This window comes from Falco cherrug, chromosome 4, assembly GCF_023634085.1.
Source record: "Falco cherrug isolate bFalChe1 chromosome 4, bFalChe1.pri, whole genome shotgun sequence".
In the NCBI taxonomy this organism is placed as follows: Eukaryota; Metazoa; Chordata; class Aves; order Falconiformes; family Falconidae; genus Falco; species Falco cherrug.
The window spans coordinates 112,430,499-112,502,587 of NC_073700.1; the positions used below are offsets into that span (position 1 = coordinate 112,430,499).

Genomic DNA, 72,089 nt, shown 5'->3' on the forward strand with positions numbered 1-72,089 from the left:
TATCTGTCAATGTTTCTAGGTTACTACCAGTAAAATATTTGACAGGAAAGTATATATAGAGCTTACTACATATTGGGTAAGTTTTGGGCGACATCTGTTTTTACTCAAAGCAAAAAACTAGTGCAGGAGTTTGGTTCAAAGCTTAGTTTTCATTTTAATTATTAATATAATCTTAAGAGTGAGTGAAACCTTGAAGTCTTCAAACACAGCATTCCTTAAGTTCATAAAGTTAAAACTTTTTAGAGCTTAAGGGAAACCTGCACAAAACGCCCGGCCTATGTAATAGAGCCGCTCAGTTTCTATTGCCAGGCAGGACTATTTAAGGAGAGAGGCACTCAGAAGGCTTTCAAAAGACCAAAGGTTTCTGCTCAGCGTGTGCCCAATAGAAGCAGAAAGTGAAAGTGGAGCTGCACTTTCTCCCAAACCTATTTTACAGCCTGAGCCTCTGCGGACAACACGTGTCCTTTTGCAACATCCCCCATCTTTACAGCCTGCAAATGGCAGTGGGCCACAGCTCCCTCCAAATTTCACATTTTCCACTGAATCGAATGGCAAAATTTGCGAGCCAGCACCAGCATTCATTCAAACCCGATGACGTCCTTGTCCAGAAACACACACGCCAACCTACCCAGGCCATTCGTAAGCAACCACAGTAACAATCACAGTGAGTAACAGTCACTGAAGTAATTATGGAAAGCAGGTGAGAAGGGGGGGAACTGCATACATATGAATGTGATTGGATCTCAAGAAATCCAGTTTGGACACTTCTGCATTTGAACGTTATGTGACCTCTGTGGTCTATATCTCTCAGGTGGGAAGGGCCAAGAAGAGATGGAGGGAACATGCCTCCTTCTTCCTGTCACTCCAGGAGCAACACGTGATTCATTTCTCTGGTGTTTCATCTTCAGTACTTCTGACCTCCACTGCAACTTAATGCTGGAAGAATTCAGCAAGTTTTATTGAACTTAAAAAAGTTTAATATTTGGATATAGGTTCAGGAAGATTTTGTGTTTATTCAGACAGGATTCCCTCCTCTGAATGGACACAAACACTGACAGTCCACATTCAGCCAGGTAAGATTTGCATTGCAATACTCAAAATAAAACACAGATAAGGAGCCAAGTGAAACTTGCCATGGAGTGTCCTGTGTAAATGAAGCAAACATTTTACATATTCTTTCCCCGTCATTTAAACAAAATAACATTTTGGAGTGAAAACATCCACACACTGTTGCAACACAAACAAACTAGTAGGCTGCAATAAGGCTTTTACCATCAGTCAGATTCTACTGTCTGTGCGCTCTCTCTCTCTCTCTCTCTCTCTCTCCTGCGCTGTAAGAAAAGCACAGGAAGGGAGTCAGCGGCAGTGCTGTGGGAGAGAGGCAACAATATAGAAATGGGGAGAGAGTGGGAGGGTGATGGCGAAGGCCCAAGGGATGGTGGGAGTGGGAATGGAAATGGAAATGAGGGAGAGAAGAAAGCAATAGCCAGGAGGTCCACATAAAGCAGGTTGTGAATTACAGGGCTACGCATGGTAAGCCATCTGTCACTCCTCCTCGGGCAAGGATACTTTTTTGGTAGTGAGGTGGATAATACTTGGCTGTATTGTTGTTTCTATTGTAAGCATTCCCTTACTCCAAGAGTGACCAAATTTTAGCTGGAACAAGCCACACTGCCTTTAAATATGCGTGGGAGGTCTATATGCTTTGATCAGAGCCATCTACACTAACAAAATCACAATGTCAAATCACATCACAAGACATCCAACCGTCACAGTCCAGTCAGCAGGTTCACGCACTGTCCCAGACAGTCACAGACTCACCACGTGATGGGCCACGTCTCTGAAAAAGCAGCATCTTTTGATTTGTCAGTTTACCTCCTTCTCCATCTAAGGGTATGAATTCATTTGAATCTCTGTTCTTATTATCAGATATCCCACAGTTTAGATATTTGCTAAACTTTATCCTTAATTTTTTCATCCGATGGAATCATCTTTCTTTTCTGGTATTTGTACTGCTCTAGCTCATAAGAGCCCTAGCCAAGGATAGGAATCCCACTGATGCTCTCCAAACCCAACCGAAAAGTGAATTCCTGCCCCAAATTGCATACAGAGTAGGTATGAATGTATCCCCTTTTGTTTGGAAGCATTCACCTGGCCATGCAAAGAGATCTACTTTTATTTTTTCTCTTCTTAATTTTTTTTTAAGTGATAGATTAGTTTTTGTTGGAAGGGACGCCAGGAGGCCTTTGGATCCAATCTCTGCTCAAAGCAGGGTTAACTTCAAAGCTAGATCAGATTTAATAACTCTAAGGATGGAGAAGATTGCACAGCCTTTCTGCGCAATCTGTTGCAGTGCTAAAACAACCTCCTTATGAAGAATTCCTATTTTTCAGAGGATTTCCCTTGTTTCAACTTGAGTCCAATGCCTCTTGCTCTTCTGCTGTGCACATACAAGAAGAGTCTGGCTTCATCTTCTCTATAACAGAGATAGCAACAGAAAATGGATCTCTCTTTAGCCATCTCTTCTCCAGGCTGAAGAAAACCAGCTGGCTCCCTTAGCTTTCTCTCATACATCATCTACTCAGTGCAAATGTTTGCATTTTCCTGAACTGTCAAATCTTTATGGAGTATTTTCACTGTTTGCAATTATGGGTCCTGGTGGATGGCTCACAGTGGGTAATCCTGCCAGATAGACAGTAGGCAATGGAACTCTAGCAAGGCTTTAAAGAGCCCACTCTCTGGTGAGGCCAGGGGTTCACTCTTGATAACTATCACACCGGTCGTTTTAAGACAAAGGCCGGTACCTAGGCCTTTTTGTTTTCAGGCACAATTGTTTTCCCAGACATTTCTATCATGAAAATTTATTGTGATTTCCCAGAAAGGGCACTGATATAAAATGTCTGTATTCCAAATCTGGTTGCCACCTGTGCTCCTGTTATCACTGCCATATTTGCAGCGGCATATTCCTCAACACTATGATTTGATCTTCTCGAAATATGCAATACTGTGCCCAGGCAAGTACCTTGGAAAAAATCAATTACTACACATGCATGCACAAACTCAGTAGCTTTCCTTTTGATGATATACCACATTGCAGATTGCATATACAAGGGCAGATTGAGCTTTTAAGATACAAGAACATAAAAGCACTTAAAGGACTTCACTGTTTAACAGACACAGACTAATCTCTTCCTCTCTGACAGTCAGGCTTCAGAATTGGCTGTGTGTGCATACAGATACAAGCTAATGAACAGTTATTTATTCTCTATGGAATTCAAAAGCAGAGTGGAAAATTCTCCCGTTTCTACTATGTGAAATTCCAGATATCTTGCTGCAGTAAGATAAATTGTTACCTTGTATAACACTGCAGCTATTCTAACTAATATTCTTTCCAAAAGTGGGCTGTGCTTCTCTCATTACATGCCATTTACAGTCTTGCTTATGAAACATGTGCCCTTTCCAGTCTCCTCTTTCTTTAAAGATAATGCAATAGTGCAATGAAATGTTAGACCATTCACTGCACATGCATTTGCACAGAGAATGAAAGCTTCTTCTTACAATTTGAAACATTTCTCTTCCACAATGACTAATTTTGGCCTCTTATTCAAACAAGAGAGTGCATTTTATCATTTAATTTATTCTCACTGCTTGAAATGAGCCAGCTGCATAATGGGAAGTTTGTTGACTTCCATCTAAATTCTTATCTTTATTAGATCGCTAGTATTATTATAACAAATAAACAACTTAATAAACACACAAAATGCTTATCTAAATGTAGTTAGTGAGAGTTATTGAACCAGATAATTTACCCTTAATTTTCTGAAAAAGATAAAACTATGTTATCTCACCTAGGTCACCAGGGAAATTAACTCCTCCACTATCAAATCTCTTGCAAAGTCCATTCCCACTGAACAGGTACTCGTACCTCCTTTGATTATCTCCTTTCTATAGATACCTAGAACAGCTATTCAGTGACATTTCTATTAATTCTACTTTAGGAATATAAGAAAGTTAGAGCACTGCTTTCTTCTGCTCACTTTCAGTTGCCCTTTAAACAGAAAAAGAACTTAAATTCATATAAATATTAGGTTTTCTCAGAACTTTGCTTTCACTACTGCCAAGCACAGAAAAGCAAATAGGTCTCCTTTTGTGCCAGTGTGGACAGGGTTAAGGATTCTGTCAGCAGCTCAGCAGCTCTAACTGCTCCAGCTCAGACAGATGAGTACCGTAATATGCCCAAAGAGTCTCAGAGTGATCCTGGTGATGCAAAGCACTCTTGTTCTGCAGGGAGGGCTGGATTTCCCCTTCTGAAAGCTTCCAGCCATATAATGCATCTTCTCATAAACATTTTCAGTGGTGGCCAAAGTCAGTCCCACTTGCCTTGTGATGCTCGGGTCTCTGTTTAAAGGGCATTAGGCTCTTTAAACAGGTTTTTTTTGGTTTTGAAAAGAAAGCAAACCACCATGCCAGCCTGATGCCCACCTTCAGAGTCAGCCCACAAATCAGCAAGAACAAGATGGCCACAGTTCTCTCCAAGAACAGTTGTAATTCATACTACTCAGGAAAGGCTAATAAACTTTAGATGTTGCTGAATAATTGTCTTTAGATATTAGTGCATTTAACTAAATCCTGGAACTTTTACCCTGCAAATTTTTCCCCTCTGTTATATTAAAAACAGAAAGATCCAGCACTGACTGCCTAATCAAAGATATTTCTGAATTTCCATTTCTTGAAAACAGATTTCTATAATTCCTAAATAATTTTTTTTTCCCCAGGAATAAATTTAATGCAAATGCAACTATGTGTAAACAAAAATGGTTTTATACCAGCCAAGAATCATGAGATGAAAAGCAGCTACCACCAGAAGTGAAACAACCATAAAGTAGATAGTGTGCATTTGATTAAAAATTGGAACCTGATCTCTATCAGAATATAACTAAGGCTTATTCACCATTTATTAATTCCTAATAATTCACTTAATACATAAGGCAACATAAATAAAATTGAAGAACTCAGAAAGTATATCTAGTTCATCAGCAACAATATTTCAAATATTATACCTATAAAATCCTCAGAGCTCACCTACAATTCAGATGCTTCCACATTGAGGGAAAACCTCCTTGGAGGTGTTGTTAACTTAAGCATCTCATCTGAAGCACACAGATTTGTCTTCTTTTAAAAACAACATTAATATTACTGGTCTTTTAGATTAAAATTAAACCACAATTGTCTGTTCAGATTCCTAACCATTAACCATATCTCAAACATTCTGATGATCCCTCTTAAAACATTAGCACTCAAATGTCTTTGAAAATGTAAGGAAGGCTTTTCCCATGTGCCTGTCTTTCTGTGGGTCACCGCTTGCCTTTAGGTTCATCCTGTCAGTGAGTAAATGGAGTTTAATGCTAAAATGGCTGCATTTGTGTTGATTCACATATGTGCTGGCAGGGGAGGGAAGAATCGGTCACTGTTCCTGAAACCACCTAAAGAATGTACTTAGTTTGAAACTCAGGTTGTTAACAAAAGCAGAGTTGTAGGACTCTGGCTTTTAACTGTAGTGAGATTAGTCACAAGTCTGAAGTTAAACCCTTCAGTAAAATTGTGGCCTTAACTAGCTTTACTCATGTGTACATAACTAATTTGCTTTAAACTGTCCCATACTGTTTCATCCACCCTATAATTAAAACAACAGTAGCAAGAAGAGGAGCGAGCCTTCATATTTGGCATCTTCCTCCCACCAGATATCACAACACATTCTGTTCAACATCAGAAAGTCCGATGTCTCATTTATTTGAAGCCCAGCTCTCTGAATACAATCCCTCTTTCTGTCTATGGCACATGCATACCAATGCAACAGGTACCCACAGGTTACTTGCACGGATTGTCACAACAGTTTTTTAACCTATAATAAAGAATGAGAAGTTTGCATTGATTGAAAAGTAATGAAACTTTCTGTCAAGAGAAATTTTACACATTGAATCTGCTCCAGCTTTAGCTCAGTGCAGATCAGTGCCACATAAAACAAAAAACTACTACAAGGGAAGATTCACAAAAATTGATTGTGGCCAAAATACACCCCAGCATTGTTAAAAGGTTTACTTCAGTAATGTCTGTGGTCATTGACTAGATCAATGCAGCTCATTCTTTCAACAGCATCCAATTATCAGTTTACTGTGGAGTGAGCTTTCTAATAAATCAGTATACTTTACATAAAAGTAGACAAAACTACAATGAAACTTAATAGCCAAGTGTGAAAACATTTTGGTTCCAGGAAGCGGAGGTTTCTATCACACCCAAGAAAAAGGGCATGAATGATTACTTTCTTTATTCAAGGCTGATCCACAGTTAGTAACATTTTGAGGCAGTTAACTTTCTGTTAGCTAGTTTATAGTTAGCAGGATAATAGAGTTTGATTAAGCACTTAGGACAAGTGATCAATACACTTCTGTCATATTTACACAATAAAAAAATTGGCATGTACAGTAAGTACCAAGCAACATAAATTCAGGCATAGTATCAGAAAGTCAATTAAGAACCACTTTCAACAATGCAAGATCTGGAATGCCTTCTTACCAGTATTACATGTCTCAGGTATATGTTTTTCCACACTCTTGGGTAAACAGGCAGCCAGCAAGCATTTGAGCTTTGCAACAGCACGGTATGCAGTGGCAGGTCCTCCGTGGGTACCCCTCATTTTCCTCCCCAAGAGGTAACTACATCAGGAGCCCCCAAGCCTGTATCTTGCCAGCAATAGCTCAGAGGCACAGATAAACTTGAGCACCTCACAACCTGGAATGTTTTTATGTCACACCACTTCTGTATAGAAAAGGTTTCCTAACTGTTTCAGAGTTGGGAAATCAAGAGAGAGAGAGATGAAGGGCTAGATCCTAGAAAGATCTTATGCAGATCATTTTAGAAGTCCCAGCTGGCTGTCGCATAAGCCTAGGGGCAACTGCACAAGAGACATCTACAAAAACCACGCAGTACTGACAGCCACAGCGTTCATAATCCAGTCTCAGAATTCATACTGAATTAGCTGTTGGAGTGGAGGTCACCTAATATGAAATGTTATTTGAAAAAATGTACCAGCAATTTTACCCAATTCAACACTGAGTGAACATCTCAATGGTGATTAGAGGCACAGAGGAGGCAGGAATGGGACAGCTGCATCCGCATTCAAATCCATCCCCAGAAGCCTGAGGAGAGGTTTATATGCAAAAGGCCATCGATGCCTCCCCTGCTCCTTGCACAATATGTGTGCATACATCCAGTGCTACTTGGTCCATATTTATACACCAATAAAGTATATTCTACAGTTATAATCTTGTTGTTCTCACTGGTGCTGTTGGTTAGCCCTTTAGTATGCCCTGAAGGATCCTACAAAAATGTAGATCATGTGAGATAAACTGCAGTGTAATTGTCAGTATTTCAGACCCCTGCATTCATACCAGGCTTGGTGCTGCAGCTAGGCTAGCTGCATGACAGTGCTAGAACTAGTAGGAGCAAATCATAGGAACAAAACCCAGAGCACCTGAAAGTGAGCCTGACTGCCACTCTGCACGGAGCAGAGCACTCCTAAAGCATGCCCTGGTGCTGCATTCACCATTTCTACCTGCCTGAGTTTCATTTGTAGCACCAGAATATATATGGGGAGCTGTGCCACATACCCTGGGGGCTTCTCTGGCATCACAGCAGCCACGATGCGCTTGGAAAAAAAGAGCTGGAAAATGCCAAACCCCAGACAACAGTTGTTTTTTTGTCAAGAGACTGGAGTGAATACCAATTATATAAAAACGTAACTGATCAATTAAAATTGATTCTGCTTTGCTTCCCATTGATTAGCAGGCTCAATGTGAGAGAGGAAAAAAATGATTCTCTTGTATCCTTGATCCTGAAGTACAGTTGTGGCACTGTAGCACACAGCAGTAGTCTGTTCTTTAAAAAATCTACATAGGTTACAAATTCCTATTGACATTAGCATGAAAAAATGTCTGACAACTCCTTCATCCCAAATTTGATTATACTGAAAAACTCCCCACAAAGTGTACTTCATGGTGTATGTACCAGAGATGGTATATTTGAGCAGAACAAACTCTATGGCTGTAGGAAGTATAAAATTGCTGACGAAAAGTTCTCAACCAATTCAGATACTGAAGTCGGTGCGTTACTTGTACCCAAGGCTGGTATTTGAGGGGATATGATTTTATTTTGTGGATAAACTGAACCCACTTGTTAAGATGAGAACAGTGTGCATTGTTTTCAGATGGCAATAAACTCACCAAGGTTCCCATCTCCTTTCAGCAGCAGACGTTTGTGCCTCTGTGCACCCTTGTGACAAAACTATTGCTTTAAAGAAAAAAAAAAACAACTGTGGGTCAAAACAGTGAGGTACAATTCCCACAAGATAAAGAGGACAAAAGACCACAAAAGTTCACAAAACCCACAGTTATTATCAAAGACAATGTAGTGATGCCTGTTATGATCAATGTGAAGTGCTTACAGTTTTGTTTAAAGATGATACGAGCAGATGACTTTCTGGCCTGGGGAACTTCTCACCTAAGCTGAAAACCTCTGAACTTGATCTTGCAGTTACAGGAACAAGCCAACAAAGGTTCTGAGCCTAGTGTTTCCATTGTGCTGTTAAACACCCAGCAGCCACCGATAAATATGCTACCACTAAGCCTACAAGTTGCTTTTGGTGTGTCTCATTTGCCAGGTTGCTCCTAGGAAAAACTTTGTGGTACTGTGAGATTCTAACTGCTGGTTGCATGTGCCACAGCGGCTTTAAACAAACTGTAAATCACATTGTTGACCCTACTTGCGGATACATACGGGGTGATCCTGGATTTTAAACCTATAAGATACCTAGACTGAGCAAGGCCTAGTTATTCAGTTCCAGAGGTTAAAAATAAAATTAATTCCTTGTGCTCTAGATGCAATACATTGACTGTATGGTTATAAACATTTCTGTAATGTTCCCACCAAATGTTCTCTGTCTTCCCACTGAGTTTTAGTGCCTGTGGGACCCATCCCATAAAGCAGCTAATATAAAAATCTGTCCATACAGACACCTTCCTCAGCGGGAGGTGAGAAGCACATACACACCTATGCTCAGACACGAAGCAAGCTGTGGCCGGACTGTGCCTCGCTGAGCTCCTGGAAAGCTCTGCTCCTTGTCATCAGCTGTGGCAGCGTGTCCTGGGGATGGAGAGATCCACACACCCCCGACACCTAGCCAGTTAGGGCTTTAGAGGTGGAAGCCAGCACCTGGAATCCCATCCAGGAATATATTGAAAATCCGAACAAATGCAGAGCCCTTTGTCTTAGAATTAGGCTAATGATGACACAGCGCTTATAAAAAGCCAGGACATTTATTTTAATGCCTAAATATAAGCTTGCCTGATTATTTTGGAGAATCATCTAAAAAATCCTTAGCCTATATGATACTCAGAGCTGAAAGGACAAAATATAGATTTAGATACTCCCTCTCATGCACCTGCGGTTTTTTGACATTTTAGCCCTAACCTCTTCCTTCACTTTCAGCTTAAAATGCCTACTTACTCATATTTTCATATTGCGGTTTACAGCTTCATGTATTTTTTCCCCACAGCTTCAGTTTCTCCATTTAGAAAGTAATAATTATTTAAAATGTAATATCCTTCTCTCAATTTTGAAGCACAGCTGAGATATCCTCAAAACCACACTGTTCTATTGCCTCTCTATACAAGATCCATTTATATACAGATAATTAGATTCCAACACTAAACCATCTTTTACCTTGCCTGTTAAAAGTAAATTTATAACACACTGATTAAATCTCCCCGACAAGGTGCATACAAGCAAATTCAATTGAAATTGATCTAAGTTAGTTTAAAACCAGCATCGAGATAAAAAAACAAGGAGATGATAGAAATTAATGATTTCTGTTGCGTTCTTGTAGCTTACCATGAGAAATGAATTCATAAAAGTTATGCAGATATATATACAGATCGACACGCAGGCACACATTTAGCTCTCACCTGGGAAATGTGAAGGGTGTCTTGTGTTTTGATCACCTACCAGTATTTCTAGCTCATGCAGAACATTGTTCATGTGAGACTTCTGTTAAGAAGCACGTGAACAGATTTCTTGTTAGATGATGTAAGAAGAAAACAGCCAGCCTTCATAACTTCCTCATTAATGCATAATTTACTTATGCATAACATTTACTAATGCATAACAACTTATGGTTATTGCTCATACCTGCATGCACATAGCTTTATACACTACAGCAGCTTTTATGTAAACATCCTAAGGCATTTACAAAGTTTAATTATAAATCACAGTGATAACTTGGACCAGAGATTTTGTGGGATATGAGTTCTTACGTACAGATCTCAAGATGTGAAAACTCTGATAATAAATAAGAATTTTGGTTGTGAAGTAATTTAGTAAAAAATAATTAGTAATAGACACTTGTAATGACCTAGTCAGGACATAGGTGATACACTAGTTCTAATGTCAATGCCCTGGGTAAGCCACCATTTCTGCAGTTACTGGTGGTGATCAGCGACTCATATTCACTCTGTGAAGTACTGAGTGGGTTATTTGGCAAACCTAGACCTGGTCTCACTTGTTGAAAGTCTTCCTGTAGTCGGAAGTAAAGCCTGAAGAATAATCTGAAGAAGCAAAAAGCAATGACCATGAAGGAAGATATCCTCCATGCTGTCAGAATAAGGACAGCAATCATAATTAGGATATCTGAATTACTGGCATTAGAATGCAAAGCTAATTCCTGATCTGTGTAGGAACAGAGCAGGGCACAGCGTCTTGAGGACTGGATCATACTTGGAATTTTGAAAATTATTCAGTTATTTAAAAAAGACACTTTGAAATATTTTGACGGGGGGCGGGGGGGACGGGGAGCAGGACGGGACACGACAGGGCAGGGTGTGTGGTTCCAGAGACAAAAGACAAGCAGCTTTTAATATACATGTGAATTGGATGCACTGCAGTTGAAAGAGCTATGTAAGTACCCTGGTAGCCCTCTGGCTCAGAGCATTACACAATTACATGCTGAAAATTCTTGCCAGTGTTTAAACACCAAGGAGAAGAAACACACTCATCTACTTGAAATCAAATGCTTGCAAACCATAGACCAAAAACTTTACAATATTAATTACTTCAATACTGCATAAGAAACCTTAGTTTTGTAACTAGCCTTAGACTGTATCCCACATGGATTATCTGTTGTTTAATAATATGAACTTATACTGAAGCCCTTTTCTCTGTGGGGACTCTAATACACATCTTTTTCCACTACACAAACACCTATTTTCATTAATTTCACTGGGAATTCATATAATTAAGCCATCTCTTCCTTTGTTATATCCATTTCAAGTTGATCAATGAGTTAAAACTTTGGTGAAGGAAGTCTCTGGGCATCCTAGCAGATGTATCACATTAGCCTCATTACCTTAAGAAAGCAGGCTAAAAATACATGTAAACATCTTTCCAAGTATGTTACTGACCAACACTATGTCTATAAAAAAAATGGATTGCCTGCAAATAATGTGATAGTGTATTAGGATTAGCCTATTTAACTTGGTTGTCTCTGTGTTTTGCTACTATTTCTATATGGGTACAGGACATGGCAGAACTGTATGACATGCTGATGCTCTGCTGCAGCACATCAGTGGTGATCTAGTAAAACAGCACAAGAGAGTCAGTAACATCTCTGGGCCTTGAATTCAGTCCCTTGCAAGAAATTAAAGAACTCCACTAACAGTTTCTTGTACCACATATTGATACTTATCAAACACAAGATGATTAAGCATCAGGGAAATGTTACTGGTCTTACCTAGAAATAAATTTGTTATTAAAAATTTTGTAGTAGCTGGAGAGCCGTACCAAGTGAGCTGAACTATCAGTTGGCCTGCAAATATGTTTTATGTTTGTTTTCCTAAGGCTGTTTCCACTGTAGAACTAACTTTTATCATCAACTAAGTCATTACCTTGCTTAGTGTTTACAACACTTCAATACTCCATGTAGCTGGGAAATTATTACCAAAACCATTTTCCATCCTCTCTCTCGCATTGCTACAGAAAGAGTCTAGTAAAGGTGACAGCTGGAAAACCTTTGTACTGACACAGCAAGAACACCTTGATAAAGTGAAATATGCTTGTGCCATCAGCCGAGAACAGTGAATTGGTAGAAGCATTACCAGGAAGAAGAAAATCAGATTAAATAATTAGTGTCAATTAGCCCCAGCAAAATCATTCTATAAACAATTGGTCTCTAGTGCCCTGCTTAATTATGTGAGACTTTCATCGCTTCTTATCAAGTGAGCTTTGATTTATGTTAGACTCTTGAGCATCCCAGAAGTATAATTAATTATTGTCTTGTAAATAAACCTTTGGTAATTAATGGTAACAGAAGACAATACAATATCTTTTTTAAAGTTTTCCAGTATGCAACTATGAATTCCTGAAAACTATTTTAGATTTCAAGGTAAAAGGTGTTTAAACTGCAGCAGGAGACAAGATAGTTGTAGCTGAAGACCTACTTGTTAGAAGTAGTATTACACTAACTACCAGTCTGTGTTACTTACTATAACCAATGTATACCTTTGTAATCTTACTTTAGACATTAACATCTATCTTAATTACATTTAATTCTCAGTCCCTATATTAAAAGAAATCAGTTAATTTTTTCAGATGTAGGCAGTAAATCTAATTTATGTAAAAGAAATACATAGCTAAGATAAAATTCTTATTAAATGCGAAAGCTTGGAAAGTTCTGGCACAGTCAGTCCTTCCTAGATACAACAACCTCAGCTAATCACAGAACTACATGAAAGGTGAATAGGAGAATGGAAAATCATTCCAATTGCTCGGATAAAACATGAATTGTGCTACTTGAATTTGTAGATGCTCCTCCTGTAAATCACTTGTTCATATGATTCCTCTATTTGACAGCATTGTTACACTCAGAAAATAAATGCCGTATCCTTTGCCTTGAGTAGATTCCCAGAGCTAATGCCAGCAACGACAGAGCAGATAAATAGGCGCTGAAAGTCATCAGCTAAGGAAAGTGTGTAGCAGATCTTTTCTAAAATTAACAGGATCAAAAAAATTTCAGAAAGACTCATAGCTAGTCCATGCTGTGTTTTACTGGTAGCGCCAGTAGCACCAGTGAAGAGTATGTTACATGTCTTTGTTGGAGAGGTACTGCACACACAATGTCACCACCACTGTACCTTACCAGTTCCATCACTGTTGGAAGCTTCGGAGTAGAACAAAGAATACCAACAAGGAGTCCTTAAAGACTTAGGAATGCTGTCACTTGACCCATAATCCTGGCCACTGATCACCCAGATGCTGTAGTTGCCTCGCTCTATATACATTCAGATTGCTCTCCCACAGAGACCAGGGAAGATGGGCCTAAGGATGGGTATAGGGAGGAAACGGGGTGGGGGGAGGGACAGGAGGGACGGTGCGTCCTATGGCACTTCCATCCCAACATGGTCTTGGACATAACCTGTGCATGCATCCAGAAACACAGCTGGACATTCTTACAATTTCAGTTACAGTACAGTGGGGTATTAGTGGGCCATCACATCTTTTTTTTACCAGCCGCCAGAACCAAGCTTGATTCTATCATTTCGACAGATCTCCTCCAAATATTTTTAGGATGCTATTAATTGCTCCTTTGCCTCCTCTTTTCCAGATTAAAGGCCACCTTCCTCAGTCTCTCCTTGAAAGGCAAGTGGTCTAGATCCCTGACCTTCGTAACACTCTGCAGGCCCCTCTTGTTTCCACACACCTCTTCAGAACTGGAGAACCCAAGGATACAAATATTCCCAGTACAGCCTCATCAGTACCCAGCATAACAGAATAAGAACTTCCCTTGATCTACTGGCCTCAGTCCCTGCAATATGGCTCAGTAGAGGATTTGTCTCATTTGCAATGAGAGTGACTGTTGGCTTATACTCAGCCTGGTGTCTGCTGTGATCCTCAGGACCTTTGCCACCAGGCTGGTTCTCCCCACCGGTACTGTTGCATGAGGTTACTCTGCCACAAGTGCAGGGCTCTGCACTTTTTGCTGAACTTCATAGATTTCATATTGTCTAAATCCTTAAGTTTCTCAGGGCCCTTCTGGACTGAATTTCTACTGCTTAGCATCTTAACTGCTCCTCCTAGTTGCTAAGAGCATGTTCTGTTTCACCACTTTCGCTGATGAACACGTTAAACTGTGTCCACCTCAGTATCAACCTCATGGTAGTCTGCTTATTGTCAGCTGCTAATTGAACATGAACCCATTGATAAATACCTCTGAGTCCAGCAGCCCAGATCAGTTTCAATGCATTTCACAGTCCCTTATAATGAGAAAGCTGTGGCAGATGGCATGAGAACCTTACTAAAGTCAAACAACGTTGCACCCACCACTCCTCCCCTGTTCACATATCCAGTCATTCCATCATACCAAGTAATCAGGCTGGTCAAGCACGATCTGGTTGACATTTGTGTTAGGAAATTCCTCTCAACAGTCCAAAAGCTTCCTGGATTGCTTGCACAGTGCTGTGCTGCCTTCCCAGCAGATGTCTATATGGTTGAAATCCCCCAGGAGGATGAGGGCCCGTAATCAGGAGATTTCTGCTAGCCGTTTGTAGAAAGCCTTGTGTACTCCATCCTTCACAGTTAACAGTTATGTGGAAAGCTGTCAGGCTTGATTTTGTATGGAGATGCAGTCCTTCACTGGGAACCGAGGTGGCTTCTCTCTCCCAAGATCAGGACCTAATTCCTCTCATTCTGACTGCCTTGTTCAACACCAACTGTGCAAAAGGTAGAAACACCAAAAAATCAGGGAAAATCTCAGCAACGAAGGACATATTCCTTGCATCTCTCACATAAACATTAGCAGATTACAAGTATATTTAGACAACAGAAAACTGGGTAGCTGTGGAAATTGTAGATGTTAAATAAAAAAGCAGAATGGTCATTAAAAAGTGATTGGTGTAAATGCAAATGTCAAGCCAAACCGAGCATGACAAAGTCTGGGAGACAACACTTCAGGTGCAGGGCTGATACAAGTTCAGAACACTGGGTTATGCAGAGAGTTAAAGCAGACAGCAGGCACAGTGACATGTTAAATTACCCACATGATGTATAGCTTAATGAACCCCCTTGTGTTGATCATGCTTGGCATTAATCAAGAGCCATGAACAGATTCCCTTATTTTCTCAATGCTGCTCTGATAAACTGCAATTTCATTTAACCTTGGACAGGAACTTTAATAGCTTCCACGGGACAACTGTCAATACTTTCCCGGGTATACAGTGATTAAACTGCAACACAAGATGCATGTCATGAATTTTCTTCATTTGAAATTAGAATTTTCATTTTTAACAACTATTTGCATAAAATATGCTGAAAATATGGAAATATGTAAAGGTTTGCATGATCCTTAGATAGAAATACACCAAGACAAAGGTTTTTTAAAAATAAAATAATTAACAACACATTAATTAACATATTGAGAGCTTTAAATAACCTTCTGGTTGGGAAACAAGACAACAAAAGACAAGAATCCAAAGAAAAGCCACACAATATGGCCTTAAGTTAGCTCATTATGCATCAGATATTTGACAACATTACACACTTCTTTAGCCTTTCTGCAACACCTAGAAGCCAAAGGATTGGCCAAGATGGAGAAATGCTTTGTTTCTCAACTTCAGTGGTTTCTATAAACACCTTTGGGTGCTTTTCTTCTCTAAAAACAGAGGTTTGCTTCTTCTTGGCATTAGTCTGCCTGCCTCAAGGACACCACAGAAGACAGAATTAGTAGATCCATTCAGTCTGGGTGCCTGGAGATTACTAATCCAGGGGAATGTAGAAGGGAACAAAAATGAAGACAAATACGGATTCAGTGCTTTACTGGGCAATCTGCTAACAGAGCCCTACAAACAAGTCCTTTTCCACTACCTTCATTTAAAAGCTAGTTTCATTTGTTGCCACTAATGTCAATGACAGAACAAATCTGGATCACGTGGATGAGACATTTATTGTTACTAATTCATTATAGGTATGGACTACAATTACAGGAACAAGTAAACTACAGTTCTCCTCTACTTAGACATCATAATTTGCTTTCATAATTTTTTTTCTGTGATTTCTTTTCTACAAAACCTATTTAATCTTCAAGAAAAAAAAATACATTTTACACCTTCCCAGACTGCACTGGTACCAGTGAAAAGTACTGGTAGCAACCTATCTGCAACAGCACCAGCTAAAGTGAACTGCTGCTGGCTGCTGTGGGAGGTATAGCAGCAACTGCCCTCAGCAAAATGACTTGGCGGAGCAGTAACACTCTGAACACCCCACAGTCCCCATAGTTCACTTGTCCTATTCTGAACCTTATCTCCCAGACAGGATCAGCATGGCCTGAGACTTCCAGAAATTCCTCCTAAATTTCACCATTAAGGCAAAATTCCTCACAGAAGGCAAAATGTACATACAATGTCATTAAGACCTCTTATGGTTGATTGACTGATTGCAGGATCCTGGAAACAGATGAAACCTAGCTGTTCTAATCCCTCTGAGATCCCAGAGACTTATGGCATGGCACTAATGAGAAATTAAGCTCTTATTCTCTCTCTAAGAACATACTATTATTTGTGTTTGAATCTGGTTGTGCCAGGTGCTTGTACAAATGTACACACAAAATAGGGAACGGGTTGGAAGCAAACCAGAGACAAAGGATGACTCTATCAGGATTATGCACAGACCAAGATCAGAGACGGAAGGAGAAATCAGGAATAAGGTGAACAGAGCCAACATAAGCACATAATTTAGAAGCAGATATTCCAAAGCTGCATGTATGAAGGTAGGGAAAGGTAAAGTTTCCACAGCCTCCAGAAGAGGATCATAACTATCGGGATAAAATGCTGTCTTGGAGAATTCCCATTTGTGCAAGCTGGTTCATTTGCAGATGGGAATGCAAAAATCCTTTAGTGAAACAGAAAAGTAAGAAGATTCTGCTTCTAGTTGAAGACAGAGCAAAACGACACAGTAAGGCAGCACTGGAAACAAGTTGACAGGAATCATGCCTGGAACACGTACAAGTTTTCAGTACTTGTCCTGGTTGTAGAAGGATATAAACAGACTAAATCCCATCTCAGCTTCTTCAAACCCTATTAAATCACCAGCCATACTGGTGCTAACTTGCAGTCCAGAATACCAAAGAATAATTTGTTGTTAATGAACTAGTGATACACCTATGAGGTGACAGTTACTACTGGTGGCTGATGCAAATGAATCAAATACTTTCTGGGTATCATCTCAACTGTTCTTTACCACAAAATGTACTGCAGCTCAGTAGGGCCTGCAAAGCCCTGGGCAGTCACAACAGCTGTGATGCAAACCCTTCAGGTGGTCGGGAAGTGCTCTGAGCTACCCATTGGCAACTAGGTGAAGTTAACGCACCAAAGGAATGTAACATGAGACAGTAGCAGAGATACCTGTTCACAGGAAAAGTAGTTGGTGTTGTAAAAGTGAACAAAGTATTTTTGTTCTCCTAGCTTGAGACTGACCTCATGTAGTACATCCACAATTAAAAAAAAAAACAACCAAAAACAACAGTTTATAACTTGGATAAAAGCATTTAAGTCTATTGTAAAGGACCAAATAGCCTGCCCAAAAGTTGCTTTATCAGTTCTACCACTCATTTCTCAAGGTATGTCTACACTGAAGACTGTAACATGAGGCAGGAGACAACAGAGCTGGCTTGTGTGTATCACTGGTAATCAAACCACACCTCCAAAATGCAGTCCAGCACAGCCATACCCTCCACACATAGATCTAAGTACTGTTTGCTTAGTCAGCTACTTTGCTTAGTCTGGCAGTAGCTCTGACTTCTTTCAGAATTCATTCTATCTCTAGAAAATTGAAAACTTACTTGTGGTGTATTGGTTAGGGGTCAGCACAAATCCCTCATACAAGATGAAAAATTGAAGTTCCAGCAATCCCACATGTAGCTAGGTCACTTGTGACCAAGAGCTTAAACTGCATACTGGGTTAAGGAAGCCAGGGCTGGGGAAAAAAGGATGGTACTTTCCTACTGCAGACCTTCATACTCAGTTGCCTTTTCTCTACTGGAGCTGCCCTAAATGCACCAAGAAAGAGATGTTCCTGCAGCTGCTGGAAGCCACTCAGAAAGCTGATGATATGCTGGCTTTATTTTTACACACACACACACAGTTCCTCCATGAGTTATGTTTAAAGTGCACCCCTCCCACCAAGAAAAAGTAGTGGTAATGTCATTCTGTATTCTATATGCTGAAAAAGGGGCAGTCTTTGAATAACCAGACTTGTTATTCTTTTTAAAGGATTGTAATGACCTGGACAGGACTTCATATAAATTTAGACACTGCTGAAAGAATGCCTCATGCTTGTACTTGAACATGAATCACAGATTCTCAGCCAAGACAGTTATGATCATGTACTCTGCCTTCCTGCATAACACATGCTACAGTTCTCCCAACAATTTCTGCCTCAAGCCACAGCTTGTGGCAAAACTGCAATGTACCTTCAGAAAAACATGCAGGTTTGATTTAACATATATAAAATTGATTGCATCCTTTGGCAGTCTTTTCCACTGGTTAATTGCTCTCCCTCCTCAAAAGCTTCCAGTTTGAAAACTGCTGACTTTGAATTCTGCCATTGAATCAAGTTATATGTACTTTTTCATCTCTTTTTTTTTTTTTTTAAAGAATCTTCTTGCTTCAGCTAATACCTTGTTATGCAGAAGGTTATAGACCTCAGTCAAGTTGCTTCTTTAGCTTTTAAAGAAACTAAGTAGATTAAGTTCCTTTGGGCTGTCACAGTAAGGAGTGCTTTCCAAGCCTCCAGTCATTACTGAAGCTTTCTTCTGAACCTGCTCCAATTTTCCATCATCCTTTTAAAAAGTTGGTATCTTAATGGGACATAACATTCCTATGGCAATGCTGATGGGCAGATGCTATTTATTAACGATAGCCAAATCTCAGATACCTCTCTAATATCAAAGAACATAATTTAATCTAAGAGAAAAATGCATGTGAAGCTGACTTAGAAAGAGTTTCTTTTAATTATTACTAAAGAAATCTTTTACTGGTAATTTAGCAGCCAGTCACAGTACAGTAAAGCCAGGAATAAATATGTAAAAGTTTTAATTTAAAAAGAACAGCATGAAGCTTGAAGGCTGATTTAACAGATACTGCCAAGTTCAATCACCTGATGTTAAGTTGGAAAACATTTCCTTGGTGCCATGAGAAAATACTGATCACTACAAAACTGGGGCGGAACTAATGCTGTTAGATCTTCTGTATATTGAACAAAGTAAGACTCCTGTCCCTAAATGATACCCTATTTGACAAATCAAGATGAAGAATTAAGCCAAAGGAGCAAGCAATGAGCAAGAGAACTTGGAAGGTTTACTTCAGTACGATTCCCTGTAAACTCCAATTTAATAAAGGCAAGAGACTGAGTCACAGTTAAGCTGCACATCATCCGAAGAAGCCATCTTTAAATAAGAAAAGGCTTTTTCATTTTCTTTTTCAAACTGCAGATACGTTCTATATCCCATGACAAATCTATGGATCTACAATAGATGCTGGAAGTGATAGCTGTGAGGCTATAGGAACATGTTTCTTGTCACAGAAATAAGGGCTCTTTTGGGACTGATTTTGTGATCTTTGACTTTGCCCGTCTTCCAATTAATTTGGCTGAGATTATAGATTCAAAACCCCTGGTTTATTTTGCCCCACCTTCTTCCAAATGTTTCCTGCGAAGAGGCTGCCTACTGGTCACAGGGAAATAAGTGGCAGTTTACACCAACCCTTTTGCCTTTACTATGGGGTCTCCATAGCTTCCAGCTCTTTACTCCAGACTGAGGGAACCAGTGGGGAACATTAAGGAAACTGGTGGGGAACATTTCCACCCAGAATGGTCCTGTCTGCTCCTAACCCAGAGAAACAAGCCATGATTTGCCAGACATCTCAACAACGGGGAACTCCCCCTCCTCACCACAGCTGGTAAAAGAGGTGCAGCACCTATGTCCTGGCCACACAAGTGTGCATACCTGGATCCAGTGAGGTCAGATTCAGTCCCGAAATAAGCTGGTTTCATGGCATTAGTATCTATTTAGCTATATTTGAGGGGAATTTCCAACAGGTTGGCATTATATTTGTTTTGCCATGTTAATGCTATTATTACTAGCTTTATCTTATGCACATAATGAACCTAAGTGTATGACTGGTAGGTAAAGGTTTTGATTTGTTGAGGTATGTCAGCCAAAGTTTAGAATTATATCTATGCTGAGTTCATCTCACTGTTAGAGAAAAGCTTTCCAGTGTAGCAGCAGTAGAAGTATTAACTAGGTAGCTATGCAAAACTCTAAAGCAAAAAAGAGGAGAACGATCAAAATGCTTTAATGAAAAAAAGTGAAACAAGAATTCATCTATGCTAGCACCGTGTCTTATTACGAGTCAAAAGTCATTGACTAACAGGTATATTAAGGTAAACTACTCCTGAAAATGAAAACAGAATTTTCAATCCAGTCAACAGATGCAAATTACTAAGTCATTTTTGCAAACAGATGTTTGGAATAGCTTTTTACAGAAGACATATTTAAGTAGGAAAGTGTATAAACTGAAATTACTTAAGTCAGTCTGTTTGATATTTAACAGCATATTCTGAAGATCAGGTATTTTGATAACTAAAATATTGATAATATACATTTATAAGGTACCAGTGATCTGGAAGAACCAGACCTCAAGTCAATTTAAAAACTAGGTCTGAACATATCCCTGAAGCCTCAGAGGTGAATGGATGGTGCATACCAGTAATTATAGACAGCACTGGTACCGGTTTGTGCTTTGCTGGTAATTCTAGCTAGAGCAAGATCCCATTGCAGGTAATCCATGCAAAATACACCTTCCTGCACAAGCAGGCAAGAGGAAGAATGTATTATATTAAAACCTGGAGCTCTGCTTGAACTAAAGTCTCTGTACCATCAATAAAGGTTAATACACAGAAAATTGCAGAGGGAAGGGAAGGGAAGGGAAGGGAAGGGAAGGGAAGGGAAGGGAAGGGAAGGGAAGGGAAGGGAAGGGAAGGGAAGGGAAGGGGATTGCAAAACCCTGAGATGCCTATACTGCACATAAATGTTCTGCAAGATTCCTTTGAATATCTTGGAAAACTCTAATATAAAAAGGTGTAGTGTTCATGCTCCTGTTTATTCAGCTGTTAGCCACTGCGCAGACACACAGCGGTGTTAACAGAGGACTCACCGACTCCCCTTACTAACTGTCAAGAAAAATTAGACTAACATAAAACTTTTGACTGATTCAAGGTCTTTTGTGGGACAGCATATTTCTGAGGTATTCTTGAGATCCGCTGAGGGATGCTTCAAAGCAGGACATTAGCAATATATAACAGCACCAAAAGTAAACCTCCAACCAACAGTGCTTTATTTTTTTTTAAACTGTAAGAACTAAATGGGAGAGGATTTATTCAGAACTTTTCTGATGGGGTACAGGATCAGTCTTCAAAGATAGAAACCATCTTGCAGAGTATTTGTATTTCAAATACTTTTCTGGGGTTATTTATATTCTTGACACTCCCCCCCACCCCCAGCTAACACAGAGTCAGACCCTATTCTCAGTTAGCCCCAATGAAAGGCCACTGAAATCAGTGGAATGACTTGGGATTCACTCCAAAGTAAAGAACAATGGCATTGAACATCATTATTGTGCTTTTGCATCTAAGTTGCTCCTTCAAAATATAAGTATTTGAGTCATTCCTGCACTTTAATTTCAATGGAAATATCTCTCCTTTTTCTTCACCTGGAAATTTTAAGTGAGCAGCAATGTCCAGTCTGTTCACAGCTGCACTCTCTTCCAGCATGCTTGGTAAATAGTCTAAATTGACCTCCCTTCCCCCCTCCCAGTACCTGGTTCCAATCACACTCAAATCATGTTACTTATTATTCCTACTATGAAAATCATCAAATACAGTAGGTAAAGATTTATTGTATCTCTTTAAGAAATAAATAATTCATTGAATATATTAGATGGAGTATTGTAGACTTTCTGAAAATCAACAAGATAGCTATTTCTCGCAGCTTATATGGTTTAGAATGCTTTTAATCTTGGAGTAGATAATCACCTATGTTTCTGAAAAAAAAAGAAAAAGGGGAAAAGGAGAGCTATGTAAAGAAACAATAAAGCTTTCTCCTCAGAAAACTATCTGTCTTCAGAAAAGCATTTTAAAATGCAAAAAAAAATTAAGGGTTTGCTTAAAACAATATGATTTTATATTTAAAATCTCTCCTGACAAGGGATGATACAGTTTACCCTGAAATGAGCTTTAAATTATCAAAATAATAAGAAAATCCAACCTAGAACAGGGCTACATCTAGTTTGGATTTGGAACCCATCACATTTGTCATGAAATCTGGGATAAAGTGAGACTCAAGAAAGGGGAGAAGCAGATATTTTTAATTGTGATTAAATTACAGGAAAAAAGAATTAGAATATCATTCTAATTCTTTCCAGCACTTAAAAGTGTTAAGTAGGTGACAGGTTTGAAATGACCAGATTGTGGTTTGGTCACAAATAATAGAAGACCACAATGTTCATTGACTGCTCCAGGTCACTATGAAAACCCAAGCCTTTGGTCTTTGAACTAAAGATAGATGACAAACTAAAAATAGACCTACATCCTTGAGTGAGACAGAAGGAGCCAGCAGTCTTATTTTTTTATTGTGAAGGTCTTACAAATTCCTCAGCTGGGATCAAGTAATCTTATCTAGGAATCTGGTTGTAATTCAGAATAGGTTTAGTAAGGATTATTCATTTGGATCAGGTAGAATTTCTGAAAGATTGGGTTTGCATCCAAAGATACATACAGTCAGTTTAATCTAACATCTGTGTCTTAGAATTTGATTGTTGTGGATGTTGCCATTTCATTATAGATGAGAAAGGTATTCAGTCATGCTGAATGGGGATATTTATATGTAAATACAGGAATTTTTGCTTTGGCAATAACTTCATTTCTGGGATGAAGTTTATGTGATTCTCCAAATGCTGTACTAACCACCAAAAAAATCTGACACAAAGTAAAGCCAAAAGAGAAGCCTGTTACTCGGTCCCTGCACACGTTTAACGCCTCACTTCTACCCAGCAGTCGCTACAAAACTACGCAAGGAGACAAAGATGATTTAAGGCAAATTTTCTCATGGTGTAGATCCCCTGGAAATCAACATATTTGTTCCCAGATTGAACTGGGCCACATGGCTGCTTTATGTAAGTGGTCACTGAGTTCACTGACACAGGAGGAAAATGTGAAAATACAGAGATGATCACACAAAGTATTCATGTTGAAAGTATGTTCATGTTGCAAATTTAAGCCCTCTCAACTTCAGAACAATCAGAATTAAGCTTGCCTTTGCAACTTGAATTCGAGCTCGTTGCACATATGCATGATAATAAGTCTTTAACTGCACAGACACATACATCATTCAGTGCATAGGATGGACGATGCTCCCTGAGTGAGCAGCTGTTCAATATTCTTTTTATTCTTATCACTCAATATGTGGCTCCATGCCTTCCTTACTGCACAACATTCAAAACCCGCACAGAATACTGAATTATTAATATCTTTATGGGTGTTTCTATAGTATTCTCTGCTAGGGTTTCTGAGTGCTTACCAAACACTAATTAATTTATCTTTAAACCTCTGAAGAGAAACTGCACTATTAGACCCACTTTACAGATGGGCAACTGAAGTGCTAAGCTGTTATGGCCAAGATTGATGAAAATGTCCACTAAGTTGGGGTCCTCAGTATGATATGCTTTGAGCTAGATTTTCCCAGATGCTTAGCATTTTTATGGTACTTCACACATTTAAAGCCTAAGTTCCATTGATTTCAGCAGCACCTGTGAGTACTCAGAACTTCCATGAATCAGTCCTTAAGTATCTGAAGTTGTGCACTCAGAAAATGAGGAATACACAGCAAGTACATTCCACCTATGCAACATTCACTTGAATCGTGAGGAACTCAAGTCTGCAACAGGGACAAAATTAAGACAGATAAGAGGTCACTTCTAGCATTATGATTCCAGAATCCTTTTATCCACCATAACATTCAGCTGTCCTCACCAAGGCAGCTTGCTTTCTCCCTATTCCAGTTTCATTTGTGGCGACTTCTCACTTTTTCATCATATTCCAGCAGATGATAGCCTTTCATGTTAAAGCACCCTGGCTTGCTCCCCAAGAACCCCCTGTGCTCATGCCTGGAACAAGGTGGGAATGCTGTAGAAGAAAGAGAGAGAGACTGTGTATTTTAAGACTGATTTGTAACATGAAGGGGGACACTTAAGGCTGGCAAAGAAAGCTTAATTCTGTCCATTACTAATTTCTCAGTTGAATGCAAAACCTTAGAAGTTTTTTGTGTGCTAAGTTTTAGTATAGAGTTTTTTTAACCTTCCTGGGTTTTTTAAAACATCCTAACTAAACAGGATTTTTGCTCTGTAGAACCAGACCGTTGCTCAGGGTGGCTCTTTGGCATGGCCAGCACCTTGTGATTCACAACATCACCTTCTACAAGTCCAAATAACATAGAGGCAACAGCAATGGTAGTTACTGAGCTCCATATGAACCCATGCAGGAGTACACATGACATCCTGGCAGCAGATTTTACAGCAGCTGTAAAATCTTCAGGCAAACCTTGAGGGGAGTTTGTGCTAGTGGTGTTTTTCTCCCTATATATAGTATATATACTTGGGTATATATATTATACCCAAGTATACCCCTTGTGATCCTGGCTCTCCCTTTTTCTAAGTCCATCTAGACCTATTCAACAAAAGAATTGCAGAATCATTCTTAAAATTAGCTAAATGATGCTTGTTCCCAAAATTAATTTTGGAATTGATGAGACTGTAAATTCTGAACCTTTTTTCCTTTAAGTTTTTTGAAAGTTGTAAGATTTGGCAGATCACTAGTATGGAAATTTCCCAGTCTTAATGGAAAATTTGCCAATATTATTAGAAGCATAAAAATAGAGCCATAGAATGGACACTATTGAACTACCTTAACTTCAGAATTTTGGAGGAGGCAGGGGATGGACGATGACAGCATATCTTTATTCCTGGTCAAATTCTGACTGTTCTCATTGTTTTACCTTCTTAAATTACTACTCATACCCCTTTGATTAAAAAAAAAACACAAAATTATTTATCCTGAGAGCTATGAGCTTGTTTTTGTTGGTGTTTGGGTTTTGGTATTTGGTTGGTTGTTTTTTTTCAGGTGGTAGGGTGTTGGGGTTTTTTGTAATAGACTCTCTTTATACATGGCCATGTTTTATATTTGGCTGCTTGGTGATTTTCACTCTGTTTTGTAGCCTGGTTTCCTTTTAAGGAACTTACAACTTCTGCACTGGGATGCATTTAATACCTACACAGAGAGGCAGTGTGTGAATAGGCAAGGATTTGGCAGCTATAGCCACTGTACCCTGCTTCTTAGCAGCCTGTTGAAACTCTAATGACTGATCTAATAAGCCAGAAGTATTAGAAGGTCAGAGTGAACAACATTGCTCAGTTTGACCTTCCATTATTTATGGTTTGTCACATCCAGCTATCAAAGCTCCAAGCCAGGGGCTGATAAGAAGCTGAATCAGCAGCACAGCCATGACACTGCAACGTTCACGCTTTGTGTGAATAGTGACCCTGCATTGTGGTGACCTGTGCAACCACCCATGACACATGTCCCTAAAGGTGGTCCCTGCCTGTTCAACTATTTCATGTAGAAACCCTTTTTGTAAAGTTCAGGATTAACAATAATGTTGGCACTCAACTTTTTTTTTTTCTTTTCCTTAAAAGGTCTAGACCCCTAAATAATCTTTGGATTCAAAGGCTCCTTTTTTCATTACAGATCTATTTTCACACTGTTTAGACCATCATTTAACCATTAACTAAACTATGTGGTGCGAAAAACTCAAACAGTCTAGAACTTGGAGGCAATCACATCTCCCTCACCCAAGACAGAGGGAGATCACCCAAGCAGCAAAATTGCTTGGGGGAGCAAGGACCAGGCTGCAGAGAGAGTGACCCACTGCCTAAGGTCCACTCCTGTCTGCATTTTAGCACAGCGAAAAATACACTCAGGTAGTGTTGGAGCAATGCAGTGGGTGAGTTCTGAAGTCTTCAGTATGTCAGATTCTCAGTGGAATCATGAAGATGGCAAGAAATCATCTACTGGAATAGCCCACATTGGCTAGTTGTCCAGCTGTGGGACATTACGGATGCTAAAGAGTCTGAGAAGCAGTGTGTGTACTCTGTAATCCAGGGAACTGACGTAGGACAGCTACCCAAATATCAAGTGTACCAATGTTGTTCACTTGTATGTGGACCAGGGTAACCATGTTAAGAGCTCTGTTTTCTTTGTTACATTAATTTTATAATTTTTATACTGTCACGATGCAAATGTGAATGTTGTTTTAATGGATTCTGATGTAATCAATAGCAGTGTTGCTCCTCACTTCAACAGTGAGAGCCATTTTCCTGGAACTGACAAAGTGACAATCTTGCCGAGGTCATTAAAGGCTGCAAATTTGTCTCTGCCTATTTCACATAATTTAACAAATCATGAATACATACCTCTGAAGATTGCCACTCCAAAGCACAAACTACATGTCATAAGTAATAAGGAGTTTAAGTGTGATCTCTTTTCATAAGACAAAGACAAATGCTCTGAATTACTTCGGTGTCTATATACTCATTAAACTCTTCCTAAGCTTATTAACTTTCAGGACCTGCTTCCCCAAAAAGATTTGGAGGAAGTACTCAGTGAAAATATCCCCAAGGCTAGTTACAATGTTGATAATTGCAATTTTATTGTGAGCGTCACAGTATTTGGTGTTTTTCCCAAGCTTCAGACCCCAGAACCAAATGCTCTTGCAAAATTCTCAGCTCTCATTAAAAAGGCACACAACAAAACCAAATTCTGTTCTGCACTATTTCACCAAAAAAGGCTTAAAATGAATGTACACCCCAGACTCATAAACCAGAAGGAAAATGCAAAATACTTAATTTTTATCATCTCATGAGAAGACTGTGCAGAATCAGCAATGGTTTGTTTGCCTTCTGTTACAAAGCCCAAGGAAATTCCTATACACAATGATCTGGAGAAAACTTACTGGGATATTTGTATTGGAAAATGAAATTTACAGGCCAGGGTTGACTTAGTTTCCTTTATAAATAAGGCAGCTAACAGGGCTGTCTTTTCTGAAGAGTGAGAGAAGTCCAACAACTAATTCAGTTACACATTGCCGGCCCCAGCAGACACATGCAGGAAGACACCTTTGGGCAGTCTAGCAAGTCCCTTTCCTTCCCTTAAGCTACTGACCTTGTAACTGAAAACTTCCCTCCTCTGGGTATCAGATTCCAACACCGTAGAGACAGAGGAACAGAGACCTGAGAGGAGGCACCAAATCAATTGCTGTCTCCAAAAATCTGGGAGCCTAGATGAAGACAAGTATGCCACTCCACACAGGGCAGAGACGAGTTTGGTATGTACCTGGAAAGAAACAGAGGAAATAGAAGGTATTGTTTCAGTTCCTGACTCAGAGAGACTGGAGGTAAAGGAGGAGCTCATCATTCCAAATTCTCTTCTTCAGTGCAGGACATTGTTCTAGATCTGTTCTTTGTTCTGCAATTATTCTGCAATAAAGGTTAAGACCTAAGCCAGTTCTGCTATCTGTAAATAGTAAGCACCAATTATTTTTTTTTATTTGGTCTTTTTGTGCAAGTTTGGATCTCATTTTTTGCAATTGGTGGTGACACACTAAGTGTCCCCTAAATATGATCTGATACGGTCCAGTGTGGTCTCATTGCTCTAGCACTTGCTAACAGTAAATTCCTTGAGATTAGACTGGCATTTCTGTGGAAAATGTAATCCATTTATTTTTATTTAGACAACCTTAAATGGATCAAGACCAGCCTTACTGAGAAACAGCCTCCTTTCTGCTGCCATTCTTCTAAGATCAGCAGACAAACAATAAGTAGAGCTCTTGAATCTAAGTAGGAGGCAACAGTATGACTGAGCTGCTGAGCTGTTCTTTCAGTGGCAGCATGGATGTAAGCCAAATCAAAATCACCGTGTAACCACAGACTAACTGTCACCATGCATGTGACAGGCAGCCTGATGGCCTCACTTCAGACTGTGGATTCCCCTGGACAGCAGAGCTGAGTTTCACAACACTTAAATCCCTCTGAGCATTTTGCATTTTGTGATGCTTTCCCCAGCTCTTGGGACCATGAAGCTGAAATTGCACGTTAGAGAGGTGTATGCCTAATGCAGCTGCCACTGGATGGGACTGAGGCAGTACTCTTAATTGGGATGATAAGAAAAGCAACACACAATCCACTATTGACTACTAGGTTTTCTACTATTGGAGGAGTATAGTATAATTAAATCAATAAATTAATTTCTATTCTGGTTTTTTGCTGTTGATTAATTTGCTGGATATTAAACAAAAGGTGATGAGGTTATGCCATTAAACATTTCTTTTACGGGTAACGTATTCTTCCCAGCCTCTTCCAGCCCCTTCACGTCCTCCCCCTCCCCTTCCCTCTCTCCTCTGCTCCATACAGACACGTATCTAAAGATGCCATTTTTGAGCTTGCAAGGAATAAGCTAATTTACATCCCTTGTTTTCATCTTCATCCAACACGCAGCACCTGCAGTGTAACTCCGAACCTGTAAGAATAAGTATTTTCTGCTTTATACTCATGTACGCATCTGCAATTTACATGCCCATGTGCCACATGCTTAGGTATAAATTATTGCTAACCACTTTACTTTCAATTAAAATGTGTTTTATTAATAAATATAGGTTTGGACTAAACTAATTAGACATTTAAAAACCACATAGTATAATTGTAATTCCAAAGACTTTTTAAACTGCAAATTCTACTATTCAAGCAGTGGGAAAACAATATAATTACATGCAAGGGCTTGTAGAGGCTTGCTTAATGCATGATGAACATGCTGACCAAATACTCAGCCCTCCTACCTCTCTGTCCCAGAAGTATCTGGAAGGGACAGGACAGCTGTAGTCTTCCTGATTTTGGGCCATGGAAGAGAATGGGATGACAGATGTTGAGCTATTCTTTCAGTGCAGGCAGGAACTCCTCTCTGTCAAACAAAGAAGATTGACAGTCTCAGAGCCCAGTTTATTTGTATAAAAAAGCCAGATGCTTCTTTAACAGTTGAAGGCAGTATTCCTAGCATAGCAGAAAGTAGATGAGTAAGTTAATAACTACTAACATGATGTTATCTGTTGAATGAATCTGTGGAAACAGTAATTCCACAAAAAAGTAGCATAGACTTAACGTCAGTTTTCCCCACAGAATGAAATGTGTCTTTGCTGCTGACCATACTAGGTTCCTAGACTGGTACTTGAAGCAGACCCCAAGTTTTGTGCAAGACCTAATTAATATGTACTGCCATCGTGTACGAAACACTGACTGCATCCAATATAAAAAATAATTTAAAACTCTCTGCCTGCGGGCAATGATTTTTTTGTGTAAACAAATTTCTGATTTACCAATGAATGGCCTTTAACCATTCCAGAAAATCCATCTATCTATTCAATCTCTCTTTTATCTACTTTTAATATAACATGATACAAGCCGATACTTAACCGGTAGTTCTTTACAGCACTATTCAATTTTTCATTAGCCAAGAACATCTAGGGGAAAAAAAAGTTTATCCCATAAAAGTCAATTTTGAATGGCAGTGCCTGAAAAATACGGAGTCAGCCTGCAAACTGTGGTTCGATGAGAAACATTTGCCAGTCACTAAAGCTGCAACCTCCTTCTGCTTGGCGGCCGCCCTGGGCCCTGCGCACCCGCACCCAAGCACGGGGAAGCGGGTGCGTCACTGCGCACCTGCCCGCAGAGCTGCGCTCCCGTTACCGTGAAACATCGACACTTGGGCTTGTTACAAACCGCCCGACCCACGGCCCGCGTGCCGGTGCGGGGCCGGGGGCGCGCGCCACGCGCCGCCTCCCCCCTTCCCGCCGCCCGGGCGCGCCTCCGCGCCAGCAGCGGTGCGGGCTCCCTCCCGCCGGGGCGGCCAGGGGGCGGCGGGGGAGCCGGGACGGGACGGGACGGCATCGCCACGCACGCGCCCACACCTGCCCCCGGCAGCAAACGGCGCCACCGCCCCTCCCGCCGCGCCGTGACGCCCCCTGTCCCCCCGGGGGTCCGCGGTCCCGCGCGGGCAGGGGCGCGTGTGCGCGGGGCGGGGCGGGGCGGGGCGGGCCGGGCACTCCCGCCGCCCGTCCCAGCCCCCCCACCCGCCGCCGTGCAAGCGGCGGCGCTGGCGGCGCTGGCGGCGCGGCGGGAGGGCGCTCCGCTCGGGCTGGCGGCGGCGGCCCCGGCCCCCCTAGCGCGACGGCCTGTGAGGGCGCCGCTCCCGCCGAGAGGGCGGAGCGGGGCGGGAGCGGGCGGAGGGGTGGCACCGGGGGGCGGAGGGGGGCTGGGCAGGGTGGGCCGCGCCCGCCCGCCCGCGCCTTTTGTGCGGCGCCCACCCAGCCTGTCAGCGCGGGGGGGCGTGATTGAGGGGGAGGGTCGCTGCCGGGTGAGTGCGTGTGCGCGGGGGTCCGTGTGCCGGCGGCTCGGGGGTGCCCGGCCGCCCCTCCCGGGCAGCGGAGGCGAGGGCGGCCCCGGCAGCGGCCGGTGGGACCCGCGGCGGTGCCCGGGCGGCTGTGCCGGCCTCTTGCGTGCAGGCGCCCCCGGCCCGCGAGTGCGGCAGCGGGGCTGGGGGGCCGCGGGCAGCGGCTGCCGCTGCCGGGGATCCCAGGTGCCCTGCCCGAACTCGGCTGCTCCTCCGACAGGTGTGAGGGGGTTCCTTCGTGACACGCGTACGCCCGGCCGTCCTCAGCTTGGCCCAGGTCTTTATTTCGGCATTATTTCCAGCCTAGAGACAACCCTCTCTCCCATCGTGGCAAAAGGCGGTACCTTTTTAATTTCCTCCCCCCACCTGCCCCGTGAAACCGGCAACTACAGTAAACTTCAGCTGAGATTTTGCTCTGTGCTTGAAAAACAGTTTTCCACCAGCACAATAGTGAGCAGCCTTTCAGAATAGCGACAAGTTTTACTACCAGCCATGTCCGCCTCGCCAAGGGTCACTCTGACCTTTTATCTTGTAGCACTTGCACAGATCGGGTGTTAGACAATCGGCTAAACATACCAGGAGCGATGCCATCGGCTTCTCCTTGTGCAGGCCCCGGTGCTTTGCATCTGCTGGATCTAAAATATCAGCCTGTGTGTTTGTTTTGAAGCTGGGCTCCCGGAGCCTGCACGGCCGTCACCACTTCGGCCATTTCAAGAGGCTGCACTGCACCCCTTGTCCAGCAGAGCTTTCCCCTTCACTTCCAGTCCAATGTTTTTCTCCGCTTAGTCATGGCAGAAGCGCTGGATCCAGAGGCCAGCTGAAGTCATTCAGAGCTTCCTGCTGGTCTACACTGAACCTGTCCACTGTTGCCAGATATACAGGACACCCTGCCAACGAATGTCAGAAGAAATAGAGCAGTAATTCCTACCTGAGGAGAAACGGCCCCATGTTTTGGGTCGCGCTGGCGACTGACCCTTTTAAGAAATCTTCTGGGCATCTCAAGCCAATATGACTTAAAAAAAAACAGGAAGATGGAGCCGTTTACCTGGACAGGCACAACATGTTAGACTGCTTCAACATGAAAACTCAGGATCTTCCCCTGCTCATTGCATGGCTCCTGAAATTTCTGCCTAGTTCCAGTATGGCTGTTCTCCTCCATCAGCTCAAACATGTCAGGAGTATAGAGATGGTTGTGTTCAACAAGGGTAAAATCAGTGAAAAATATATCCACAGTGAGTGTGAGCAGATTGAGGTTAAGAATATTACACCCAGTAAATGTCCTGGACAGCTGTGTGCAGGGTAACATACTAGCTGGGAGAAAACCACTTAGTCAACACTAACTGTGCTCCCCCCAAGCACAATCCCGGTGGTGACTTGCCTGTTCCCCGAGTAACAGGGAAAAAAGTGAACCTGCTGATGGAAATACTGAATACCATACTTCTGTTCTGCTGGTACGAGGCGTGATCCAGTGAACCCACACCACACCAAGCTGGCATGAAAAGTTAGAGCCCCTTGGTTTTTGGGGAATTGGCAGGGCACATGGTTTACTCTTGAAGGTGCGAGCAGAAGTCTGCTACGATGGAAAGAAAAACCGGGATAAGGTGTTGCCAGCCTCTCTTTTCGCGAGTAACCGGGTTTATGATGTGGAGGTAAGCAGGGAGGATTTGTCAAAGTGGTCTGCATCCCCGGGCAAGGGAGGCAGTATCCGTCCCGCCCTGTACAAAAGAAACACAGACCACAAGGGACAAAGAAACGCCGGGAGGCAGGATCGGCCCCCCTGGGCTCAGCCAGCCCCGGCCGGCGGCACCCGAGGAGTGCTTCGGGGGGGAAGGTGCCTTGCCCTCGCCGGCCTGCGGGGCCGGGGAGGCTGGGGCTGCCCTCACGTCTCACACCTCGCATCTGTGTTCGCATCGGCCAAGGCGTCCTTTTAAAATACAGATACGCACCGCCCGGCTCCGCTGAATCGCCTCTGGTGTTTACCCGGGGAGACGGCGCTGCGGCAGCACTTTATTGTAATATAATGCACTGGGGGAAAAAATAGAAGGGGCTCATTACCGCGGTTGATAAACATAGGAAAAGCACATGCCTGACCTTTCATTTGTACAATTAATTGTTCCAGCAGAAAGAAAATTAGTCTTAATTGTGCACAGCTTCCTAGAGGATCAGCTGTGTGTCCCCCTCCGCGCTCAGGGGAAAACGCTGCGAAGTTTTCCTGAAGACTTTTACTTTCCACTGAGGCAGGAACAAGAAGAAAGGAAGATCGCTACATTCTCCCCCACCCCCAGTTCTCCCCCAAAGACAAAGACTATTGAACTGTAGCCCTATTTAAGCAACCTGCGGCATTTCCTTCAGCTTTGTAAAACGGACTTTTCCTCATGCGTTTCCAGTGCTGTTTCGCGCCTATAATAAGGAAATATTTTATAATGCGCAATCAAACCCCATTTCAGAGATGAAGGGTTAAGCCCAAACCAGCACCTTAAGCCCGCGCTCTGAGTTTGACTGTCAAATCACGTTGACAGCAGTGGGTGGTCACGGTGGCGAGCGGGACTTCCCAAGCCCGGCCAGCGCTGGTACCCCAACGGTGCGTGTGCCGCCTGCGGGCTCTGCAGGGACTGGCCACCTCACGCAGGAGTCTCGGCATTCAAAGCTGCGCTCGGGAAACGAGCTTCTGTGGTCAGTCAGCGGCTGGGGACATCACCCACCGGGAGCGGAGGGACCGGGTGCCAGGGCTGTGCGGGCCCGGGACGCCCCCGCCGCGCCGGGAGCTTGGGGATCAGCTCGGGGTCGCGGCACAGACCGAATTCCTCTCACCTCACAACGCTGACAGTCCCGCCGGCCCCGGGGGGCTGGAGCCCGCGGGAGGCTGAAGTTGTGCTTCTTTCAGAACCGCCGGAAAAGTCCTTTTGTCTGGCCCCGGTTGATGATTAATAACCCCTCGGCACCGATCCTGCCCCCGGTGTCGCCCCCGGGGAGCTGCGGGGCTCAGCCCGCCGAGTGAGAGGAATCGGGCCCTTCCCGTGTCGCGGATAAGATCCCGCCCCGAGAGTGTGACCGTGTTAAACGCACATCTTACCGATACCGATTTTTAATCTCTAAATCACAAAGGGACACATTCTGTGCTCCTTAATAGAGCACAACGCCCATTGACTTCTATCCCATTGACTTCAATGGGAGTTTCGGTCCATTAAGGACTGCAGAATTTGGCCTAAACTGACCGCAATAATTTTGCTGCCGGTAATGGAGCTTTCAAAGCCGTCTCTAATTAGCCGACTAGCAAGAATCGTTAAACATGCTGTACAATTCAGCGTGTGCTACGTGGGGGCTGCGGAACAGCTGAGTAGTCCCGTTCAGACCTGGAGAAGCTTAGAAACCGTGTTCAGATATAATTGCAACTTCTGCGGAGACAACTTGGGGACAAGGGCGTCCTGACGAGCCACTTCGCCGCGGCTGCGGTAGCGTGCGAGCAGGAGGAAAAAAGGCTCTGAAAAGTTATGGAAGATTTGGTCGTTCACTCGGCTCCCCCCCCCATGCCCCCGTCCCCCCTTTCAAAGATGCATTTAAAAGAATCACAGTATACGCTGCTGCTTCTATTTATCAAAGATAAACCTAATTTGTTGTGTTGATTCATAACCCAGAGCACACTCCTAACGAGCTACTCTAAATCCCAGACTGCCTCCGTGCAGCGACAAGCTGTAGTTCGGGCTGGGCTGAGTTTCATTACTGTCTGGCAGCTTCACGTCTAGCTTTCTTCTGACTAGCAGTTTTCTTGGTACGGGGGGGTGTGGGGTGTGGAGGGGGAGCACAGCAGAGATCAGCTCAACCCGCCTTAGCTGAACTCAGCTGTAAAGGCAGTTCCACCACACGACGGTCCTGCCGTCCGTGGGCACCATCTCCTTCCTCAATTCCGCAGCTGTAGATCTAGCAGCATGAAGAAATATCTGTTATTTAATAACCGAATCCTTAGGGGCTTATACACGTACATTTAAAGCCCTGCAGACTGTATATTACCCGTAAATTTTAATTTTCCTCTTGAGATAAAATATTCAGCCGGCGAGAATGGTGTAAAGGCTTTCGATCCTTCAAGGTGAAATGCAGCAAGACAGAAATAAATACAATTGTTAAATGCCATAAACTTCTAAGGCGATTCCGTAAAATCTTCTCGAAGAACTATCCCATATGAGAAGAAAAACCGCCCGGAATCTCTAGGCATGCCCAGTATATTACTCATCTTTTTTTCTTCTTTTTTTTTTTTTTTTTTAAATGGGCTCGGAAGTTTTGGTCAGTGTTCTAGGCAAAATATGCTCAACAGATGATAGTGGAGATGCAGCCAGAAAACAACTCCAGCTATTTAAACTGCCAAATGAGACATAAAGCCGCATTGTAAAAATCATCTGGAAAACAGGTTTTCCTATTGAAGTCGCTATGTGTTAATTACTGTGATCTGGAAGAGCTCTGTATCTAAACGCCTGGAAGCCGACTTTCACCCCGCATATGTAAATGAAGAAAGTGCTGAATCTGAGCCAGAGGGTTCATGTTCGGATTCATTTCCGTGCATGCCTAGACATTAATATGTGTTCATGTAGGGTTCGTACAGTACGAGGTGTTATTTCCTTATAAAGAAACACCAGGTCTCGCTTTCCATTCTCCTTACAAAATTATTCGCATTATTTATGCTACATTGAGCGATCTAATTTCTTCGTGATAGTCAGCTAATTGCTCTGGCAGGTAATTAGAAGCGGTTTACAACGCAAAGGGCTTTTGCGGTGCCCCTCGGATTATTAAGTTGCTCTGTAAATTACACCATATTTGCCGAAGAGAGGGAGGGGGAAGGGGTTGGCGATCTTTTGAGAAGTTCTCCTGCGATCAGAGCTGAAACACGTCCACGTCCCCATCCGTGTGTCCCACCGTCCCCTCCCCTCCCCCCCCCCCCCCCCCCCCCAGCACTTAAAAAAATGGGGGGAGGGGGCTCTGCCAGGGCTCGGAGTCGAATTATTCTCAAGCACGCGATCTGAAGCCCATTTTGTTCGTGCTCACTGGTCCAGAATAACTTGGCCATAATGGCCGGGAATGGGCCAGGTCTGCAGCAAGCTTCCTGCGCCCTGGCAGCATCCAGCAGGCATGTGGGAAAAGAATGGCTTAAATGGGGACATCTGTTCAGTGTTGCTCATCTCGCTCCTGCGGCCAGGTCGGGTTAAGAGAATAACCTGTTCACCACCTTGCCTCCTTCCTGCTGCTCGCCTGCCTCCCCTCCCTCTCCCATCAAGTTAATAAGGCTGCTGGGGCTGGGGGGGCGGGAAGGGGGTGACCTAATTGCTCTGCCATATAGGCAAATAACGACAGGGAAAGGTGGCAGCTACATTGTAAGAGGAACAGTAAATATATCAATATTAGGGTCTCTCAAGTCACATCGCAGGAGTTCCGCACTCGAGAGAAGGCTATGGTGCACACCGAGTGCGCGAACCGACGTGGGCAAAACCTTCCTGGCTGAGTGCTCCGGCGGAACGCCTTTCCTGGAGGAGCAGGGGTTCTTCCACTTCGCAAACGGCGAATTCTTTTATTTTCATTTCTTTTCCCCCAGATTGACACTTTTCTGCGGTTGGCAGAACAAAGAAATAAATAAATACGAACATACATGCGTGGAAAGCTTTCCTTTTCCTCTGTGTTCTCTGCAGACTGCTTTCGGGTGCTGTAGGATTTGTATATGCAAGTGTCTATCACACCCACACATTTATATACGCGCACATATGCACACGCGCGCATGTATATATATGTAGTTGTAAGTTTATATATAAATAGCATGTATTTCGGGGCATGACCCAGCTTCAAGCAGCCTTCCTCAATGGGGACGTCCTGTCTTGCACACCTATTTTTCAAACGTTTACTGTATCTTCTCACCCGTTTGTAAAGCTTGTACAATGATTTGAACACATGTGTGGTTAAACCATCGGACCCAGAGCAGCTCCTAGATTATTTGTAATTAAACACAATTCCCAAAGTAGCATTTATCTTCCCGAAACTGCGATTGCAATTGTCAACCGTCTGGAGGAGACGCGGGGTAATCTGGAAGCATTACCTCCTCTCCTAACGGAGCAGAATGAAAAGAAATCGATACCGCTGAGGAGAAGAATTTAGTAGTTTTTAACTGTAAGTGGTGCCTGGGAGAAAGTGATATATAACAGGAAAAACAGAAAGCAGCTTAAACGAATCTATCCTAGGAAGGACAGGAGCGCCCGGCTCCGCAGCCGGCGGCGGGGGTCCGCGCTGCCCCGCCCGGCTGCCGGCGCGCCCAGCCCGGGAGCTCGCTCTCCCCGCCGGAGCCTCCCGGTACTTACATGACCGCCCAGGAACCGCCGATGCGTGCACAGCGACAACATATCGGGGGTGGGGGGGGTGGGGGTGGGGGGTAGGGGAAAAAGGGGAGAAGAAGGAGGAGACGCGGATCGTGTCTGGGCGCACACCGGCGATGTAAACAGGGTGGGTGTGAAGGTGCCTCTTCCTCTCCCTCCCCAGACACTCACACGCCAGCATGTGCACCGCGTCTTCCCGGGCTAATCTAATTACGGGGACCTTTCAGAGGCGCAGCCAGCTTGCTGCCTTTTTTTGCCTTCCCCCCCCCCAGGCCCAGACAAATAAATAAATGAATGCCGAAGGACGTGAATCCCTTCCGCCGGCTGCGAGCAGGCAGGTCGGCGTGTGCCCTCGCCCAAGTGGCTCAGCGAGGAGCCCGGGGTCTGTCGGGCATGTCCCCGCTGCCTGCGCGGGGGAGCAGCCAGGCCGTGCGACGCTGCGCTGCGCTCGGGCAGGGAAACGCGGGGCGGGCAGAGGGACGGGGAGGCCGGCAGGGTTAGCAGGTACCTGGAACAGACACGTTTGCCTTGATGGAAGAAATAATGCCGGCAACCTACATAGCGATAGATGCGGCACCCGCGCACACGCACTGTCCGCTGTCGCCAGGCTGCGAGCCCCGCTCAACCGAACTACCTGGTGAGGCAGTGAGAGAGGCGTCCCAGGTAAACCACAGCAATGCAGGGGGGCGAATGGAGGTTAAAGAACGACACGACTCATCCCCTTTGCTCAGTGACCGCCAGGCACCGCACGGTCCTTTCTGGCCGGTGACTGATTTGTTTCATTTACGTGCTATCCCCCTTTTTCCTCTCCCCGTCCAAGCCGAGCCCTCCTGCGCCTAGAGAATTGCTTGTCACCCCTCGGTAAATCTTCCAGGTGACAGCTTCCAGGTGAAGGTGGCGGGCGGAGGGGACTTCTGGTCCCCACCTCCCCAGGGGCAGCGGGCGCGGCGCGGCAAACCCGGGGGGAACGCAGCGGCTTCCAGCGCACGGAGCGCTGCGAGGGCGAGGGCAAGGGCCCCGTCCGGGGGCTTTTCCCCGTGCGGACCACGGGAGCGGAGCTGGGAGCCGCGGGGCGCCGAGGAACCGAGGCTTCGTCCTGGTGGGACGCCTGCAGGACGGCGGAGCGGAGCCGCGCAGCCGGGAAGGCACGGGTGGGTCAGGCTCCAGCCTTGTGCCCATGAATTGGCGCAAGTGTGGCGTGAAACGCGCTCCCTCGCTAATACCAACATTCGGCACACGGCGTGGTCAGCAGCCAGTTTAATCTTCCCAGCTGTGCCTTTTCCGATAGCACAGACCTCTGTTTCCCCAAAGAGAAATCTCCCCTCTACACCCCGATAGAGGTGTCTGTAGACAGACAAGGACCCCTGAGGTACAGCGGTCCATCCATCTCTGTCTGCTCGCCGGCCGCAGCCCGGAGGGTCAGGGGTTTCTCCGAGGAAAATACACACACACACACACCCACACACACCCACACACCCCCCGAAAGGTTAGAGACAGCTATCCTTGTGGCTAAAGTTCCGCGATTGCTAATGTATATTGTAGACACAAGATGTTAGGTAGACTTGAGCAAGTTGTTCCCAGGATGTAAATTAGGTCCCAAAAGCTGTTGTCCAAATCGAAGAAACAGAGAATTTAATCTGGGAGGCTATCCATCATAGCCTGTAATAAAGGGAGCGACATGGATGAGACAGATGATATGATTAAGGAGCTGTGGTCGTTTTAATTAACTTTTTGCTGTCCTGTAATGATCAAACTGGTCAACAGACCCGGTCAATAAGCATGTTAATATCAAACAAATAAAACCAGGGATGATTAAAAACCTCCTGGTTTATTAAATTTGAAATTCAAATGAAATTTATGCTGCAGATGCATACAGAATGCTAATAGATTTTAGCTTTATTGAGAGTGGATCCCACAGGTTTTCAAGAAACAGCACGAACATTTATCTACTCCCGTACATTAAACTTCAAATGGAAAAAAAATGTTTTAATTAATTTCGGGAAAACCTCTCCTTGCTGGCTCGCCCCCCACCCCCCCACCCCACCCCCCGCCCTCACCTGCATGTTATGTTGATGTACTGCACCCTTAAGTGCAGTGGTCAATAACGCAAATGCAAACAAAATTGTAAGCTTCCTTAAGTCCTTTGCCCAGCAGGCAATGTATACAAAGGGGGAAGGTTACAGATGTTTCCATGGCGAATTCAGGAAAGATCAGCTCACCGCTCTCAAAGTTCAGAAGCTGCTGCTTTTCCAGTTTCAGGGAAATTATCAAGGTAGCAGAAGGATGCCACTGACAGGAGTTTTGTGATTCCTATTCTTTCCTGATGTATTTGCCTTTTTTCCTCCCTCTCTGATGAGTTCCCTTGTAAAGTCTCCCACGACTATTTTTACAACGAGTTTTTAATAATTTCCATCACGGTGCTTTTAAAGGAAAAGCGCACTGAAAATTGAGGACTTTCCGTCCCAAACCAAGAGAGTCAGGGCAAGCATCGGGACAAACAAACACGAAAAAGATCAAGAAAGGACACGTTTCCTCTGGGCAGACAAGTGCAGACAAAATAGGGATGCGAAGGGAGGACACACCCGGCGAGGCTCTCCTAAAAAGAGATGTATCACTAACGCCTTCTCCTTCCCCGGTGGACGGCGAAGTCTCCCAGACTTCGCGGGGCTGACAGGAATGCGTGTCGATCTTTTTACCTAACCTGGCACACCACAAAATGCGATTTTCTGTTCCTCTAAAATATAATGCTCAGGATGCTTGTTTTGCTCTTACGCTTTCTGATCTATGTCTTAATAGTGCCCTCCCCACCTCCTGCAGATAAAGGAAGTAGAGATAAAAAGTTAATAAGCATTCATACAAGGGAGTATCTCCGGGAAACGTTCTTCCCCTCTTCGCGGGTGATAGTATTGATTAAATTAAACCCGAAATTTAAACAAGTGTGCATTGGGTCTGTAAAATGAATATCATTATAGAAGGAGACCAAAGCAATGAAGTTAATTCTTTTTTATTTGTTAAACGGAGTTCCCTCCTTCCCCCACCCCTTCCTCCTTCTGGGCTGGCCTGTCACGCCTTCTCAACAGGCTAAAATCATTCAGAGCAGCTCGCGGAGAGAAACGCGACATTTATGGTAACCGCCAGCCTTCAGAGAAAGAGAACAGTTCATTAATTTACTTCACTCTTACTTCAAAGTATGATAATGTACGTTACCCCCTTGATCAATAGTTATGATGTACAGTCAATATCCCCACCACACGGAAGCGGGTCAAAACCGAGGCCGGGAGGAAAGAAACAGCCCCCACCAAGCAAAGCTCCGTGAGGACCTTGCTGCGGAAACCCCCGGGGGTGAGGGCACCTGGGCAAGCGGGGCCGGGTCGGGGTGGCCCCAGCGGGCGGCTCCCCCCGGGACCACGGCTGCTCTTCCCCGCAGCCGCCCGGCGCTGGGCGAGGAGCCGGGGGGGAGCGAAGCGCTCAGGGCCGAGCCCCGGCTGCTTCGGGAGCAGGCGGCGGGGGCTGCCCGGTTGTACCGGTGCCTCTCGGGTGGGCTCCGGCGGGGCCGCGCTGGCAAAGCTCCTTCGCGTACCTCCTCCTCAGCCCGGGGGGGGAGGGGGGGGGGGGCTGAAAACGGCGGGTCTGCGAGGGCGGGGGGCTGGGGCGACTGCAGGCAGCTGTCGCCTGAAGTGCTGTTGTCCCCCGCCCTCCACCCACCCGTACCGAAGGAAACGGGGAGAGGGAGCACTGAGCAGAGCGGGGTGGGGTGGGGAGACCCCGCGGAGAAACGGGATGCTCCATCGTTGCGCTAATCATAGTAACGCCGAGGAGGATGATATAAACATCCATACAAATGTCAACCGGAAAAAAAAAAAAATTAATCTGTTGTCAGATTACCCGCGGGGGGAGGGCAGTGAGGGGTGGAAAGGGGAGACCGGGACGAAGCAGCGCGACCTGGGGGCGAGGGGGCCCGGCGGACCGGGACGCCGCTCGACGACGTGACAGCGTGAGGTCATCAGCGCCGTCGGCCGGCGGGGCTCGACGGCGCTGATGACCTCACGCTGTCACGTCGTCGAGCGAGGCGACGGGCCCAGGGATTGGCTGGCGGCGGCTCAGCGGCACTTCAAAGCCGGCGAGGGAGCTACAATTGTGGTGGAATGGGCGGAACTGATCATTGTATTGCACACCTCTAAAAAAAACACTGCCTCTGATTTATCAATATAAAAAAGATCCTCTGAGAGGAGGGCACTTTTGTGTGATGGCAACTTCACTTCTAGGGGTGAGTCTAAGGATTTTTTTCTCTTGCTGGTTTAATTGGTTTCTTTTTATTGTCGATTGGAGGGGGTTAAAATAACCCCTGTCTTGACCGGGGCTATCAGTCTCCTCTATTCATCCTTTTTTTTTTTTTTTCCGTCTTTTTTTTTTTCTTTTTTAACTGAAGTACAAGTGAGTTTAGGAGAAAAGAAAGAGTGAGAGGGGGAAAAAGGGGCAGAGTCACTTTTCAGCGAGCAGGAAAAGGTTTTAAGGGCATTTGTAGAAACAACCTACAGCGCCCGGGCTGTGCTGTTCCTGTGCCCCCGGAGAAGTGGCCTTTCTTCTTTACATGTGACTGCTAGAAGGAAAAAAAAAAACCAAAAACAAAAACCCAAACCAAAACCCAAACCCAGCACTGTCGTTTTTCGTGTGCAATTTCCAATTTGCAACAGATTGTGGCTTTTTATTTCCCTTTAAAATATCACAGCCCGCCGTGTCCAGCAGGTACGTTGAACTTGTGTATACATACATATGTACATATGTTAAATTTATATATATATTTAATTATCGTTGGTACGTAAATGAGGCTTATTTCAAGGAAGTGTTTTGTTTCTTTTTAAAAAAGGAGTAATTTGATAATCTTGCAATTCGATATTTAAGAATACAGTCTTACTGGCCTGAGGGACGGGGACCGGTCAGGTCCCGGGGAAAGGGAACAGTCTGAAACGTTGCAGCCGCCGTGCCGGGGGCGTCTTCAAAGCTGCGGTAACAGGCGCAACTTTTTCCCCCTCTCATTTTTCACCCCCTTTTTTAACCCTAACCCTTCCCGAGGCCCTCCGTGGGAGGAGGGTTGGATGGTGGGAAAAAAAGCCTCGGAAGGCTCTTGGAGGCAGAGCCGCGGCTCCGGCGAGGTGGTCCTCCCACGGAAGTCGCGAAACTTTGCGGCCGCGGCCGGGCGGCGGAGCGGAGCGGAGCGGTGAGGAGCGGGGCCGGGCGGCGGAGCGGAGCGGTGCGGAGCGGGGCTGGGCGCGGGGCGGCGGTGGGGCCGCTCCGTTCCGTCCCTGACGCCGGCGCGGCGGCCTCTCCCCTCTGTGCCCGCAGGAGGAACCGCGGGTAGGCTCCACGCCGCTGGCCATGCTCGCCGCGACCTGCAACAAGATCGGCAGCCCCAGCCCCTCGCCGTCCGCCCTCTCGGACAGCGCGTCCTCCTTCGGCAAAGGCTTCCACCCCTGGAAACGCTCCTCCTCCTCCTCCTCGTCCTCGGCGGGCAGCTGCGGCGCCGTGGGCTCCGGCCTCCCGGGCTTCGGCGTGGCGGCCGCGGCGCGCAACGGCTCCTCGGCGGCGGCGGCGGCGGCGGCGGCGGCCGCCCTCGTCTCGGACTCGTTCAGCTGCGGCGGCTCGCCGGGCTCCAGCGCCTTCTCCCTCACCTCCAGCAGCGCGGCGGCCGCCAGCTCGCCCTTCGCCAACGACTACTCCGTCTTCCAGGCGCCGGGCAGCGCCGGCGGCGGCGGCGGCGGCGGCGGCGGCGGCGGCGGGGCAGCGGGACAGGAAGCGGCGGCGCACCAGCCCGTCTTCATCTCCAAGGTGCACACGTCGGTGGAGGGGCTGCAGGGCATCTACCCGCGGGTGGGCATGGCGCACCCCTACGAGTCCTGGTTCAAGCCCTCGCACCCGGGGCTGGCCGCCGGCGAGGTGGGCTCGGCGGGCGCCTCCAGCTGGTGGGACGTGGGCGCCGGCTGGATCGACGTGCAGAGCCCCAACGGGGCGGCCGCGCTGCCCGGCTCGCTGCACCCGGCGGCCGGCGGGCTGCAGACCTCGCTCCACTCGCCGCTGGGCGGCTACAACTCGGATTACTCGGGCCTCGGCCACTCGGCCTTCAGCAGCGGCGCCTCCTCGCACCTCCTCAGTCCCGCCGGGCAGCACCTCATGGACGGATTTAAGCCGGTGCTGCCCGGCTCCTACCCGGACTCGGCCCCCTCGCCGCTGGCCGGCGCCGGGGGCTCCATGCTGGGCGGCGGCCCCGCCGCACCGCTGGCCGCCTCGCCGCGCTCCTCTGCCCGCCGCTACTCGGGCCGCGCCACCTGCGACTGCCCCAACTGCCAGGAGGCCGAGCGGCTGGGGCCGGCGGGGGCCAGCCTGCGGCGCAAGGGGCTGCACAGCTGCCACATCCCCGGCTGCGGCAAGGTCTACGGCAAGACCTCGCACCTGAAGGCGCACCTGCGCTGGCACACGGGCGAGCGGCCCTTCGTCTGCAACTGGCTCTTCTGCGGCAAGCGCTTCACCCGCTCCGACGAGCTGCAGCGGCACCTGCGGACCCACACGGGCGAGAAGCGCTTCGCCTGCCCCGTCTGCAACAAGCGCTTCATGCGCAGCGACCACCTCAGCAAGCACGTCAAGACCCACAGCGGCCCCGGCGGCGCCGGCGGCCCCGGCGGCGGCGGCCCCGGCGGCGGCCCCGGCTCCGGCGGCAAGAAGGGCAGCGACACCGACAGCGAGCACAGCGCGGCCGGCAGCCCGCCCTGCCACTCCCCGGAGCTGCTGCCGCCCCCCGAGCCCGGCCACCGCAATGGCCTGGAGTGACGGGCGGAGGCGCGGGGCCGCCGCCCCCCCCCGGCCCGCCGCCCCCCGGGGCGCTCGGCGGCCCCGCGGCGGGGACGCGGACACGTAAGTAGCCGGCGCGGCTCCGCAGGGTCCGCGCTCAGCTCCCGCGGCCGCACCGCTGCCCGCCCGCAGCCCCGTACCGGGCGGCCGGTGCCCTCGGGCCGCGCAGCCCCCGCGGTGGCGGCAGGGGAGCGGCTGGGCAAGGCGCGAGAGCCGCGACTTGCCGGGGGGCAGCCCCGCGGCCGCCTCCCCTCCCCCTCGCCTTGAGACCCTCCCTCGGCTTGCCTTTAGAGCGGAAAAAACCACGCTCTCTCTCGCTTTCCCGCTGGAAACCGTCCCGCACCCCCTCCCGCCGCTAGCCTCGGTGCGGCAGCGGTGCCGCGGACGGGCGGGCAGGGGTGCCCCGCGGCGGGGGTTCCGACGGCAGCGCCCGCCAGCCGCCACCGCTGTCCCCTCACAGCGCCCAGCGGAGACCCGGTGCTGCCCGCACCTCGTTAACTGCTCGGAGCCCTTCAGCTCCCCGGGACCGGAGCGGCAATGTGCGTGTCCCTCCCGCCCCATCCCTCCCCCTCCCCCCGTCCCGCTTTTTTTTTTTTTTTAATTTTAACAAATCGTTTCCCTCCGCGAGCCCAAATTTCACTCCGTTTGCCAGCGCATTTGTATAATTCCCATTTGCGTAGGAATCGTGGAATACGCTGAAAGTAATTAGGTTGAAAGTCGTATATTTTTAAACTCCAAACAAATGAAGAAGCACCGTGGGTTTCAAGCGAAGCTGTAGTTCCAATGCCAAAAAGGGAGGCCGGGGGAGCGGGGGGATAGGAAAATAAAATATTTGTAAAATACGTCTGAACCTATAGGTTTGTACAACTGAGGAATCGTTCTAGATTAACTAACAATTAAATATAACTCCACCAATGTATCGGTGTGAGATGCAGTTGTCCAGGAGACGATTTTGTATAGTATTTTTCCTGTAAATTACTTCCAGTAAATATTTGAAAATATATTGAAGTACACTTGACGGTTTTTTTTTTTTTTTTTTAATTTTTATTTCGGTTCCTGTCACGAGAAAGCGTTGTTGTTGCAGTCCTGGTTCACTGCATTCTTTTTCTGGACTCGTTCCTTGAAGTGTACATCAAATCGCACTTCAGGATATAGGTTTTGCTTGAATATTAATTTAGGTAGGCATACAACTGTAATTAAGCAAACAATATTTGATAAATGTTGAATGACATTTAATTTAATGGAGCATGTACTTATTTGCATTTGCTGGCAGTTCAGGTATAGTTACAGTGAGAGTTCTCCTATATTTCATAAAGTGGGTTTGCCATGACCCATGTATTAAATAAACTGTCCAAGTGAAACTGAACTAACGTTGGCCTATGTGTATTTCCTGAAAATAATATTGATAAATGTTAATAAACACTCCTGACACTACATTAGCGGTTTGCAATGCTGCAAACTAATTGTCTCATTGTAATGTTGAAATAATTTGGATATTTCACATTGAAATGGAAAGCCCTTCGCTGGAACATTTTAGATTTGCATTTTAAATGCATGAAATGTAATTGATTTTTATCTGTAATATTTTAAATGGTATTAATAAACTCCAGATAAAACATTCTACCTTAGGTCAGCCAATTGTTTTTCTTCTCTTTAATTCCATCGTTACAGGCAATGATTTACTTTGAACTCACATGGCATGAGTTGTTCTCTAGAGTTTCAGAGAAAGGTGAAAATATAACGAATTCAATTCCGTTGTAAATTGTAGCACCTAATGAGAGCAGCTTTGAGGCGTTGAAATGAATAAATTGGCATTCTTCTTCGTGCCTTTTACAATGCACTAGTAGAGGAAGCGAAAGGAAAGGCATTAACACCTTATTTTTTTTTTTTTTAAATTGATTAAACTAAGGATACGGTGCCTGCCGCAAAAGCGCCTGTGTGTGAGGGGCTACTTTGCATATACCTCCTCCTTGGACTTTATTTTTCACATCGGGCCAGATCCATTGTGAAAGGCGGTTTAATATTGAAATGCTAAGGGTCATTATTGCTTTAAAAGACAAAATAAAAAGTGGTCCGCTGCTTTTATTGTTAGGTAACGCGTTTGTGGCTGGGAGCGATGCTAATTACCGTAGTGAGGGCTGACTCCGGCAGGGCTCGGGGGTGGGAAACTTCGCGGTTGTGCGTGAAAACCCCCTTCTCGGTGCGGGGCCTTTTCCCCGAGGGACCGGGGGTCTGGACGACTCCGAGGGCTGCGGGGTGCTGCCAATCGGCCGCTCTAGCGCTACCGCCCTTGCTGCGTCCTTCAAATCTTGTCCACAGCTGTCCCTGAACAGCAAAAAAAACCCCACTTTTGCGAGGGTTTCTTAAAACCCGGCGCCTTCTGCAGTTGCAGCATTTGCTTAGCGATTTTGAAAAAAAAACCACAACCCCCCCCAAAAAAAACCCAAAACCCGCTAACACTTTATCTTAACACTTCTTTTGGAGAGGACGTGAGGGAAGTTTGTTCCTGTTTGGAAATTTGGCCCCTTGGATTGCATAGGGAGACGATGCTCCTCACTGTCGGGGTACTGAAAAGTCAGGGCTAGAGCATGGAATCTACATAGCAAACAGATCTTTTGTGCATCACATGTAAAGCCCATTATTAGTAATAACCTAAACAGCAGGTTTTAAAATGTGGAGCAAAAAAGTGCAGACAAGCCAACTCCAGACACATTCAAGGTTTTTTTGGTTCTTTGTGTGGTGTAGGGATTAGAAGGAGCTTTTAACCTGTACTGGAAACGGGAGTTGTTCCAGCTGAGTTTCTCAGACCTGCATTCTGATGTTGCTTCATTACAAATGCAACCATCAGAGGCCTGCAAAGTTTCCTACTGAAACAAAGCAACAGTTTGTCCTGCTTTATTTTTGTCTTTTCCTTTTTTTTTTTTTTTTCTTCTTTTTTGTAACGCCATATAAATGGACTGCTGTAGCAGCACCTGCTTTCCCCCAGCAGGAGCAAGAGGCAGCATTTGTGTTACCTGGAAGTTTCAGTCCTGATGGAATGGGCTGATCACTAAGTGAGAAGGAAAGGGAAATGGATCAGCAAGTGACTTCTAATACTGCTTCTCCGATACCCCCCGAAAAGGAAGGGCTACCAAAATGTCACTATCCAGGAGCTTGATGGTTTGTTTAGCACTGGTTGCTCTGTCTCGGGGAAGTCTGGCAGTGGGATACAGCCGATGACAAAACTCATCCCTCCCCTGGGAAGGAGTATGTGCTTTTGCTGCTTGGGAGCTGCCGGTTTGGATCCGGGCTGTGTGAGAACATACATATTTTTTCTTTCTTTTACCAGCAAAACCCAGCACTTGAAGGCTGAATAGCTCCTTTTTGTAGTTGATTTACTTTTACTAAACCCTTCCAGATAAGGGCATTGAGTTGTTTGATAGGAGCCAGGAGCTTGTCTCTGCGTTGTCCAGATCAAGGTAGAGTTAAACTGGTTTGCTGACCCACAGGTCAAACCGGTGTCCATCAACTTACCTTCCAGCTGCCTTCAGATGATTGTGGCCATTCCTGTTTGCTCTCTGACCTTTTAATTCTCTCCTCTTCAAGCTCATAGCAATGTCTATCAAATTTCGTGTCCTGCGTTTCCCATTATTCCAGATTTTCATTGTAATTTTCCAGTTTAAATTTTCAATAGAGCAGTGATGGGAGATGCGCGCAGCTGAAGCAATTTACAACACCATTTCTGCCTGCATGGTGACTTTCCCAATCACTACCCTTGGCCTGTGCCTGCCGAGACTAAACAGTGATCAAAGGGTGTTGGCTTCTCCTTTGCTTCCAGTCTAGGAATGTGAAAGTAGAAAGCAAGAAATGAGATCTCAAACATTCTATTTGTGCATGTGATGGCTAATCCAGCCGTCAACACCTTCACAGCTGTAAAGGTGGTGGAGTAAGCATACTTGATGCAGTCCAACAAATCTTTCAATACGAATGGTTCTAAGTATGCACTTGCCAAAACCTGCCACACTTCAGTTACATTCCGTGAAGTGGCCTCCAGTTTAGCTTTGAGAAGAAAGAGCTGGGAAAAGGTGTGAACAAATTAGGTGTGTGGTTGCTCACACTTTCACCAGATTTATGACAAAAGGACAAAACTTTTGCTTGTCAGAATAACTTTGCTTTTCTTAGCATAATTCAGGGTCTGCTTTCTTGGCTCGCTCCATTACACTTTGCTCCATTGCACTTTTTATATATATATAAGATATATATATAAAAAAATTCCTCAACCTTTCCATGGAGGAAAGCAGATTCTGCAATATTGGCTTTAAAACACAGTACACCAATTTTTCCACTGTTTGATGTGTTGCATTTTTTCAGGCTAGCTGGTCGTCTTGTGTTAAAGCGTATGGGGAAATTGTTACAGGTCAGGAAGCTGTGCATTGAGAAAAACCGCACCATTTTTGGACAATTACTGCCTTTCCAGTTCGATGGTTTTCTAACTACTGCTTGGAATTATTAATTTTTTAAAAAAAGGGATGAGGGAAATAGGGGATAATGGCAAGCGATACTGCATAGGAACTTCAGTGGAGCATTCTAAATACAGACTAATTCAGTTTTACAGTTGCAGGTTTCCAAACAAACTGGGATCCTGCCTTAGTCCTTGAGCAGTGAACAATTTTGCAAGAGGTGTGTTTACACCACCTGTAAGGCCCGGCGAGAGGCTGGATAATGGACCCATCTCAGGGGAACGCTTTCGGTCTTGGCATTTGGAGATTTCTGTTTTTCAGGCTGAGCGATGCTGCTCTGGAAAGTGGGAAAAGCAGTCACGGAGCACCCAACTTTTGCAGGTGGAGTGGTGGTCGCCGCAGGGCAGCTGTGCTGCCGGGCTGTCCCCCCCTCCCGGCAGGTGCCCCGGGGCTTCCCTTCGAGTCGGGGACGGAGACACTGTGGCTTGCTCCTGGTCACATCACTTGAGGCAGGAGTATGTGCGTCCTCGCCTGGACTTTACAGCGCTGCAGGGCTGTTTCTTTCGGGAGCAAGGAGCAGCCCCTCATCCCTCCCCTTTTTCTGCCCCGGCTCGTCGTCTGGGCTTTCTACCCATCGCTGCAGGGCTGCTTTTTTCGGAAGCGGGGAGCTGCCTCCCATCCCTCCCCTTCCTTTTTTCTGCCCCGGCTCTGACACACACACACACGATGCGGGGACAGCGCGGCCGGTCCTGCCGCGGGCTCGCAGCGCCACCCGGCGTGTGCGCCCCGTCGGTGACTGCTCCCACCGCCCGCCCCTCCGCCATGGGGGGGGACCGAGCTGCACCGGTGGCGTTGCCTGGGCGAGAGGTAACGGGGGAACCTTCGTCGGTTGCGCTCAGTTCCGCGGACGACCCGTGTGATGCCGGCGGGGGTGGCCGGGAGGCCCCTGGGTCCCCACCCCGGCCACTGGTGTGTCTGTATTTTACAGGAATACATCCTGGGCTGCTGGAGTGGGGACTGCCGCTGGGCTGTCTCCCCCATCCCCGAAAAACAGCACCCCCTCAACATGCGACGCGAAGTGAGGCTTCGCAGACACCAGCCGCAAGTGTCTTTCAAAGTCTCTTTTTTTTTTTTTTTTTTTTTTTTTTCCACTCCAAGTCACAGCCCATTCCCTCCCTTCCCAGATAACAGCTCTCCCTCCCTTCTTGCCCTGCTCACCCCCAAGCGACATACCGCGATGCTCGTTAAGGGAGTGCGATTATTTATTTGTGGAGCAAACGGTCCAGAAGCCGCTTTTGCGGGCGGAGGCGCAGCTCCCCGCCTTTACGGGACAGTAAATCTTCGTGGGGTCGCCTGGAAATAAATAAGAGGGGGCAGGTGCCTGCAGCCCCCCCGGCTGTGCCCAGCACCCAGCGCCCGGCGGGGGCGCTGGGGCGGCCGGGGCTCCCCGCCGCGGCGGAACGGTGTCCTCGTCGCAGTTGAAGAGACGACGGGAATGCGAAAGCAGCTGATAGGGCAGGATTTGGGATTTGTTTTAGGTGTTTCGTTCCCGAATTCTTTGAAAGCTGCTGAGAGGGGGAGCTGACAGGGAGTTTGTCAGAGATTTTGACTGTGTTGCTGAACTCATTTCCGGCGTTTAACGTTAGCTCGGAGGCGGCTTTTTTTTTTTGCGAGTTGTGCTGGGGAGAGCTCACTCCCGAAGAGATGCTTCAAAGTACTTTCCTATATTTTGTAAACTTCTCGGTGTAACGTGGGTGTTCCCTACACCGACTTGTGCGTGCGAAAGGCAGTGTATTCCTGCCGATTAAAGTTGCTCCTCACTTAACTAACGCTGCTCCCGAGCTCGCGGTCTTCTTAGAAAGCTTTTTTTTTAATTATTTTTTTATTTTTTTAAATCAAAATTTGCAGCCTGTTATTAAATTCTTACAACCCTGCTGGCAACCGATTTGGAGAGGGCGAGCCGGGGAGCCGGACGGGCTCACCCTGCGCCGCAGCCCGCGGGAGGGACCGGTGGGGGCTGCCGGGGTTGGGGGCTGCCGCGGGGCACACTGCAGCGGGACGGGCACCCCGAGCTGCGCTGTCCTCTCAGGGGAAAGGCGACCGGCAAGGAAAATACCCTCAGCCTGCAAATGGGGTGTCAAAGTACTGACGCCACCTGCTTTCCTGCCTCCGGTTGTAGGGAACAGACGATCAGATTTTGAACCACTCAGGGGAGGAAGTTCTAATGCTCAGAACTGCAGGGGCTCTCTCCTCTCCACCGCTGCCCCTTGTCACACAGCTCTCCCATTTTCTTAACACCTCAGTCGCCTTCTCTCCTCCACCGTTTAGAGATATTTTTTTCCCCCATGGTCATACCTGAAGATCAGACATGAATGCCTGGCGACAGGTACAAGGATTTTCTTCTCGATTAAAGTAATCGACTTAGTGTGAAGGTGTTGCCCACCCCTGAAAGCCCTGCCTATTGCAAAAACCCCTCCACCCCAAACCAAAAACCCCAAGCAAGCCCCTTCCCAGCAAACAATTGCCTTCTCAGAGTTGCCAGACGAGTCCTGCCCTCCTCGCCTCTGACAGGGGAAAGCAGACAAGCTACAACTATTTGCCTGTAGCCACTGGTGTTTTTTCCAGGCAGGTAAAAAACTTACGAAGTGGAATTGCTGAAAAGCAAAGGGTGCTCGATTGTGTGAGGAATTTAGCTGGGCAATGGAAACAGGCTGTCTCAAGGAAGAGATCTCTAACTGGTAAGAAACTGGTACCTGAAATGTCAGTAAGAGCCAGTATCACTGTCTGCTCTGTGTGTTTGCTTTGCTTTTGGATAGTCCAACCATTACCGCACTAAGAATGGAGCTTAATTTGCTTATCCATATACATATGAAAGGACAAAGCCAGAATGGGGAAAACACTTGCCAAATAGTTTTCAATTGCTTACTGTGCTGAATGCAGCAGCACACTGCTAACTCTGTACAGCCACCTTCTGTGTTAGGACAAACACAAGTCTCATCTTTGAGTGGGGTCCAGAGCAGGACTTCTTCCCTCCAGATCACTGGTGTCACACATACAGGAATGCGGCCCTTGCTCAGCAGCCAGGGAGTTTATCAGCCTTATGCACCAAGCCTAAGATTTCCAGCAGTCTTCAGTTTTAGTGCCCACTTTGACACTGGGTCACATCTACTTTCAATTAAACTCAACAGCCTGTGGGAACAGCTGCAGACTAAATTTACCTTCCATTTTGCCAAGGACAGATTTTTTAGAAGAATGAATGAATTGAAAACACATGCCAGCAGCGTATCTTTATTAGAAAAAAGTTTTTAAATCTCTGTGAGTTCTGAAAGGCTTGGATCCTGAAAAATCTACTCTCACCAAAGACATCCTTGAATGTAGGTGCAATATATTTGTTTGTAGTTCTGCCTAATCCTTTGTGTCTTCTCACTTCATGACACGGAAAACCAAAAATTCAGTCTGACCTGTTTCTGCTCATAAATGAAAAAAAATGTATTTGATGTTAAAATCACTATGTGGATCTTGCTTCTGTTCTGGATAGCTACTGTGTCACTAAACATGAGTTCAGTTACAAAACACATGGTATGTAAGAGTTCATAATTTTTTATAGACATTAAATCAGAACCTGACTAGCATTTATATTCATGTCAAGCCCTGCTAATTTTCACTTGCTGTAGCAGACATTAGGGTTTTTCTGTCTGTATGAGTCAGGCAAGAAAGATTATGGACTTATAATTATTACCCAAGTTGCTAAGTTTCCACATCTCTACTCTCTTGGCTTTCGGCAGGTAAACATTCCAAGGTACTTATTATTCAGCATCATGGCATATCAGAGGTTGGATGTAAAAAATGTATTACGAATACGTCCAAGCTGAAATATAGATAAGCAGAACAAAAGATCTTCCTCCTCTTGCCTCAGTATTTTTTGTTTTTAAACGTGCAGTAGGCAATGATATTTCCTGTTGTCATAATACTATACAACATCATTGCTGACAACAGGAGAAACTGTGTTGCCTGCTAGAGATGATATACATTATACAGGATAGACTACCTGCTCTTAATAACTTTCAATTAAACTTTAATAAAAGATGAAAGTCAAGCACAAAAGATGGTTGATGGTCTTAGTTAACAAGTCATCTTTCGTATGGTAGTATTTATCTGTTTTGATTTCATTTTGCAATTTGGTAGCAGACAGACAAGTTTGTTTCATAATGTAATTACTGGCATGCTATCAAAATGCTCATGGGGGAATTAACCGGAGCTTAAAAAAATAGAAACTCAAGAAAATACTCAAATTGGCACTTCTCTTCATGTAAGTGGTGGAAAAGGAGTGAAAGAGATACCAAAGAGCTAAATATGAAAGAAAATAAATTTCAGCCTTTTGTAAAATGCTTGGTGAATTGCACTTACTGATTTTGGGCTGAGCACATGTTTTACTTTCTGCAATATGTTTAAAATAAGATGTGTGGATTTTGCTATGTGGTAACAGAGAAAAATGCACTTGTGAAGTCAGGCTTAATTCAAGAAAGTTACGTTACAAATACTTTCATATAATTTATTGTGTTTCTACAGGCACAGAAGGGATCAGAAGGGAATAGCTACATCTACTATGTACATTTTTGGCACATAATTTAGCCACACCTCTCTTATTAGTAGTAGTCATCATGATCTCGCTAAACTGGTATACTTCCTTTACTTTTTTTTTCAGCTGCCGTCTCTAGCCCGACTGCAATAAATTCTCTGATAAAATCTGTGTTTAGTCTTTGCTGGACAGATTTCCAAATCGGCCCTCAGAGCAGCCAACAGGTACAAGGGTTCCTGTGAGGAGCGGTACAGAGGCAGACTGGCAGTTTGATCACACAAGATTTGTTTTCATAAGAAATCACTTCAAAATAAAGACAGATTTACCTTCACATGTGCAATGCTGGCAACCAGAATATCATGAACTCAGAATAATCTTTACATTTTTTGATTAGTACAAGAATACGTTCCTAGTATGACTAGAAACTGCCTGTTTTCTTGAGGTTGCGATTACATTTGACAAGTATCTTTCCTGTTACATGAAGTTGTTCTGTGTAATTGAAGTAGTAGAATGGATTATTCTAATAAGTGAAATTCATAAGGGAATTGCAGCACACTTATCCCAGGCTCATAAACTAATTCATTAACAAAAGACTGTTCAGTGCAGAAACTGGTAGAAAAAGGCTTGCAAACCAGTCACTGAACTGCACATTGCTTGTTTTAAGCAGTATTGCCTTACCACCTGGTTTCAGCATGTGGAATCATTCTGGAATACTTTTTGTTTGATGAAGTTAAGTCAGCCATTTTCCCTGATCAGAAAGAACCTCAGATTTCACTTTTAACCAATGGGAAGGCATCTCACATACTGCAAATCCTGCTGCCAGGACCAGTTGCACTCCTGCCTGTGGGAAGCCAGGAGCATAAAACCTCTGTTGTGATGGTATTCTGTACTGCAGGACTACAGCAACATGGAAAGCAGTATATTTAGGATGGATTTGGGGCTGTTTAAAAGATACTCTTTCCTGCTGAGTAAGGAGCATCTCTGATCCTCCTGCCAAGAGTCATGGAGACGAAATGCAGCAGCTGTAATGGTTAAGTACACATTTAAGTGGAAGAGAAGTAGAACTGTGCCTGGGTTATACTGCAGTTCAAATAAACTATGAGAATACCTGGAGTACTTTAAAATTTAACAGGAAAGTTACATATCTAAACATACAAAAATTCCCATCTATAGGGCACTAGTGGTGCAGGGAGTTCCAACCTTCACAATAAGTCTGAACTGTCACAGGATTGGTTAAACCAGCAAGGGGGTGCGGTGAACAAGGCAGTGGAGCAGGTGAGAACAGGCACCAGGGTGGTGCTGGGGGGCACTCGGCCGTCCCTCTGGGCATAAGGCGGCTCAGCCAAGTATGCGACAGGCTGAGGGAGGGAGAGAAGTCTCAGCCACACATACTTGTTGCATAATTGTCAAATATGCCTGTAATGCAATTCTGTCAGAGACAATTACCACTGTGGCAGGGTTGCTCTGGGAAGCCTTTCTCTCCTTGGCTGAATCACAACTATCAAATCTCAGTTGGTTTGGCTGAAAAAAGATTGTGGCAGTGATGCCTTTTCACTGGAAAGGCTTGTTTCCCACTCTGTTGTCATTAAAACGAAATGCAAACTAGCCAAACTCTTCCTTCACTGAGCTCTGAACTTATTAGAGGGCCTGGTAATTTCTATCAGAAGCAAACCTTATTTTGCTTTATTTGCAAAACTATTCTGAGAAGGTTTGCACATTTTCACAGTGGTTTCCAGCCAAAAGTGCCAACATTTACTTCCTGAAAGTGAAACTAAAACACAGATACTGAAGCAGCTAGCTAAAAATCACTAGTGAAGTTTATAGTAATATACAGAATTTCTCTTTCCTATGGTTTTGACACAGAAAAAAAGCATTTTTAGCAGCAACGTACATACTAATTATGTCTATGATTAGCAGAGGAAAAGTGTGTGAAGACTTTACTCAACATTCAATGTCTTCTGCTTGGTGCTCAGGTCAATACTTGTCCTGTCTACCGAAAGATAAAGTATATTTTTATAGGATGATAGAGTAGTCTACCTCTCTCTGGCAAAGCTCAGGTGGAAGTAACACTATTGCAGCAAATGTCTACATGAGGATTTATAAAAAAACAAACACCTTTCACACAGACATATTCACAATTCCTTCCCTAAAACAGCTGAAACAAGTCAGAACAAGCGAGCAGGGCAAGAGGGTGGAGGGCCTGGGCGAACACCAGTGTCTACTTGCAGGGTGACTGCCCCAGCTGAAGGTTCTCAGCTGTTGCATGGTTTGGGCTTTTCTTTTCCAGATTTCAAAATACAAATTAGATATTTCCAGCTAGACCACCAATTCACTAAACTGTCTTGCACAAGAAAAAGTTTTCAACATTATGCAAACAGGCAGCCAAATGCTTCTGACAGCTCAGCTTGCACCCAGAGACAAAGGACAATTCCCAGAGTGAAGTGATGGATGAACAGAAGTCCTGACATGTAAAGCATCCGGAAGAAGACAATCAAGGTAACTTCAATTAAAAAAAAAGACAAATCCTACTGTCAAACAAAATATAGTAAGATGAAATATTAGAAGTTTTGATGTAAGAAATACAAAGGTGAAACATTACAAACTTCTCTTTAAGAAATACAACCTGCCTATTTGGAGATGGGACTCTAGCCTGTCTCTCAATAGTCTTCCTTTTTCTTTCTTCCGTCTTCCCTCCCATTTCCCTCTTGAAAGGACAGTTTGGTTTGTATTTGTGTGTACTGTCACCTGAAGTTTTTACAGGACAGTCTCCTGCCCAGCATTTCTGCTGGGCTGCCCTGCTCTCCGCAGTGACTGCGCTCCTGCTGATAGATTTCTTGACATGAATGAGCTCACACAGTAAAAAAGCAGAGGTCTTTGTCAATAGACACAGAGAGCAGCCGCACATAAGGGACACTGCGGAAAGTCAGGCGCAGAATTAGATGTTGGACTGTGGCAAGAAAGAAAAGGGGCAGCTGACTTGGGAGAATTCATAAATATGGTCTTAACTGCTTCCAATGTGTAAGGGCAGAGGACTTCTATTAAATGTCACAGACACCTAGTAGTAATTGAAATTACCCTATTTTAAAAAAACCCTTCTTGTCAAGATACTTAGATTGTGTGTTTTACTCAGCTTGCTATTTAGCAATAGCATTAAAAGAGGACTCGGGTGAAACTAGATTGAAGGAAGATGCAGAAAAAATAAGGAGAATTTAGTGCAGATCCACAGGAATGACCGAACAACTGGGTGCTGGATAAAAAAGACAGTAAGATCATTTGCTTCTAGCTTGTGAAAGAGAAGAATAAGTGGTACACCTGAAGTGTTTCTATGGAAAACAGAAACCTAAAAGGGGAAGGTGATCCTTGCAGTGCCATTATTTGTAAGCTTGGCTGGAATGAGCCAGGTGTAGACTCCAGGTTGCAAAATTTTAACTGTGTTGAAAATGAGTCATTGGAATTAAAGTAACAAATTACTGGAATCATCAGCAAAGGCTACAGTAAAACTCTTGCTAATGGTAAGTCTTCAACCATTTTTATTTTCTAAAGGAAGTAAAATGTTGTCTAGGCAGGAATTAGTTTCAGGAACTCCCTGACAAATGTAGTGGAGGTAATCACACCAGTCCTCTACAAAAAGTTTACTATCTCTGAATCTACGGAGATAAGCCATCAAGTGATTAGCTATAAAAATGCAAAATTATTTGACTGCTGGAGGCTGTAGGACAGTCTAACCTGTATTTAGCATTTCAAACTCCGTGAGAGCTGAAGATGCTGACCCTCAATTCATGGTTCTGTTCTGGTGAGGCCCACCATCAGCCCATGCTGAAATATTATTTGGGTAATTAGGTTTGAGTGGATTATTCATTTACCCTTAGATGTTTGCATAATAAAATTGAAATTTGTTTAATTTATTCCTTGAGCATTTGGTGAAAATCCAAAGTTTGAGAAAAAAAATCTATTTTTGGCCTGTTTTGCCAATTCATTAATTTGATTAATCATTTTTTTTTAAAAAAAATCAAATGCTGACTTCTGCAGAACTTTATTTTAGTGTTGGTGAAGGATCATGTTTAGCTTTCTTTTTGAACCTGATTCATGGCCCACTGAAATTTATAGGGGCCATTCATTAACTATAATGAGCTTTGAAATGGGTCCCTTGTGAAATGGACTGCTCAGATGAGAACAGATGCAATCATCTTTGGGTTTTTAAAACGTACAGCTTGAACTTGAATTGTTTGCATTCACATCGAAGTGTGCTGACTTAGAAGAAGAGGTAATTGTAACAGTTAAATGCATCTGTCTATGAATGTTTACTGATTGCTTCTCTACGAATCCCTCCTGCTAACAGGTGCAAAAATGGAATTCTGCAAGAGTTTGCCCTGGCTGTGTTATATTGAATATTTTCATTAATGACCTAGAGGGGAAAAAAAGTATGCTTATTATATTTCCAGGAAATGTCAAGGTGAGAAAGACTGGATGCTGGAGGACAGGATCAGAATTCAAAATGACTTTGACTAACTGGATAAATTGTCTGAAAAAATAGGGTGATATTCAATAGGGACATGCTCTAGGAACTCAACTCAGTGGGGGATGAGCAGTTACACAAGTACAGGCTGAAGGCTAACCACGATAGCCGACTTCGTGGCATTTTTATGGAAAGGAAGATATGAGTTTATGGTTGAATGAAATCTTGACACAAGTCAATAATGTCATGCTGTTGCAAAACACCCTCCTGAGACATGCTAGGCAGGAATATAGATTACAAGGCATGGTAAATAATCCTTCTGCTCTGCTCAGCTCTGGGAATGCCTTAACTAGAATATGATACTTGGCTTTGGGCAAAAGACTCCATGAAGGGTGTGTACCAGCTGGAAAATGCCCAGCAGAAAACTGGTGATGGTCAGTGAAGATGATTTAGGCTAGCTATCGGGGCAAAGCAGTCCTTTCTGCTGTAAGGAGAGTGAAGCAGTGAATGCTGATGGTTAGGCATTGTCAGCACTGGAAATCTTAAAGAACTGTTTGAACAACCATCTTTCATGAATGACATTGGTATAGCTGATCTTGCCTTGAGGATATGTAGGGTGACCTTAGGCTCTTCCAGCCCTCTGGTTCAGGAAGGCTTATGCTAGGTGACTGCCTCTGGCAAGAGTCAGGAGAGTCACCTGGCTCACACCTGTGAGTTAGTGAATGGTTTTAGATTTGTCCAAGCTCATGTAAAAAAGAGAGGCTTTCAAAACTTGAATCTGTGTGGATGTTTTTACGCAGAAAGTCTGCCTGATCTGTTCTTTTCCTGATGTAAAGGGTGGCCTGTTGTTTCAGCTGCACTGTGAGGATCAGCCTGGGAGCCCAGCTGTTGCCCAGCCATCAGGGCTTGCTTGTATTGCCACACTTTCTGGAAGGCTTCACACTTCTCAGTGACTGTTGCAGGTTTTTTTGCAAAGAGCACTGCAGCTCCACTGGCCAAAGAGGACCAACCTTTTGTCTTTTTGCAGGTTTAACTCAGTCCATGTCTTGAGCAGATGCCCTAATTTGAACTTAAGAGTTGATTTCTTTTGATCTAGTTACAGTATTTGAGGAGTGAATGCAAGTTAAAATTGCATTGAGCATGTCTTTGCACAAAATTGCATTGGCTTATTTGCCTGTATTCCCATTATCTTGAGTAACACAGTTTCATGACTGTAATGGAAAACACCAAACTCATTGTATTCAGCAACTGTTTTTCAGTTCATTCTCAATGACTGTGATGAGGTACACTGTCAGAGGCTGTCTCATATTCTTATATATTTCAGGCTGAATTCAGGGAAATGTTATAATGCAAGGGAGCTTTTCTTTGTATTGGAGATAGAACATATAAGATTCAAATTTAATGTGTTTGACTCAGGCTGCCTGAATAATTTTTGGAGCATGGAAAATCATCTCAATAAAGTTCCTGTATTCTTTATTAATTTCAAACGCTAATATCATGTGAATATCTTCACTTTTGTATTTTAAAGCAATATGCATCAAGGGCACAATTCTATTTTATGCATTATTCTTTGATATACTGTGTAAGATATACATATCCTTATAAGATATGAGATATCCTTATCTGAGAAAACTGAAAGTCTGCTTTAGGTACTCCACCTGCAAGTCTAATAAATCCTTTCAGTGAGATTGGCCTGTGTTTATTCTAGTCTTTGCACACCATGGTGTGAATTAGTTATGGCTCTGTAAATGCTTTTAGAAGATATACGTGCCCTAAACTCAGAAGTGGGCCATCTGGCATATGCTGTTTAGAAGCACCTCAGGTGTCATTACTTATGCATTTCAACCAAGCTTATTCTTCATCAAAAAAAATGCACAGATTATTAAGCCATAAAAGTTTTAAAGATATTTAGAGTTTTAACAAATTTGAAAATGCATTTCTAATTTCCTAAACCCAGGATTGAGTCATAATTAGACTGATTAATAATAAAGCATTTACCACCCTTACCCTCTCCAACATGTAACTTCAATAATACCATGGATCACACAATAAATGAAAAATAAAAACCCCTACCATCTTCCAAACCACTGGTAAAGTTGTGATTTTTATTGAACTTGTGGTGAATCCCTTAGTGCACTGAAGGATTCACTGTCACAAGCGATTGAAACTTAAGCACTTATACAGCCCATTTTCCATACAATTTATCCAGTTTTTCAAGAATACATGTTTTATTAACACTTCTTGAACTCCTGGTGTATGCTTGGCAGCTATGGGATTATGTACATCTCTGAGGGAGTCAGTAGTCCTCTCTTATGGGTTGAGATTTCCTATTCTAGGCATCTAACTCTGCAGGATGCTTCACCACCACGAGTGAACTGAGATTTCTTCCAGAAAATAAGCAGAAGGAAACTCTCAAGAAAACCACGAAACTTCGATGTTGTTATAGACTTAAAATTGATGGATAAACCCAGTAAAACCTTCTTTTCCTTTCCGGTTCTCCTTTAAAGAAGGCAAATTTAGCCTTGAGGTTGGGCACCTACACTTACTCTGTGTTACCACAATGTGTGTCAACCACATCTCCAATTAAATTATGATTTATCTACAAATATAAGAAAGAAAATACAGACATTTCATTAGCCACAAACCTCAAGTTTCTCTTGCAAAATGTAAGCCTCAGACATATATTTTTTATCAATTTACTCCTTATTAGTATATCTCTATCAGTTGGTCTTCAGGTACTTTACAGACAGAGGTAGCTAGCAGTAATACAGATTCACACAAAGAGAAATGGCAGCATAGGAAGCAAACATCTAGGGTGTCCAGGGGTAGACAATTCAGGAGCAGAATACAAATCTCTAGAAGGGATCTGCAGCAGTTTAAATTGGGACTGAAAATGATTAAAGGACCAAATAGCAACTTACATTTAAGCTGAGCTGAATGAAGAGGCCTGAAACCAGAACAAAATATTTTACAAATTTTAATTAGTTTAATTTGAGCTTGCAGATCAGGTCCACCACTACAGTCTTTAGCACCAAGGGTTCAGTTTAATGATTTAAACTACCTCTTACTAAAATTAACATAAAAACTAGAACAACAATTTAAGATTATACAGCTAATTAATTATATCTGTCACTGTTAGCTCCAAAGGAGTCTGCTCAATTGCATATTTTATGGAGTAGGAAAAGAGGGGGTAAACACTTGAGTGAAAAGCTGAAAAATTAGCTGCACATTCATATTCAGGTCAATATAAAAAGTGTGTATTTATTCTCTGAAGGCAAGAATACTGATCAGGTTAAAAGGCTCCTAGTCCTAAGTAGGACTTAGTGACTTGGAAAAAAAAAAAAGGCTGTAAAACCACCAGGTCAGGCAACACCCTTTTGATACAAACTGCTCTTATTTTATTCTTTTTTTTTGTTCCTCCTGACAGCTCATTTCTAAAGAAGACCTCAAGCTACTGATGTTTTATGGCAGTGTTTGTGCATTTACTAAATTAAAATATGCTTCATGTCTTGCCGTCGCTGCTGGTGAATTCTTATTATTTTTTCATCGGTAATAAGAATAACTGTGCTCAGTGCTGGTGATGACTGGCAGCTGATCGTGATGCAGGTCCTTCCATTCTGGGCACAGAAAGAAAGCTTGTTCCATCACCTGAAGAAAAGTTAGAAAGTGTCTACATGCTCAGGCAAGAAGTTAAATGGGGTTGAAAGCCTCTGAAAGGCAGCTCTGGATATGCAAATTCGGGCCAATTAAGATGGATAGGATCTATTTCTGTGAGTGTGCAAAGCATCTTTGTCACTGACTAGACAAGGAAACAGCATGCTTCCTTGTCTGCTTCACCATATAGCTTACATCCATTCAGGATCTTAGTACGAGGGCACGCACACGTGAGAACTCCTTGCTGGCAAAATCTGGCACTTTGTTGCAATACCCTTCCCCCGTGGGGCTGGGGAGAGCACAGGCTTCTTCATGAAGCTGAGTCTAACAAGCCAAACCAGTTGGGTTTTGTTCAAATGGTCAACGTCTAATTAAAAAAAAATTGAGGTACACAGATTGCTGAGAGGGCACAAAACAATAGCAAACTAGGAAATGATAGTCCTCTATTTGTTAGGATATATTATAAAGCAACAAACAGGCCCCTTCATTCTTTCTCTTAGCTTAAGCAGCTGTGTCATCTTTGTGCTGCAACTTCATTGATTATATCTTAGGAATATCGGGTCTGAATTTTCCTGCCATGGGCAAAACCTGAAGGGTTTGTCTATCTGGAGAAATTTACTGCCAGAACTATAACTGCCTTCATGGATACACTTACTCCTTCCATTCCCATGGGGAATTACAGCTTTATAGTTAAGCTGGTAAATTTTCTTATTTAGAAAGGCCCAGACATCTCAAGAAAAACCATTAACTTAAATATTTTGCCTGGGGGAGTAATATATATACACACATCCATGAGGTTTTGGTCACACCTACACACACAACAAACAAACTCACCTGTGGTCGTGTTACAAGGAGATTTTTTTCCTGCCACATTCTGTCAGGACTCATCCATCTGTAAACCTCAGCCTAGCTTGGCACAGCACAGCTGTCTGTGACCCTGAGCCCAATTTTGTGAAACAAAAACCTCTTAGAGGAATGTCTACAAATTTTTTGCTCCCAGAAAACCCAAGTCTGTACTGGGAATCGTGCATTAAAGTTGTTAAAAGTGCAGGATAAAATATGGGTTGTTACCTACTGAGAGTTATTTTACTTCTGCAGGAGTAGGACTAGAGTCTGGTGGCAATTCCGTACTGCTGTTTTTGTAGCTTAGATGGGTGTTAGAAAATCAGTTCACAACTTTTTTTTACACTACAAAAGTACTGAGAGAGTAACATTAGACCAGCAGCAACAGATGCATTAAAATGACTTTTTACATCACAATTCTAAATATATTCTCAGGTATAACAACCGGTCTCACTGAAAGCCACAGGAATTCTTTTGTGTAGACTTTCTTGCAAGATACAAGAAGGCAGACGAAGTACACATAGGCCCATATATCATTAGAAACTTTGAATAAAGTGCTACTCAATGTGAATTTAGGGCGTAAGTATCTTGACTAGTACAGGGCTATCTGCCCAGGAATGGTCTTTAAAATATCCCAGCTGGGCTGCATGCTAATGTACACCTTGCTTCAGTCCCCTGCTTGTATGAAGATCCAAAGTCCTTGGGCCAGATGCCTGCCCTTGCAGGCTTTGTCTGGCTCTCAAGGTGTCAGCTACCGAAATCACCGTTTAGATGTTCACAGTGCTAAGCAAACTCATGACTGCCTGTCCCTTGGTGTTGCTCTTACTGGCTTTTGCTGGTTTTGAAAGGCTTTTAGTTTAACCATACTTTCCAGATTTTAATACCTTAGTTCAAACAAACAAACCCAAAATATTCAGATTCAGACACCACCACCCCCAATCCCAACAGTCTCCCCTCTATGCATGCTGAAAAAAATGAGATGTACAATATGATTTGTACCCAAGACTTCTTCGAACAACTGTAATGTCACTGGATAATGGATGTGTCCAGATACATTCTAAAACATGAAAAAATGCTACTGTGAAAGAAGGTGGTGAAATAGCTACTTGTATTAAAATGGCAGTTAACAAGGTCTACGGTGGTTTAAAAAAATTCCTGAGCACTTAGTTTCATCAGTTCATCTTGGGCCTTGGTTTGCTTTTATGAGGATGGCTGTAATTTCTCTCCATTGAAAGGAGTGAAAAGACAGTAAAGAATTACCAATTTGGGAAACACTTCCTGGTTGTGTAAGACAAATTAGACATCTGGCAAAATTAAACACACAAAATTACAATATAGTGGAAACTAAGAATTAAAAGAAAGTTTATAATTTTGAAACCTGAGCATTTAAAAGACAAAAGGGAACGACAAATAAATCATTTTTAAGCTGAAGTAAGCATAAAACTTACACCAAGACCCTGCAGAGTATCAGCTGAACAAGTTTCTGAGCAAGCAGTTGAGATAATAACCCAATATAACTGGGTCCAGAGGGGTAATATAAGAAGCTTGAGGACCAATTGTTATGCATTTTGTGCTTCCGCTATGGTAAGGGCACAACTTAGAGCTTCCATCTGTAGTATTCACACTGGGCCAAATCATCCCTGTTGGTCCCCTCTTCTTGTACGTTGCTAAGGAACTCTTTACTTTTTATACAGGACACAAGACTTATACTTTCTGAGGGCTTTGCAGTGGAAAATCATAGGTTTTTTGCTTTTCCTTGGAGAAGACAAGGAAGGGTGGACCTTGGACAGTGGCTGTCTCTGTGGCTGCCATAGAGGCTGTCTCTGTGGCTACCAAGAAGATCTGGTGTGATAAGTGATTTTCCTTGTTGGGTAATAGCAATAAGAAATGCCAGCACAGTCCTGGTACACCCCTCAGTGAAGTGAAACGGTGACAAGGACAGGAGGGTACACTGGGTCAGAGGATGTGGCCAACCCCAGGGGTCGAAGGAGTTTTCTAAAACCCAAAGCTCTGGCAGTTGCTGAAGTTGAACCACTCTTTACTAAGTCTTCTTCATCCTCCCTGTTACAGAGGATGAAAGTAACATTCCTTTTCTACTTATATCAACTGGGATTTTTCTTCAGTAAAATCGGACTGACAGTGACACAATGACAGTTTATCTGTCTTATCTGATGCAAACTGATATAGCTCAATTGGCCTCAATGGAGCCACGCTGAAGCACAGCAAAATAGTTTTCCTCCTCTTAGTCTGCAGCTTGCTGATACTAATTTTTAAGCTGGATAAGGAAAACTCCATCCAGTTTTCTTACAGATTTTCAGTGTTAAACTTCACTAGGTTAGCAATAAGTACCAGAAGTAATCATCCTCTCTGTAAACCCCTCAAGGCTGGACAGTAGTTCTCTTTCCACAGCTGTGGCACTAGTTAGGTAAATCATAATGAAATCATCACTACAGCAGACTGTAGTTTTAGCACTTGCTGTTCCACAGGACAACAGAAGAGAGGTGCTTTTCCCTCATCTGCAGGTGCCAAATGCTAATATGTCCAATTTTAGTTTTAAGGGACAAACCTTCCAGGAAGGGGCCATCTGAGTGAGATGGATGCACTAAAGGAGTGTTACAGAGCTCTACACTTCCATCAAATGTGTCCTTTGAGATGTGATTGACAGTGCTTACATGTTACTTATGTTCTGAAAACCAATAAATCCATTTAGACATTCACCTTAAAATGCTCATGTCAGATTAAGAATCTATTGCAGATATATATTTTTAGATAGCTCTGCCATGCTCAGATGCCCTGAAGTACTACATTCACCAAAAGATTTCTGCAATGTCCTTGACATGCTGGTGTGGGTGTAATGGTGACTAACTATTCTGAATAACCCTTATTAGCTGTTCCTCAGTTTTATTCTACTATAATCAGTTTTTAATTTTAGGTCTGAAGCTGTATTCTTAACACTTCCAGGAGAAGAATTTGCTCAACGTTTGCATTGAAAATAATGGTGAAAGTTGACTGTGTATGTCTCCATGTAAGGGAATGTGTTATGTCTTTCCCGAGCTAAACAATTTTAAAACACTCACATACAATGCAACTATATAACTATGGCAGCCTCTGGGCTCTGAAACTCTTATGATTTAAATACCACACTACTCATTTGTGGTCTGAGTGCCCATCCTCTATGATCCTTTGAAAATCATGCCAAGACACGGTGACTCTGCTATCTTTTTGTATAATGTAGTATTATCAGGTCTTCTAGTCACCAATAAAACCACAGTATGAGGGAGGGTGGTATACCCTAAATATAATTAAAACACCCACTTTAGTTAAGTCATGTTTGTTCTGAACTTTATTTTTATAGGTTATGAATGTACCGTGAAAAAGTTCACATTTTCTGGTTTTCAAAGGACACAAAAGGATATAGCTTTTTTATTTATTAGGTTGTTCTAGCTTTATGTTGCTGATTTCTGCAACATAAAGAACTTTTTACATCGCAAAAAACCCAACCTGAAACCATCTTGGAAACTACCATTTTCATCACCAGATTCTTAATGGCAAAGTTCATGGCATCTCTAGCAAACTGGGTTTTTTGACCTACCTGATAGCAGACCTTGGAATAGTCCTCATTTCAACTGATTTTTCTGTACTTCAAGAATAGATGTAAAAAATGCAAATTTTCAGTAATGGAAGGCAAACACCATATTGCTTTAAAAAGATTATCAGATGTAATGCAGTTACATTTGGGAATGAAATAAAAAGGGAGATAGAGAAATAAGCAGGGCCTCTTGCAGTAATGTCAGAAAAATAAATGAAAGGAGCTCTTCTGCATGGCTTCTGACTGTGTATCAAGTATTTTTTTCTCTTAAGATAACCTCTCTGCAGATTCTGCCTCTTGTCAGCAACTGAAGCAACAGTGATGATCTGTTGATGACCTGTTCCTGCACTAACCTGGTACGAAGCATGAAGGCATCAAGTCCAGTCTCTGAGACACTGAGCTCTAAAGCACACTGGCAGAACAACACTGTTTTGGGATAGTGACTGAAGTTTCAGAACAAATCTATCTTTTAGATTGTGTACAGCACAAAATCAAGCCCTTCCATCGAAAATATAGCTGAGCAGTTAGGACTAGAAAAAAACCAGTAACCCTAAATACTTATTTTTGCTCTCTGAACTTCAAATGAGGCAAAGCAGGGAAGTGAATCTTCCACAGTCCAAGCAGTTTCCTTATTTTCTGGTTAAAGTGCCATTTCTTTCTTTTGTAGCCTGACAAAATTTTAATGAAAACTGACACATTTTGACAGTATAAAATATTTTGGCCAAACCCACTTTTATATTTTTAAAAAGGGAACATAAACTGATCCTGCTAAAATGTACCTTCAAAGAGAATTCAGAAATCAGAATTGAAAAAATTTTCTTTGTTCCTTGTTTGTGCTTGTATTTTTTGATTTTTTGAAGATATAGGAGGCAGGGGGATTATTTTGCTTTTTCAAACAACATACAGAAAGGCAAGTTAATCTGTCAAACGTATAACTAGATTTGCCTCACTGTCAACCGGTGTGGAAGCTGGCAGTGTGTAGCTTTAAAGAGACTAAGGATACTAGAGACAGTGCATACCCAGCTGTCCTCCTACAGAGGAAAACAACGTTGCAGCGTAGCCCTTCTCCATGCATCTTGTGTTATGTGAAGCCCATTCAAGGTATCTATTATATCAACCTATTGTCTTAACTCCAGCTTCCCAGCAACCACAGGGTGCTGTGCTGTTTGTGAACTCTGTGCGTAGTGTTATTTGAATGTCTGACTTAGAAACCACTCTACAGTGGCCAGATTTATACTTTAGAACCCTGTTTCTGCATCTTTTCCCATTCTCCAGGAATAAATTTAATCTAACATTATGCTAACTGCTGCTGAGGACCCCAAAACTGAATGCTGCTCTCCAGTAGTGGCCTTACAAGGGCTGTATAGGTTTTCTTCAGCTGGTGCAGCACTGTAAATGATGCCCAGCATGTGGTTAGCTTTTGTCACTGCAAGGTCATATCACCCATCTTACCATCCACCAGGATCCCCAGGTCCTTCTCTGCAAAGTTGGTCCCCAGCCAAACTGTCCTGCTGCATGGCATTACTTTGTCCCAGGTAGAGGGTCCTCATGAGATTTCCGTCAGCCCATGTCTTGAGCCTGTCTAGGTCCCTCTGAATGGCAGCCCTATTGTCTGACATATTGATCCTTTTCCTAGTTTTATGTCATCTGAAAACTTGCTAGGTTATTATGAGGAGTTTTTAAAGCTGGAGATGTAGGTGGAAAGACAATAAAAGACATTGGCAAAACTCAATCCGTTTTAAGTGACATACGACATATTTTCTAGAATTTTGGTTTCCGAAGAATAGTCCGGATTAAAATATTTCTGTCACTGGTAGAAGGGACAGCAATGGCTGGACTGAAGTGCTGTGCTGTAGCTGTCCCTGGGGTTTGGTAGACTGCTGTTTCTCAGCATCCTTGTTATTTCTTGGAGAGAAAGAAAAAAAAAGAGAAACTATCTTTACAGTTATCCCTCTCTTACAAGAAAAACATGGAAAGATACAGGGATATGCATCCAACTCCAGTTTGCACTCTGAACAGAAATTTTTTTGTCAAAGGAGGGACCCTTTGGGTCTGCTAGTTGGAGAGCTGGGGTGCTGGAAGATGAGGCCCCTGTGGGGCTGTCCAAGGACATCACAGCCAGTGATTGCCCCAGGACCCTGAAGGCAGCCTTCCCTCCTGGGCTGGAGAGGTCACGGTGCCCGGGGGGACCCAGGAGGTGCTCCAGCCTCTGGCCTTGCCAATCAGAGATCAGAGAGGTTCCCCCAAACTAGGTTACAGCCCAAATCTTACCTTGGTGATGCTTTGGCTGCTGCTGCACCAGGACTGCTGGGAGGCAGGTTGGCAGGGGAAAGGGTTGGGGTGGTGAGACCTGGAAAGCTGGGAGAATCTGTTGGGACCATGGGGTGGAGGGAGGCAGGATGCCACAGTGTTGATTTGGTTGTTGGTGAGAGGTCCCCCACGATGATGCCCCAGCTTGGCTGGGGTGCCTGAGGGTGAGGGTTACTCTGGCACCAACATGGGGCTTGGCAAGGCTGACTCATCCTTTGATGGAAAGAAGGAGGAATGAAGTTATTTCTTAGACTAATTCTCCTTTCAAAACAACATTGCCAACACCAGTGGACTGAATCCCCAGGGCAAATGAGGGCAAAAAGTGCATTTCATAAGCTTTCATTTTTAATAGTCAGCTACTAAAAATGCAGCTCTGTTTACCAGTGGCCTCTCTCTTGCCTTGTGCTGGTCTGATGGGCTCTGTCCATAGATGGAATGCTCTTCCCTGGCTCTGGATGGTCGTATTACTCCAATATATATCCCTGTCTGGAACAAGATGTTATTATGTTTAGCACTTAAACATTTTTAATATGGCAAACTTCTCTGCCAGACACTCCCCCTCTTGGGGAGCTATTCAAAATTTTTGATCATCTGCCCTTCAGATCTGTCTCATCTACATTGCCAGTATCTTCCCAGATATTACTAGCATATATGATTAGGCACAACAAGAATAAATAGAGTTTACTGCCAGCAGTAAGACACCAGAATCAGACAGGATCCAAAAATGTGTCATCTACAGAAAAGCTTTGGATCAAAATGCAGCCTGTGCCTTGAATTTTCATTTTTCAGTTTAAAAAAATACATCTTTCTACATATTTTACTAATTACCACAAAATGCAGAGTAGTAAGGGGACAGAAGGGAAGACTGGAGAGGGCATAGATAAATGCTGACAATGTGAGAAACTTTTTTTCGGTGGTTTCAATTTAACTGCAAAATTCTTGGCAAGGCATGCTTTATATTCTCCTGAAAAAGGTTCAGATCCTTTCCTCCAGCCTCCAATTTACTCATGTGCTTGACACGCTGTGTGCTGTCCGGGCAGTCCCAGGCATACCTTGCATTCTGGGTGTGCAGACACACCAGGCACATGGTTGTGGTGAGTTTAAATGTTCCAGCCAGTCTTCACACTGCAAAGATCTACCAGACCTTGACACGCTGCTTCTCTACCTGCCATCTTTGCCATGCTCATCAGGATGTGCATGTCCTTGGAGGCAGTGGTCAGCTGTCAGTGACTTGGTAATTTTCCAGGGTCCCAGTCCTGTAACACAAGTTTGTGTTAGGTCCCGGTCAATGCCTCACCCGTCTGGCACAAGCAGACCCCTGGGTCCCATTGAAAATGAGGAGAGCTGGAAGTTCTCCATGGCGAGTCTTGGCATTTGTCGCAAAAGGCCTGTTGCTGAAGTTGGGGCTGAAGGGTTTTGTGAGAGTCAGTGGTGTTTTAAAGAATACAGATGTAAACCAGAATTTATTTCCTTCTACTCAGAAGGCGATTTATCTTTGTGACAGTGAAATATTCTCCAGGATATGAAGGGAGGTGTAAATCTGCACACTCTTAATAAACACATTTATGTTTATTTATTTATAACACTTGCATGAAAACACCCTTCAGAGACAGCCTCACATGAAGAGTTAGATACACCCTCAAGTGGAATCCCTCACTACAGGGGAAATGCAGAAAATCCAGACCAAATCCTTAACAGGACCCACATCTCTTAGCTTTATTCTAAGTATTTCTGCATATCCACTATTTATAGACCTAAATCAGTTGTAAAAACTCAACATCATCTTGTTTGGAGAGGCAGGGAGTTCCGTAAATGAGATGGCTTCACTTGTAGATGTGGTCTATACATGCAGAAAGTTCCTATGCACAAAAGGGTGCACCACACCCAGACTGCATGTATAAGTAGAAATACACATAGTCCTGCCTAATGCTATGTCTTTCCCACCACTGCCGCCAGGGACCTCTGTAAGAAGTGGTGAATTAGCATCCAGGTGCTGTTACAGGCAAATGACTGGTTGGTGAAAACCTGTAAATATATTTTTTAATTCAGAGCATCCACCACTGCAGATCAGCTCTGGTGAGACCCCACCTGGCGTGCTGTGTCAGGCTCTGGAGCCCTCAGCACAGGAAAGACACGGAGCTGTTGGAGTGGGTCCAGAGGAGGGCCACAGAAATGGTCAGAGGGCTGGAGAACCTCTCCTATGAGGAAAGGCTTGAGAGAGTTGGGGTTGTTCAGCCTGGAGGCTGAACAAATGACTCTGAGGACACTTTATTGTGGCCTTTCAGTACTTAAAGAGGGCTTAAAAGAAAGACAGGGACAGACTTTTTATAGGGCCTGTAGTGATAGGACAAGGGGTAACAGTTTTAAACTAAAAGAGGGCAGATTCAGGCTAGGTATAAGAAAGAAAATTTTATGATGAGGGTGATGAAACACTGGAACAGGTTGCTTAGAGAGGTGGCAGATGCCCCATCCCTGGGAACACTCAAGGTCAGGTTGGACAGGGCTCTGAGCAACCTGATCTAGTGGAAGATGTCCCTGCTCATTGCAGCAGGGGTGGACTAGGTAACCATTAAAGGTCCCTTCCAACCCAAACTATTCTACAAGTCTATGATTCTATAACACCCTGATTAAGCCCAGACCTTGTATCACCAAAGCCACCCATCACCAGAAAAGGAGGGGGGAAATCTTTCTGAAACCAGTAAGAACAGTATTCTTCAAGCAAGTCATCTGAGTGGTGGTTGCTAATGTATTGCTCCATCTGTGCTCCATGTAAGTCTGTCTGTCGGTATATTCCTGGCAGTTTTGGTGAGAGGTCAGTTAATCTGGACACTGTTTTTTTCCTGCTTCTGTCTAAGAAATCAACAGGGACTTTCTATCACTCTACTTGATTCATCCAAAGTAAGAGATACCTCTTTTTCATATACCAGAGCAAAAGTATTTGCAGGATGAGGTCACAGAACTACAAAAATAAATGCTGTTTTTAACTGTGTTTAATAGGACAGAATTTAACCTCCAGTGAGCCAAATGTAACAGCCTTCCCACATAAGAAGAGAAATTTCCCACATAAGTGAGAAATTATGGTCACAGAAAATGTTATAACTAGCTGGAAAGGACTAGCAAAAAAAATTGTGTGATGCCATACTGTCAGTGTTTCTTCTGCATTCTTTTATTTTCACTGTCAAGTTGGTATTGAAAGCTGTTTCCTCCTCAAGAGACCTGTGCTCATCTATACTAATAAAGTTTTTTGCTAGCTTTTTCCTCCTGTCTTTTGTTCCTGTGAAGTTTAATTGATTTGATCTTTAATTTTGTCAACAGAATTGGAAAAATGAAAGGAATGGTGGTAAAAGGGAAGAAAAAGACAATGCAGACAACTTCAGTGCTTCCAATAGTGACTGAGATCACTCAGGTTGCTGAGACCTAATTGCCTGAATAATTTCTGACACACAGAGCCTCTGGGGATTTTCTTTACTCATTTTTTTCAGATCTATTCTTTTGTTGATGAAATGTTCTTCATAACTTCAGTTGCTACCTTTAGTGAAACAGGAAAAAAATCACCCAAAACAAGATGGAAAAATTGTCAATCATTCTTTCCATCTTGCATTGATGTTTTCTTAGCCAGAGTTTGAAGTATTTTGGTAGCTGCTGTACCCAGTACAGGAAATGTGTATGTCCTGTTCTTTGAGGTTGTATGACTGGAAAGGAAGGGAATGTGCGTCTTGGCAGAGCACTTCAGCAATGCACCATGGCTTTTCTCTCTCCATAAGACAGATGCTCCAGCTGTGGCTGTGATGTGTGTCAGAGGGATATCCACTGTACAAGGCTCCTGGTCAACCCCCAAGACTTACACAAGTTATCTCTATATTTGCTGACTGTGTTTAGCTTGTCTCCTTTAATTCTCTGCCATAAATCCTTGTGACTTATGTGTGTTTTAATGTGCTCTTTATAGAATATAAAGTGTGTTCCCCCAAATGAGTGACGATATTACCAAGTTCGCATAAGATGTATATGTAAAATATGATAGTTATCGGGTCATTTGTGTTACTGTGCTGGTGTTGTGCGTGCATCATTGTGGTAGCTCCAAGAACATCATTTATTGGACCCCACTATGACAAGTGTGCTAAAGGTGGAGAGGAAGGGTGTGGTATAGAAAACGCATCTTAACAAGGCCACAGCACAGATCACAGTATCTTTACATCCTGAAGACCTGGAGTGGTACTGGCTTGCCTTCCCTAATGTCTGCAAGTCCCTTTTCATCCTGGTTGGCCATGGCACTTAGTGCCATGATCTCTAGCATTCCTGTGACAGTGAGCACAGATGTTACAGAAAAGAT

The 72,089-nt window shown here is 44.1% G+C and overlaps 1 protein-coding gene across 1 annotated transcript; it reads left to right on the top strand.

Moving 5' to 3' along the window:
• The first annotated feature begins 41,277 nt into the window (after positions 1-41,277).
• Positions 41,278-43,868, top strand: SP8 (Sp8 transcription factor). Its single transcript, XM_055709773.1, has 2 exons — positions 41,278-41,313; positions 42,390-43,868. The coding sequence occupies exons 1-2, from the start codon at positions 41,293-41,295 to the stop codon at positions 43,866-43,868; spliced, it is 1,500 nt and encodes a 499-aa protein (XP_055565748.1). The 5' UTR covers positions 41,278-41,292.
• Positions 43,869-72,089: the final 28,221 nt, after the last annotated feature.

Excerpts from the sequence above, each read along its gene's own strand:
- SP8 (XM_055709773.1), top strand. The coding sequence starts at position 41,293 with ATGGCAACTTCACTTCTAGGG. Across the intron at positions 41,314-42,389 it reads TGGCAACTTCACTTCTAGGG|GAGGAACCGCGGGTAGGCTC; the intron begins GTGAGTCTAAGG and ends CTGTGCCCGCAG.